Source organism: Neovison vison, chromosome 7 (genome assembly GCF_020171115.1).
Source record: "Neovison vison isolate M4711 chromosome 7, ASM_NN_V1, whole genome shotgun sequence".
Taxonomy (NCBI): Eukaryota; Metazoa; Chordata; class Mammalia; order Carnivora; family Mustelidae; genus Neogale; species Neogale vison.
In genome coordinates, this window is record NC_058097.1 from 155,151,012 (window position 1) to 155,223,100 (window position 72,089).

General features: G+C 40.1%; 3 protein-coding genes across 3 annotated transcripts; 2 read left to right on the forward strand and 1 right to left on the reverse strand.

Moving 5' to 3' along the window:
• Nucleotides 1-65: 65 nt before the first annotated feature.
• On the reverse strand, nucleotides 66-1,050 carry LOC122914249 (olfactory receptor 2D3-like). Its single transcript, XM_044260880.1, has one exon. The coding sequence runs from the start codon at nucleotides 1,048-1,050 to the stop codon at nucleotides 118-120; it is 933 nt and encodes a 310-aa protein (XP_044116815.1). The 3' UTR covers nucleotides 66-117.
• Nucleotides 1,051-22,631: 21,581 nt separating this feature from the next.
• LOC122913562 (olfactory receptor 2AG1-like) lies at nucleotides 22,632-23,563 on the forward strand. Its single transcript, XM_044260245.1, is given in 2 exon segments — nucleotides 22,632-23,076; nucleotides 23,079-23,563. Coding segments are annotated over 2 exon segments (930 nt in total).
• Nucleotides 23,564-49,543: 25,980 nt separating this feature from the next.
• Nucleotides 49,544-50,476, forward strand: LOC122913563 (olfactory receptor 2AG1-like). Its single transcript, XM_044260246.1, has one exon. The coding sequence runs from the start codon at nucleotides 49,544-49,546 to the stop codon at nucleotides 50,474-50,476; it is 933 nt and encodes a 310-aa protein (XP_044116181.1).
• The last annotated feature ends 21,613 nt before the right edge of the window (nucleotides 50,477-72,089 follow it).

The following is a 72,089-nucleotide window of genomic DNA, read 5'->3' on the forward strand; positions in this document are numbered from 1 at the left end:
TGGAGCACTGGGCGTGGTGCAAAAATAATAAATACTGTTATGCTGAAAATAAAGAAAAAATAAATTAAAAAAAAAAGACTTACTGAAAGCCAGAAAAAAAAGAAAAGATCCCCACCTTCAAAAAGATGATTTTGTAGTCACTCTTCTGAGAGCCCCTTTGACATCCTTGTTTCTCAGACTGTAAATGATGGGGTTCAGCATGGGTGTTACTGCTGAGTAGAACACAGAGATCATTTTATCCCTTTCATTCATTATCTTGGAGTTTGGCCTCATGTAGGCAAATATTGCTGAGCCATAGAAGAGGATAACAACAATGAGATGGGAGCCACAGGTAGAGAAAGCCTTGAACCTCCCTTCCCCAGAATGCATCTGGATTACTGTAGAGATAATATTCCAGTAGGAGACAAGGATCAGGCAGACAGGAGCTAAGAGGATGACCACACCCATTGCAAAGATGGCCATTTCTGTGCTGTAGGTATTTGTTGAAGCCAGCTTCAGGAGGGCAGGAGGTTCACAAAAAAAATGGTTGATAATATTGTTCCCTGTGTAGGGCAGACGCAGTGTGAATGTGGTGTCCACCAAAGACACAAATGCTCCGCTGACCCAGGACCCTGTGGCCAGCTGGACACATAACCAATGTGTCATGATGGTGGAGTAGTGCAGGGGCTTGCAGACAGCCACATACCGGTCATAGGACATCACCGCCAGCAATGCACATTCTGTACACCCAACCAGAAGTAAAACAAATATCTGTGTTGAGCATCCAGCAAAAGAAATGGTTTTCCTCTTTACCAGAAAGTGGACAATCACCTGGGGCACTGTGGTCGTAGAAAAACAGAGATCAGCAAAGGACAAGTTTCTGAGGAAAAAGTACATGGGTGTGTGGAGTCTAGAGTCTATGTGAATGAGCAAAATGATAAGCAGATTTCCCAGTACAGTCAGCAGGTAGATAATCAGAAAAAGGAAAAAGAGCAGGACTTGTGTCTGTGGATCTTGTGAGAGGCCCAGGAAGACAAATTCAGTCACATAGGTTTGGTTTTCTTCTCCCATGAAAATCTATTACTGTTTATATTTCAGCACCAAGAAAAGAAACACATATTGTCCAGTTATAAAAATTATATCTGAGTAACTTAGGTATTAATCAGCATCAGAACTGGGCTGTTGATTTCCATCTCCTAACAGATTTCCTGTCAGAAGAGAGAATTCTCTTTTTACTTAGTAGTTTTGACAGATGAAAGTCATTTCTGATTTGCTCTCCCTTTGAACCTTTTAGTTGCTCCAGAGGGCCAGAAATCATCCTGAATATGCTACATGACCAAACTTCAGCAGGACTACATATAGTCATGATAAGACTATAGTGCTGCTCACAGTGCATCCTTCCTTTTATGTAGGTTTGGAAGCAAACAAATTGATGTTGCTTTAAACTAGTTAGGTTTTTATGCTGCAAACTATCTGCTAAAACTATCTGATAACATTAAGAAAGCTGATTTTTTTCAATATTTTTGCAAAATAATCCTAAAGAAGCACTCTGAGCAAGAACTAGTCAATTGAAGGATGATGTAGTAGTCTGTGATCCTGGTCCTTAAATAAATTCTTCCTTTATCTGTTTTTAGTGTGAAGAGGATGTTGAGGAACATCAGTTAAAAAAAATAAAAAAAGCTGCCTCATTGATTGTTGCACTCAGAAGCATCCTTTAAACATGCATTAATCTATCAGAATCTTAGAGGAGAACATAGGCAGTAATCTCTTTGATATCAGCCACAGCAACTTCTTTCAAGATACGTCTCCAAAGGCAAAGGAAACAAAAGCGAAAATAAACTTCTGGGACTTCATCAAAATCAAAAGCTTCTGCACAGCAAAGGAAACAGTCAACAAAACAAAGAGGCAACCCACGGAATGGGAGAAGATATTTGCAAATGACAGTACAGACAAAAGGTTGATATCCAGGATCTATAATGAACTCCTCAAACTCAACCCACACGAAACAGACAAACACATCAAAAAATGGGCAGAAGATATGAACAGATACTTCTCCAATCAAGAAATACAAATGGCTATCAGACACATGAAAAAATGCTCATCATCATTAGCCCTCAGGGAGATTCAAATTAAAACCACATTGAGATATCACCTTACACCAGTTAGAATGGCCAAAATTAACAAAACAGGAAACAACATGTGTTGGAGAGGATGTGGAGAAAGGGGAACCCTCTTCCACTGTAGGTGGGAATGCAAGTTGGTGCAGCCTCTTTGGAGAACAGTGTGGAGATTCCTCAAGAAATTAAAAATAGAGCTTCCCTACGACCCTGCAGTTGCACTCCTGGGTATTTACCGCAAAGACACAGATGTCGTGAAAAGAAGGGCCATCTGTACCCCAATATTTATAGCAGCAATGGCCACAGTCGCCAAACTATGGAAAGAACCAAGATGCCCTTCAACGGATGAATGGATAAGGAAGATGTGGTCCATATACACTATGGAGTATTATGCCTCCATCAGAAAGGACGAATACCCAACTTTTGTAGCAACATGGACGGGACTGGAAGAGATTATGCTGAGTGAAATCAGTCAAGCACAGAGAGTCAATTATCATATGGTTTCACTCATTTGTGAAGCATAACCAATAGCATGGAGGACAAGGGGCATTAGAGAGGAGTAGGGAATTCGGGTAATTTGGAAGGGGAGGTGAACCATGAGAGACTATGGACTCTGAAAAACAGTCTGAGGGGTTTGAAGTGGCGGGGGGGTGGGAGGTTGGGGTACCAGGTGGTGGGTATTATAGAGGGCACAGCTTGCATGGAGCACTGGGTGTGGTGAAAAAATAATGAATACTGTTTTTCTGAAAATAAATAAATTGGGAAAAAAAAATAAACATGCCTTAATCTGTCCTCCATACTTTATCTCTCTTTGCACAAGATCCTTTGGCAATAATAATACTAATTTCCATGTGTTGGGCCCTGGTGCCAGTCATTGCTTGTGTACACTTATTTTTAACTCATGTTAATTTGAGGTAGTTTTCATCATCCCCAGTACATAGATGATGAAACAAAGGTTCAGAAAAAATTTTGTTTTCTCAGTCTTTCTGTATCCTGCAATTCTTTTTCTTTCTTACTCAAAAACTCATAGTAGAGAAGGTTAAACTTTCACCCAGTTATATCTGTCTATTTCCCATATCCACTCTGTGAAGACAAATCCATCGACCTTCATTTTATGGGTTTTAAAGCTAATCCACTGTGGCAGAGCTATCTTTAGTCACAAAAACAATCAGGCATACATGCACAGATATTTTATTTTTTTTATTTTATTATTTTTTTTCCTCAATTTATTTATTTTCAGAAAAACATTATTCATTATTTTTTCACCACACCCAGTGCTCCATGCAAGCCGTGCCCTCTATAATACCCACCACCTGGTACCCCAACCTCCCACCCCCCCCGCCACTTCAAACCCCTCAGATTGTTTTTCAGAGTCCATAGTCTCTCATGGTTCACCTCCCCTTCCAATTTACCCAAATTCCCTACTCCTCTCTAACGCCCCTTGTCCTCCATGCTATTGGTTATGCTCCACAAATAAGTGAAACCATATGATAATTGACTCTCTGTGCTTGACTGATTTCACTCAGCATAATCTCTTCCAGTCCCGTCCATGTTGCTACAAAAGTTGGGTATTCATCCTTTCTGATGGAGGCATAATACTCCATAGTGTATATGGACCACATTTTCCTTATCCATTCATCCGTTCAAGGGCATCTTGGTTCTTTCCATAGTTTGGCGACTGTGGCCATTGCTGCTATAAACATTGGGGTACAGATGGCCCTTCTTTTCATGACATCTGTGTCTTTGCAGTAAATACCCAGGAGTGCAATTGCAGGGTCATAGGGAAGCTCTATTTTTAATTTCTTGAGGAATCTCCACACTGTTCTCCAAAGAGGCTGCACCAACTTGCATTCCCACCTACAGTGGAAGAGGGTTCCCCTTTCTCCACATCCTCTCCAACACATGTTGTTTCCTGTTTTGTTAATTTTGGCCATTCTAACTGGTGTAAGGTGATATCTCAATGTGGTTTTAATTTGAATCTCCCTGAGGGCTAATGATGATGAGCATTTTTTCATGTGTCTGATAGCCATTTGTATGTCTTGATTGGAGAAGTGTCTGTTCATATCTTCTGCCCATTTTTTGATGTGTTTGTCTGTTTCGTGTAGGTTGAGTTTGAGGAGTTCATTATAGATCCTGGATATCAACCTTTTGTCTGTACTGTCATTTGCAAATATCTTCTCCCGTTCCGTGGGTTGCCTCTTTGTTTTTTTGAATGTTTCCTTTGCTTGCACAGATATTTTAAAATAATTTTGGGTGGTCTTGGCCAACAGACACATGAAAAAATGCTCATTGGCATCAGGGAAACACAAATCAAAACCACAATAAGATACCACCTCACACCAGTCAGAATGGCTAAAATTAACAAGTCAGGAAACAACAGATGTTGGCAAGGGATGAGAGAAAGGGGACCTCTCTTACACTGTTGGTGAGAATGCAATGTGGTACAGCCACTCTGGAAAACAGTATGGAGGTTCCTCAAAAAGTCAAAAAGTTAAAAATAGTGCAATAGACTCAGCAGTTGCACTATTGGGTATTTACCCAAAGGATACAAACAAAGTGATTCAAAGGAACACTTGCACCCCAATGTTTATAGCAGCAATGTCCACAATCGCCAAACTATGAAACGAGCTGAGATGTACATCATCAGATGAATGGATAAAGAAGATGTGATATATATATCTCAGTATCTATATAATGAAATATTGCTCAGACTCAAAAAAATGAAATCTTACCATTTGGAATGACATGGTTGGAAATAGAGGGTATTATGCTAAGTGAAATAAGTCAATCAGAGGAAGACAATTATCATATGATTTCACATATGTGTTGAATTTAAGAAATAAAACGGAGGATCATAGGGGGAAGAGAGGGAAAAATAAAATAAGGTGAAACCAGAGAGGGAGACAAACTATAAGAGACTCTTAACTATAGGAAACAAACTGAGGGTTGCTGGAGGGAAAGTGGGGAAGGGGGAATGGGATAACTGGGTGATGGGCATTAAGAAGGGCACTTGATGTAAAGAGTTATATGCATTTGATGAAACACTAAATTCTACCTCTGAAACTAATAATAAACTAATAACAGTGTATATCAACTACATTGAATTTAAATTAAAAAATTAAACAACCCAAGATAAAGTAAGTACATTAAAGCTTATTTTAGACATTTATTGGGTGGTTAAAGTCAGAGGGGCCAGAATGGTCCTGTGAAGGAATTTGAAGTTTATTTTGTTTTCCTTTTCTTTCTTTCTTTCTCTCTTTCTTTCTTTCTTTCCATCTCCCTGTTTTTTCTTCAAAACAGTAAAGCATATGTCACTTATCTTTATTATCTGTTTATTCCTACCATCTGAGACATAGCAGAGGTTTAAAAGTGTGTTGGGAAGGATGCCTGACTGGCTCAGTTGGTAGAGCATGTGACTCTTGATTTCGAGGTTGTGAGATTGAGCCTCATGTTGGATGTAGACATTACTTAAAAATGAAATATTAAAAAAAAGTTAAGTTGAATGGGTGAACAAAGTCATGCTGACACTCCACACCAACACATTTGCCATTAGCACACCAACATATTCCCTTTCTCAAGAGAAATGCAAGTTAGAAGAAAGGACTATGTTGACTGTTGAGATGTTGAATTCTGATCTGGGATTAGGACAATCTTGGTTTAGAAGATCCCAGGACTGATCACCTGGCTAAAGAGAGTGAATGAACTGACCATTACCCACATCCAAACAAGGAAGGGTGAGTTCAATATGAGAGGGGGCAAGATACCTGGATTTGTGTATACCTGCACATCCAAATTAGCATACTCACAGAGTCTTTTGTTTCCTCCAGGGATGTCTGGCCACAAGAAGATTCTGCCTGTGTGCCTAGGACAGGTGGTCAAGGTCCCATCCTGGTCCTGCCTACTCACACTGTCCAAATCCAGTGGCTAAATGGAACAAGGAGGGAATCCCTGAAAAGAGAATATTGAGACAACAAGAGGCCAAGGAGAATCTGGCAGATTAGCTTTTGGTGCAAAAGGAGAGACAGGACGATAGGAGAAAGGAGTAGGGGGAAATTGGAAGGGGAGGTGAACCATGAGAGATTATGGACTCTGAAAAACAATCTGAGGGTTTTGACAGGGCAGGGGGTGGGAGGTCAGGGTACCAGGTGGTGGGTATTATAAAGGGCACGGATTGCATGGAGTACTGGGTGTGGTGCAAAAATAATGAATACTGTTATGCTGAAAATAAAAAATAAAGTTAAAAAAAAAAGGAGAGACAGGGGGTATTCACAACCCTTGAAGTCGCACAGGTATCCTGGGTGAGTAGCTTAATCCTCTCCAGAGGAGTTGTAAAACAGGGTGAATGAGGCTATCACTCAAGACAATCAGTAAAAAAGAAGAGCATGTATTCTCTGTTGAAGCCAGATAAAAAAGAGAGGAGAGTGAAAGGCGGAGTCCATCCCAATGACAGAATCGAAACTTCAGACTCTCTAAAAGGATTAATTCCCCCTAATTACCTTATCGGCTCCCACCTGGTGGACTGGCAAGAGACAAACACAGGACAATGGGTTCAGTGATGAAGCAGAAGTTAATCAATGAAGGAAATTATGGTTTCTGTAGTCTGTTAATCCATAGCCTAATAGGCAACTTCCATTGCTTTTACCACATATCTTGAAGGTTGGGACATAGTCTTGTCTACAAGTCCTGTTATACCCAAAGCCAATGAGAATGATTTTCTTAAAATCCCCAATTCACCAAGAAACATGCCTTAAGGATTTTCCTGGGATTAAGTCTTTAAGCCTGAGTTCCTAAGAGCTATTGTAAACAGGGCAGTCCCTGGAGCAATTTGTGCTATTAACTTTTCAAAACATTTCTACAATAAGAGATACCCTGGGGGCATTTTTCATTCTACTCATAAACTGAAATATCTGAATCTTATCTGGTAATCAGGTACTACTCTACTGTTTCTCAAACCAGTCTAAGGACCACTTGTGTCTCTAAATTGTTAGTATTTTTAAAATGGAGGTTTTAATAATGATATGGTAACATAAAAGACAAAAGTACATTTTGCATCATTTGGTTGATGACTACCAAAATTACTGCTACCAAGGACTTCAGAACCCATGTGTGCAACTGTACTCAAAATGCTTTAATTAAAATCTTCAGCTAATGGAAATGGTGATGGGGTTGGGGCAAAGCTCTAAACTACAGATGGGTGATGCAGCTTAAGATATCAGGACTGTTTAAATGAAGGCTTTATTGTAGCTATTCAAATATAGAAGGGTGGTGTGAGAACAAAGTCAGCATATAACAAAGGGCCATGTAAAAAAGTCCAGAAGAGAATTCTTGATTTCCTCAACCTCCCTTTTTGAGTCTCTCCCATCATCTACAGAATTGCTCAGGCCAAAGACTTAGGGATATTTCATTACTAACTTTTAAAATCTTGTATAAACTATCTACTCAGATATCTTACCATCACCTCTGGCTCCCCATTGCTACAACCCTAGTTAAGACCAGCATCTCTCTCCTGGGCTACTGCAATAAAACTCATTCTTATTGATTGTTTTTCTTGTTTCCATACTTGTCCACTTATAATCCACTTTCCATACAATACTCAATGTGACCTTTAGAAGTATAATATCAAGATGGCTTTCCTTGGGAGTCAAGATGGCGGAGAAGTAGCAGGCTGAGACTACTTCAGCTAGCAGGAGATCAGCTAGATAGCTTATCTAAAGATTGCAAACACCTGCAAATCCATTGGCAGATCGAAGAGAAGAAGAACAGCAATTCTAGAAACAGAAAAACAACCACTTTCTGAAAGGTAGGACTGGCGGAGAAGTGAATCCAAAGCGACGGAAAGATAGACCCCGGGGGGAAGTGCTGGCTCCCGGCAAGCGGCGGAGCAACAGAGCACAAAATCGGGACTTTTAAAAGTCTGTTCCGCGGGACGCCTGGGTGGCGCAGTTGGTTGGACGACTGCCTTCGGCTCAGGGCGTGATCCTGGAGTCCCCGGGATCGAGTCCCACATCGGGCTCCCAGCTCCATGGGGAGTCTGCTTCGCTCTCTGACCTTCTCCTCGCTCATGCTCTCTCTCACTGTCTCTCTCGCTCAAATAAATAAATAAAATCTTTAAAAAAAAAAAAAATTAAAAAATTAAATGTTTAAAAAAAAAAAAAAAGTCTGTTCCGCTGAGGGACATCGCTCCAGAGGCTAAACCGGGGCAAAGCCCACGCGGGGTCAACGTGGCCTCAGGTCCCGCAGGGTCACAGAAGAATCGGGGGTGTCTGAGTGTCACAGAGCTTGCGGGTATTGGAACAGGAAAGCCAGCTACAGAGACAGAGCCGACAGTAAGCTCGCAGCTCGGGGTTACCTTGAACCGGCCGCAGGCTCGGTGAGCTCGGAGCGCTGCCGGAGGTCAGGCAGACGGGAGTTACTGGGCGCTGTTCTCTGAGGGCGCACTGAGGAGTGGGGCCCCGGGCTCTCGGCTCCTCTGGGCCCGAGACCAGGAGGCCGCCATTTGTATTCCCATTCTCTGGAACTCTAAGGAAAGCTTTCAGGAAACAAAAGCCCCTGAAAGCAAACCCGAGCGGATCACTCAGCCCAGCCCCTGGTAAGGGCGGTGCAATTCCGCCTTGGGCAAAGACACTTGAGAATCACTACACCAGGCCCCTACCCCAGAAGATCAACAAGAAATCCAGCCAAGACCAAGTTCACCTACCAAGGACTGCAGTTTCAATACCAAGGGGAGCAGCAGAATTCCAGAAGAGGAGAAAGCAAAGCACGGAACTCATGGCTTTCTCCCTGTGATTTTTTAGTCTTGAAGTTAAAGTAATTTTTTTCTTTTTCATTTTTTTCTTCTTTTACTAAATTTTTTTTAAAACTTTTAACCTTTTCCTTTTTAACATTTTTAACTAGTTTATTTAATATATATTTTTTTCTTTTTTATACATTTCTTTATTCGTTTTCTTTTTTTAATTCTTTTTTTTTCCCTTTCTTTCTTTTTGAACCTCTTTTTATCCCCTTTCTCCCCCCTCACGATCTTGGATCTCTTCTGATTTGGTTAAAGCATATTTTCCTGGGGTTGTTGCCACCCTTTTAGTATTTTACTTGCTCCTTCATATACTCTTATCTGCACAAAATGACAAGGCGGAAAAATTCACCACAAAAAAAAAGAACAAGAGGCACTACCAAAGGCGGACCTAATCAATACAGACATTGCTAATATGTCAGATCTAGAGTTCAGAATGACAATTCTCAAGGTTCTAGCCGGGCTCGAAAAAGGCATGGAAGATATTAGAGAAACCCTCTCGGGAGATATAAAAGCCCTTTCTGGAGAAATAAAAGAACTAAAATCTAACCAAGTTGAAATAAAAAAAGCTATTAATGAGGTGCAATCAAAAATGGAGGCTCTCACTGCTAGGATAAATGAGGCAGAAGGAAGAATTAGCGATATAGAAGACCAAATGACAGAGAATAAAGAAGCTGAGCAAAAGAGGGACAAACAGCTACTGGACCATGAGGGGAGAATTCGAGAGATAAGTGACACCATAAGACGAAACAACATTAGAATAATTGGGATTCCAGAAGAAGAAGAAAGAGAGAGGGGAGCAGAAGGTATACTGGAGAGAATTATTGGGGAGAATTTCCCCACTATGGCAAAGGGAACGAGCATCAAAATTCAGGAGGTTCAGAGAACGCCCCTCAAAATCAATAAGAATAGGCCCACACCCCGTCACCTAATAGTAAAATTTACAAGCCTTAGTGACAAAGAGCAAATCCTGAAAGCAGCCCGGGAAAAGAAGTCTGTAACATACAATGGTAAAAATATTAGATTGGCAGCTGACTTATCCACAGAGACCTGGCAGGCCAGAAAGAGCTGGCATGATATTTTCAGAGCACTAAACGAGAACAACATGCAGCCAAGAATACTATATCCAGCTAGGCTATCATTGAAAATAGAAGGAGAGATTAAAAACTTCCAGGACAAACAAAAACTGAAAGAATTTGCAAACACCAAACCAGCTCTACAGGAAATATTGAAAGGGGTCCTCTAAGCAAAGAGAGAGCCTACAAGTGGTAGATCAGAAAGGAACAGAGACAATATACAGTAACAGTCACCTTACAGGCAATACAATGGAACTAAATTCATATCTCTCAATAGTTACCCTGAATGTTAATGGGCTAAATGCCCCAATCAAAAGACACAGGGTATCAGAATGGATAAAAAAACAAAACCCATGTATATGTTGCCTCCAAGAAACTCATTTTAAGCCCGAAGGCACCTCCAGATTTAAAGTGAGGGATTGGAAAAGAATTTACCATGCTAATGGACATCAGAAGAAAGCAGGAGTGGCAATCCTTATATCAGATCAATTAGATTTTAAGCCAAAGACTATAATAAGAGATGAGGAAGGACACTATATCATACTCAAAGGGTCTGTCCAACAAGAAGATCTAACAATTTTAAATGTCTATGCCTCCAATGTGGGAGCAGCCAACTATATAAACCAATTAATAACAAAATCAAAGAAACACATCAACAATAATACAATAATAGTAGGGTACTTTAACACTCCCCTCACTGAAATGGACAGATCATCCGAGCAAAAGATCAACAAGGAAATAAAGGCCTTAAACGACACACTGGACCAGATGGACATCACAGATATATTCAGAACATTTCATCCCAAAGCAACAGAATATACATTCTTCTCTAGTGCACATGGAACATTCTCCAGAATAGATCACATCCTTGGTCCTAAATCAGGACTCAACCAGTATCAAAAGATTGGGATCATTCCCTGCATATTTTCAGACCACAATGCTCTGAAGCTAGAACTCAACCACAAGAGGAAGTTTGGAAAGAACCCAAATACATGGAGACTAAACAGCATCCTTCTAAAGAACGAATGGGTCAACCGGGAAATTAAAGAAGAATTGAAAAAAATCATGGAAACAAATGATAATGAAAACACAATGGTTCAAAATCTGTGGGACACAACAAAGGCAGTCCTGAGAGGAAAATATATAGTGGTACAAGCCTTTCTCAAGAAACAAGAAAGGTCTCAGGTACACAACCTAACCCTACACCTAAAGGAGCTGGAGAAAGAACAAGAAAGAAACCCTAAACCCAGCAGGAGAAGAGAAATCATAAAGATCAGAGCAGAAATCAATGAAATAGAAACAACAACAACAACAAAAAAAACCAATAGAGCAAATCAACAAAACTAGGAGCTGGTTCTTTGAAAGAATTAATAAAATTGAAAAACCCCTGGCCAGACTTATCAAAAAGAAAAGAGAAAGGACCCAAATAAATAAAATCATGAATGAAAGAAGAGAGATCACAACTAACACCAAAGAAATACAAACTATTATAAGAACATACTATGAGCAACTCTACGCCAACAAATTTGACAATCTGGAAGAAATGGATGCATTCCTAGAAACATATAAACTACCACAACTGAACCAGGAAGAAATAGAAAGCCTGAACAGACCCATAACCAGTAAGGAGATTGAAACAGTCATTAAAAATCTCCAAACAAACAAAAGCCCAGGGCCAGATGGCTTCCCCAGTGAATTCTACCAAACATTTAAAGAAGAACTAATTCCTATTCTCCTGAAACTGTTCCAAAAAATAGAAATGGAAGAAAACTTCCAAACTATTTTATGAGGCCAACATCACCTTGATCCCAAAACCAGACAAGGATACCATCAAAAAAGAGAGCTATAGACCAATATCCTTGATGAACACAAATGCAAAAATTCTCACCAAAATACTAGCCAATAGGATTCAACAGTACATTAAAAGGATTATTCACCACGACCAAGTAGGATTTATTCCAGGGCTGCAAGGTTGGTTCAACATCCGCAAATCAGTCAATGTGATACAATACATCAATAAAAGAAAGAACAAGAACCATATGATACTCTCAATAGATGCTGAAAAAGCATTTGACAAAGTACAGCATCCCTTCCTGATCAAAACTCTTCAAAGTGTAGGGATAAAGGGCACATAACTCAATATCATCAAAGCCATCTATGAAAAACCCACCACAAATATCATTCTCAATGGAGAAAAACTGAAAGCTTTTCCACTAAGGTCAGGAACACGGCAGGGATGTCCATTATCTCCACTGCTATTCAACATAGTACTAGAAGTCCTAGCCTCAGCAATCAGACAACAAAAGGAAATTAAAGGCATCCAAATCAGCAAAGAAGAAGTCAAATTATCACTCTTCGCAGATGATATGATACTCTATGTGGAAAACCCAAAAGACTCCATGCCAAAGCTGCTAGAACTTGTACAGGAATTCAGTAAAGTGTCAGGATATAAGATCAATGCACAGAAATCAGTTGCATTTCTCTACACCAACAACAAGACAGAAGAAAGAGAAATTAAGGAGTCAATCCCATTTACAATTGCACCCCAAACCATAAGATACCTAGGAATAAACCTAACCAAAGAGGCACAGAATCTATACTCAGAAAACTATAAAGTACTCATGAAAGAAATTGAGGAAGACACAAAGAAATGGAAAAATGTTCCATGCTCCTGGATTGGAAGAATAAATATTGTGAAAATGTCTATGCTACCTAAAGCAATCTACACATTTAATGCAATTCCTACCAAAGTACCATCCATCTTTTTCAAAGAAATGGAACAAATAATTTAAAAATTTATATGGAACCAGAAAAGACCTCGAATAGCCAAAGGGATATTGAAAAAGAAAGCCAAAGTTGGTGGCATCACAATTCCGGACTTCAAGCTCTATTACAAAGCTGTCATCATCAAGACAGCATGGTACTGGCACAAAACAGACACATAGATCAATGGAACAGAATAGAGAGCCCAGAAATTGACCTTCAACTCTATGGTCAACTAATCTTTGACAAAGAAGGAAAGAATGTCCAATGGGAAAAAGACAGCCTCTTTAATAAATGGTGTTGGGAAAATTGGACAGCCACGTGCAGAAAAATGAAATTGGACCATTTCCTTACACCACACACAAAAATAGACTCAAAATGGATGAAGGACCTCAATGTGAGAAAGGAATCCATCAAAATCCTTGAGGAGAACATAGGCAGCAACCTCTTCGACCTCAGCTGCAGCAACATCTTCCTAGGAACATCACCAAAGGCAAGGGAAGCGAAGGCAAAAATGAACTATTGGGATTTCATCAAGATCAAAAGCTTTTGCACAGCAAAGGAAACAGTTAGCAAAATCAAAAGACAACTGACAGAATGGGAGAAGATATTTGCAAACGACATATCAGATAAAGGACTAGTGTCCAAAATCTATAAAGAACTTAACAAACTCAACACCCAAAGAACAAATAATCCAATCAAGAAATGGGCAGAGGACATGAACAGATGTTTCTGCAAAGAAGACATCCAGATGGCCAACAGACACATGAAAAAGTGCTCCATATCACTCGGCATCAGGGAAATACAAATCAAAACCACAATGAGATATCACCTCACACCAGTCAGAATGGATAAAATCAACAAGTCAGGGAATGACAGATGCTGGCGAGGATGTGGAGAAAGGGGAACCCTCCTACACTGTTGGTGGGAATGCAAGCTGGTGCAACCACTCTGGAAAACAGCATGGAGGTTCCTCAGAATGTTGAAAATAGAACTGCCCTATGACCCAGCAATTGCACTACTGGGAATTTACCCTAAAGATACAAACGTAGTGATCCAAAGGGGCACGTGCACCCGAATGTTTATAGCAGCAATGTCCACAATAGCCAAACTATGGAAAGAACCTAGATGTCCATCAACAGATGAATGGATCAAGAAGAGGTGGTATATATACACAATGGAATACTATGAAGCCATCAAAAGAAATGAAATCTTGCCATTTGCGACAACATGGATGGAACTAGAACGTATCATGCTTAGCGAAATAAGTCAAGTGGAGAAAGACAACTATCATATGATCTCCCTGATATGAGGAAGTGGTGATGCAACATGGGGGCTTAAGTGGGTAGGAGAAGAATCCATGAAACAAGATGGGATAGGGAGGGAGACAAACCATAAGTGACTCTTAATCTCACGAAACAAACTGTGGTTTTTGGGGGGAGGGGGGTTGGGAGATGGGGGTAGGGTTATGGACATTGGGGAGGGTATGTGCTTTTGGGTAAATTGGAAGGGGAGGTGAACCATGAGAGACTATGGACTCTGAAAAACAATCTGAGGGGTTAGAAGTGGCGGGGGGGGTGGGAGGTTGGGGTACCAGGTGGTGGGTATTATAGAGGGCATGGCTTGCATGGAGTACTGGGTGTGGTGAAAAAATAATGAATACTGTTTTTCTGAAAATAAATAAATTGGAAAAAAAGAAAAAATTTAATAGTTTTTAATAAACATATAATGTATTATTAAAAAAAAAGAAATTAAAAATACAACTTCCCTATGACCCTGCCATTGCACTCCTGGTTATTCACCCCAAAGATACAGATGTCGTGAAAAGAAGGGCCATCTGTACCCCAATGTTTATAGCAGCAATGGCCACGGTCGCCAAACTATGGAAAGAACCAAGATGCCCTTCAACGGATGAATGGATAAGGAAGATGTGGTCCATATACACTATGGAGTATTATGCCTCCATCAGAAAGAATGAATACCCAACTTTTGTAGCAACATGGACGGGACTGGAAGAGATTATGCTGAGTGAAATAAGTCAAGCAGAGAGAGTCAATTATCATATGGTTTCACTTATTTGTGGAGCATAACAAATAGCATGGAGGACAAGGGGTGTTAGAGAGGGGAAGGGAGTCGGGGTAAATTGGAAGGGGAGGTGAACCATGAGAGACTATGGACTCTGAAAAACAGTCTGAGGGGTTTGAACGGCGGGGGTGTGAGAGGTTGGGGTACCAGGTGGTGGGTATTATAGAGGGCACAGTTTGCATGGAGCACTGGGTGTGGTGAAAAAATAATGAATATTGTTTTTCTGAAAATAAGTAAATTGAAAAAAAAATAAAAAAAGAAATTAAATTTAATTTAATTTCCTCAAGAAATTAAAAAATTAAAAATAGAGCTTCCCTATGACCCTGCAATTGCACTACGGGGTATTTACCCCAAATATACAGATGTAGTGAAAAGAAGGGCCATCTGTACCCCAATGTTTATAGCAACAATGGCCACGGTCGCCAAACCAAGATGCCCTTGAACAGATGAATGGATAAGGAAGATGTGGTCCATATACACTATGGAGTATTATGCCTCCATCAGAAAGGATGAATACCCAACTTTTGTAGCCACATGGATGGGACTGGAAGAGAATATGCTGAGTGAAATAAGTCAAGCAGAGAGAGTCAATTATCATATGGTTTCACTTATTTGTGGAGCATCACAAATAGCATGGAGGATATGGGGAGAAAGAGAGGAGAAGGGAGTTGGGGGAAATTGGAAGGGAGGTGAACCATGAGAGACTATGGACTCTGAACAACAATCTGAGGGATATGAAGGGGCAGGGGGTGGGAGGTCGGGGTACCAGGTGGTGGGTATTAGAGAGGGCATGGAGTGCATGGAGCACTAGGTGTGGTGCAAAAATAATGAATATTGTGATCCTGAAAATAAATAAAAAATAAATTTAAATCAAACAAACAAAGAAACAAACAAAAAAATCTTTGTTAATTCAAAAAAAATAAAAATAATAAAATAAAACTATATTGATGAACAACAAGAAGAAAATATATACTTATGTATATGTCTCCTCAGGGAAGGGAAACAGAAGCAAAAACAATCTACTGGTATTGTACCACAATAAAAAGCTTCTGTACCATGGCAGAAACCATCAACAAAACAAAAGTCATTCTAGTGAATGGGAGACAATACCTGCAAATGATATATTCAACAGGGGGGTTAATATAAAAGATATATAAAGAACTTATACAGTTCAATACCACCCCCCCATAACCAAACAACCCTCTGATTAAAAAATGGACCAAGGACGTGAAAAGATAATTTTTCATACATATTTTAGTTGGGAATTGAGAGGAGCTGTGGTGGACACTTCCATTCATATTTAGGAAACACTGATTGGGTTCAGTCCCATGCAATTATCCTGCTAGTAGCTAGAAATGTGATTGAGAACAAAAACGGCCTAGTTCCTGCCCTTCTGGACTTATATGTTAGTGTAGGACGCTACCAGATTAACCCAGAGATCAGAAGGAAAAAAAAATTATTCATGTTAATATAGAACAGAGAAAGCTTAGAAGGAGGAATATGGGAATTTAGTGAGTTTAAAACAAACTGAGTAACGGGCACCTGGGTGGCTCAGTGGGTTAAGCCGCTGCCTTCGGCTCGGGTCATGATCTCAGGGTCCTGGGATCGAGTCCCGCATCGGGCTCCCTGCGGAGCGGAGAGCCTGCTTCCTCCTCTCTCTCTCTGTGCCTGCCTGTGATCTCTCTCTGTCAAGTGAATAAAATAAAATCTTAAAAAAAAAAACTGAGTAACACGATATAATAAATACTATTGGATTTTACAAAGAGGACTGGCGATCCTGAGACAAAGTATGTCAGTTCAGCTCAGGTATGGTACTTGGCAGGAGGTGATGTAAATGTGCTGAGGAATATAATGAAGAAGTGAAGTGTGCCACAAAGTGTGCCATGAAGTGAAGTCTGAGCCATAAAAACACCCAAACTTAGTGGAGTAGGATCTCTTTCCTTTCAGATTACCCAGAATGGAAAGGATTTTTGTCAACCTGGGTATCACCTAGTGGAAATGTTGACTGGCTCCATCAATGGAAACACTCTGGGTCTCCACACCACCCCATACAGGAGAACAGTTAAAGACAACTCCCCAAAGAAGAAATATGCACTAAACTGTTAATAAGTGAGAAATACAATTTTATTGGGTTATGCTATTATTATTTCTGGGTTCTCTGATTAGGTTATGATACTGTTATTTCTGGGTTCTCTAATGTAGCAGGTGGCAAGTGTTATCTTCACGTATAATGAATGAGCAGTTGAGAGTAGAAGAACACCCAGTTATTATAAATGCTTTTTGAAAAAGTTTATGGCAAAAGTGCAGGGGATTTTGAGATACAGTTCATAAAGGAGAGAAAAACCAAATTATTGACTCTCTCTGCTTGACTTATTTCACTCAGCATAATCTCTTCCAGTCCCGACCATGTTGCTACAAAAGTTGGGCATTCCCTTTCTGATGGAGGCACAATACTCCATAGTGTTATGGACCACATCTTCCTTATCCATTCGTCCGTTGAAGGGCATCTTGGTTCTTTCCACAGTATGGCGACTGTGGCCATTGTTGCTATAAACATTGGGGTACAGATGGCCCTTATTTTCACGACATCTGTATCTTTGGGGTAAATACCCAGTAGTGCAATTGCAGGGTCATAAGGAAGCTCTCTTTTTAATATCTTTTTCTTTTTATTTTTTTTTAAAGATTTTTGTTTTTATTTATTTGACAGAAAGAGAGATCATAAGTAGGCAGAGAGGCAGAGTCAGGCAGAGAGAGAGAGGGGGAAGCAGGCTCCCCACTGAGCAGAGAGCCCCATGTGGGGCCTGATTCCAGGACCCTGAGATCATGACCTGGGCCAAAGGCAGAGGCTTAACCCACTGAGCCACCCTCTTTTTAATTTCTTGAGGAATCTCCACACTCTTCTACAAAGTGGCTGCACCAACTTGCATTCCCATAAACAGTGTAAGAGGGTTCCCCTTTCTCCACATCCTCTCCAACACATGTTGTTTTCCTGTCTTGCTAATTTTGGCCATTCTTTTTTTTGGTGCAAAAATGTGGTTTATTAGAGCACGGGGATAGGACCCATGGGCAGACGGAGATGCGGCTGCCCAGGGCCTGTGAGGAGTGGCTGGTTATATACACAGGAGTTGGGTAGGTGAGGACAAAGGGGTGTTCAGAAGGGCTATTGGGGTAAAGAAGACTGTCAGGATATTGAAGGCCTGGTTACTATCAAGCCAAGGCCACTTTCCCTCTAATGAGGCACTAACATAAAGACAATTGGGAGTCTCCTGGTGGAATGTTACATTCCTGCTATCAAGCGTCCTTGTTAGTGAGATTTAGGCTTAGAAGAAATTTAACTTTATTTACTTTTCCTTCTACCTCCGCCTCCTTTGTTTTTTTTGTTTTTTTCCCCCAATTTATTTATTTTCAGAAAAACAGTATTCATTATTTTTTCACCACACCCAGTGCTCCATGCAAGCTGTGCCCTCTATAATACCCACCACCTGGTACCCCAACCTCCCACCCCCCCGCCACTTCAAACCCCTCAGACTGTTTTTCAGAGTCCATAGTCTCTCATGGTTCACCTCCCCTTCCAATTTACCGAAATTCCCTACTCCTCTCTAACGCCCCTTGTCCTCCATGCTATTGGTTATGCTCCACAAATGAGTGAAACCATATGATAATTGACTCTCTCTGCTTGACTTATTTCACTCAGCATAATCTCTTCCAGTCCCGTCCATGTTGCTACAAAAGTTGGATATTCATCCTTTCTGATGGAGGCATAATACTCCATAGTGTATATGGACCACATCTTCCTTATCCATTCATCCGTTGAAGGGCATCTTGGTTCTTTCCATAGTTTGGCGACTGTGGCCATTAGGGCCGAACTGAAAGCGACCAGACAGGATGTTCACAATGTTAGGGCGGAGCTTAAAGCTACCAGGGAGGAGGTCCACAATGCTCTCAATGAGTTCCAATCCAATCTAAACTCTCTCAAAGCTAGGGTAACTGAGACAGAAGATAGAATTAGTGATCTGGAAGACAAACAGATAGAGAGAAAGGATCAGGAGGAAGCCTGGAACAAACAGCTTAGATCCCACGAAAGCAGAATTAGGGAAATAGATGATGCCATGAAGCGTTCCAACGTCAGAATTATTGGAATCCCTGAAGGGGAGGAGAAAGAAAGAAGTCTAGAAGATATCGTGGAACAAGTCCTTCATGAAAACTTTCCGAATCTCGTGAATGAAACCAGCGTTCATGTACTAGAGGCTGAAAGGTCTCCACCCAAGATTATACACTCCAAAAAAACAAAAAAACATCACGAGACCTGATAGTCAAATTGAGAAATTATAATTGTAGGTATAATCTCTTGAAAGCCGCCAGGGCAAAGAGGCTCCTTACTTACAGAGGGAAGCCCATCAGAATAACGTCAGACCTGTCCACAGAGACCTGGCAAGCCAGAAGAGGCTGGCAAGATATATTCAGGGCACTAAATGAGAAGAACATGCAGCCAAGAATACTTTATCCAGCAAGACTGACATTCAAAATGGATGGAGAGATAAAGAGTTTCCAAGACCGGCAAGGCTTAAAAGACTATGCAACCACCAAGCCGACACTGCAGGAAATATTAAGGGGGGTTCTATAAAAGAGGAAAAATCCCAAGAATAGCATTGAACAGAAATATAGAGACAGTCTACAGAAAGAAAGACTTCAAAGGTAACTCGATGTCAATAAAAACGTATCTATCAATAATCACTCTCAATGTGAATGGCCTAAATGCACCCATAAAACGGCACAGGGTTGCAGATTGGATAAAACGACAGGACCCATCCATATGCTGTCTACAAGAGACCCATTTTGAACCTAAAGATACACGCAGACTAATTTTGGCCATTCTAACTGGTGTAAGGTAGTATTTCAATGTGGTTTTAATTTGAATGTCCCTGATGGCCAGTGATGATGAACATTTTTTCATGTGCCTGATAGCCATTTGTATGTCTTTATTGGAGAAGTGTCTGTTCATATCTTCTTCACATTTTTTATGTGATTTTGTGGAGCATAACAAATAGCAAGGAGGACAAGGGGAGTTGGAGAGGAGAAGGGAGTTGAGGGAAATTGGAAGGGGAGGTGAACCGTGAGAGACTATGGACTCTGAAAAACAATCTGAGTGTTTTGAAGGGGCGGGGGGTGGGAGGTTGGGGAAACCAGGTGGTGGGTATTGGAGAGGGCACAGATTGCATGGAGCACTGGGTGTGGTGCAAAAACAATGAATACTGTTATGCTGAAAAAAAATAAATTAAAAAAATAAATACAGTGCAAAAAACAAACAACCAAACAAAAACACCCCCAAATTATTGTTTGTTTGAACAGGGAAATATTTATCATATTTGGAAGCTGAATGAAGTTAGAGGGAGAGCTTATAACACAAGAAAAACATGTAAATGACAGAACAAGCAGGACAGGGAATGAACCTGAGGATTTAGAATCTTGGTAATAACTACAAGGCCAACTCCTCCACCGAATACACTCTGGGAGTATCCTACAGCTGACACGAAACCCACATTAAGATCTGGGGCAGAGCCTTCACCATGAAACGGACCCTTGTTTCCTAGTCAGCAATTTAGAAATGGGCCATTAGTGCCTCCTGAGGATAGGGTAGAACTCTGGAGCATCTGTACACATTTAGTGAGAGACCAGAGATGCCAGGCCAGGAAACATACCCAACAGGACTCATTAACATCCTGTTTTGTGGACCAGCATTTCCAGGGGAGGCCCTTTCACCTGAGATGAGAAGTCCCTGGGAATGGTAGGCATGGAATAAAACAGAGAGGGTGGGGTCATGGGATATGGAGCCAGAACAGCTTCCCCAAGGACAGGGCCCTGGTTCACTGTTCTCCCCAGGGACAGTGAGGCTAGGTACAGCAGGGTCTCCCTTGGGCAGCTCTTCCAATATCTACTTCCCCCAGATTCCTGCTGCTTTCCTCTTTGCTCCCAGACCTTAACAAGAGTAAATGACAGTCTGAGCATTGGACCCAAGAACTCAGTCTCACACCTTCTCCAGAGCTGGATGCTGGATGGGTTCTCGACCTGGAGACCTGGGTGATAGAAGCAGCATCTCCTAATTCTCCACAGGTGTGAGAACAGGAAATCCATCTCTGAAGTAAGAGCTTCACAGAAACTACCCAAGACTATTAGCCCTCTGTCCCTATTACATCTCTGTAGCAGACCTGTGAGGAATAGAGGAGCAGAAGAAATGGCCTGATATCTATGTTGGTCATACTCCCCAGACTCTTAAGCCAACTTGGCAAAATTTGAACCAGCTGGACACTCTTAGAAAAGCTTACTCTTTCTGCGTTTCTACAGGAAAATCCTAGACTCTCAAACAACCCCTGAGGCAGGTTGCATGGTTTGGCAGCTTGGCTTCTCACTATCTGAGGTAAAGCCTTTATCTCTCTTTCAGGGAAGTGTGAAGCCTCTAGATACATTGATTTTTGAAACAGAGCCCAAAGCAGACCCTAAGAGTTTAAGCTATACTGTCTTCCAGATTCTTTAGTGCTTTGAGCTCTGTACCCCATCCTAATGACCTCTATTCCTGGTTTCCTAAACATGAAAAATCCATGAAAATGAAGAAAGAGTCTGTGCAATATCCCAGGTCTGAATGACCACTTCCTGCTGGAAGTATCAATACCTGTCAATACAGCCCAGGCTTTGCTGGCCTCTGATATGGGATTTTTGCACCTATTTGGCAATAAATGTCTCCAAATCAAAGGGCCGTCTAAGAGCCAATAATATGCCTGTCATATGCTCTAATGCTTTCCAGAACAGGAATTCATCCTGTCTATCCTGTGGCCATTCAATCCAATGTAGACACTCTGGCCCTGCAGGAGGGAGATTGGAAATCTCAGTCAGGTGTAATAGAGAGCAGATAGAATTATTGAGCCTGATTACAACATGCAACACATGCTCTTTTGTTAAGAGCAGCTTTCATCCTTTCTCCTAAACACAAACACTCTGATCTTCCTGGGCAGGGCCTCATTAGTTATCAGATCTTTGAGTTCTCCCAGGATCCCATGTTTGCATAACCAGTAAAGAAACACCTATGCTGTAATTGAACTTAAAGGTTTAGCTCATAAAGGTAATACCATGTCAAAAACTCCATCCCCTAGTCTCAGAGAGTATGGAATCCCTTCTCCCTCAAACACATGGAGAATATGGAGCTGATCCAGGGAAGAGACTAAGGTGGATGTATTTTAGCTCTTTCTATGAGACTTACATCTATAGCCTTGAGTACTACAAACAAACGTGGACAAAAGTTATATGGAAAATGTAGGGGAAGTGCTTTGTTGAGATCACACGTCTGTACCAGCTTTAGAATTTTATATTCAGGACAGGTCATTAGGACAGTAACTGGGTATTTAAATAATTAGACACACAGTATACTAAAAACAGGTACAAAAACAACCTAGGGTTTGGGATCCAGGATATTGATTTCTAGAGAGAGGTGATTTAATTGTGGAAAGATACATGTCAAGTTTTGATGTCCTGAATAACATTTTCATGTAGTGACATGTTAATGTTTAGCTACTGTGATGTCTGCTCTCCATTCAGATGGATCTTTCTTCAAGGTACAATTAAAAGTGTCAGAAAAAAAAAAGAAAAAAAAAAGAAAAGTGTCAGAAACTGAGAAGTTAACAGGTCAAGTCCATTTCCAGTAAGAAAGACATTGCCTCATTGGATTCATGTTGGCCATCATCAAGAGCCTGTGATGTTACAAACTAGGGACCACCTTAGCAAAAATTCACTGAGAATGTATTTGATTCTAGGAAACTAAAGAAACAACACAGAATGGAGCACTGGAACTCCACCTTGGGAAGTGGCTTTATATTGATGGGGATTCTGAATGACAGTGGGTCTCCTGAACTGCTCTGTGCCACAATCACAGCCCTGTACATGTTGGCCCTGACCAGCAATGGCCTGCTGCTCTTGGTCATTACAGTGGATTCCCGGCTCCACGTGCCCATGTACTTCCTGCTCAGGCAGCTCTCACTCATGGATCTCCTCTTTACATCTGTTGTCACTCCCAAGGCTGTCATGGATTTTCTGCTCGATGAAAACACCATCTCCTTTGGGGGCTGTGCCCTTCAGATGTTTCTGGCATTGATGTTGGGTGGTGCAGAGGATCTGCTACTGGCCTTCATGGCCTATGACAGATATGTGGCCATTTGTCATCCTCTGAACTACATGGTCTTCATGAGGCCAAGGGTCTGTTGGTTCATGGTGGCCACAGCCTGGGATTGGCATCCATAAGTGCCTTTGTTTATACTGTGTATACCATGCACTATCCCTTCTGCATGTCCCGGAAGATCAGGCACCTTCTCTGTGAGATCCCACCTTTGCTGAATTTGGCCTGTGCAGATACCTCTAGATATGAACTGTTTGTGTATGTGATGAGTGTAACCTTCTTGATACCCCCTCTTTTCACTATCATTTCCTCTTATGCACTAATCCTGTGTACTGTATTTCGGATGCCTTCAAGTGAGGGGAAGCAGAAAGCCCTAGTCACCTGCTCTTCCCACCTGATGGTGGTTGGGATGTTCTATGGAGCTGCCACATTTATGTATGTCCTGCCCAGTTCACTCCATAGCCCTAAGCAAGACAACATCATCTCTCTTTTCTACACAGTTGTCACTCCAGCCCTGAACCCCCTTATCTACAGTCTGAGGAATAAGGATGTTATGAGAGCCTTGAAAAGAGTCCTGGGAAAATACATGCTGTGACACACTCTAGCATCTAGGGAGAGCTTTTGGCTGTCCCTCAGAGTTCATTTCTCTTCAAAGATTTCTGCTAATGTCCCATGGTGAAAACACCATAATGCAACAGCTGTATTTTAATAGTTAAATGAAGGAATGTAATGTTTTTTTTAAATTTATTTATAATTTTCCGCTTAACAGTATTCATTATTTTTGCACCACACCCATGGATCCATGCAATCTGTGCCCTCTATAATACCCACCACCTGGTACCCTGACCTCCCACCCCCCGCCCCTTCAAAACCCTCTGATTGTTTTTCAGAGTCCATAGTCTCTCATGGTTCACCTCCCCTTCCAATTTTCCCCAACTCCCTTCTCCTCTCCATCTCCCCATGTCCTCCATGCTATTTGTTACGCTCCACAAATAAGTGAAACCACATGATAATTGACTCTCTCTGCTTGACTTATTTCACTCAGCATAATCTCTTCCAGTCCCATACATGTTGCTACAAAAATTGGGTATTCATCCTTTCTGATGGAGGCATAATACTCCATAGTGTATATGGACCACATCTTCCTTATCCATTCATCTGTTGAAGGGCATCTTGGTTCTTTCCATAGTTTGGCGACCGTGGCCATTGCTGCTATAAACATTGGGGTACAGATGGCCCTTCTTTTCACGACATCTGTATCTTTGGGGTAAATACCCAGGAGTGCAATTGCAGGGTCATAGGGAAGCTCTATTTTTAATTTCTTGAGGAATCTCCACACTGTTCTCCAAAGAGGATGCACCAACTTGCATTCCCACCAACAGTGGAAGAGGGTTCCCCCTTCTCCACATCCCCTCCAACACATGTTGTTTCCTGTCTTGCTAATTTTGGCCTTTCTAACTGGTGTAAGGTAATATCTCAATGTGTTTTTTTTTCTAGTAAGTATGTAATTTTATTATTTGAAGCATAACTTTACCTTTCAATAAGTTATAATGAGACTGAAAGTAATTTGAAAAGAACAGATTTTTCCTATTTTTTTTAAGATTTATTTATTTATTTATTTTTTCCCAATTTATTTATTTTCAGAAAAACAGTATTCATTATTTTTTTACCACACCCAGTGCTCCATGCAAGCTGTGCCCTCTATAGTACCCACCACCTGGTACCCCAACCTCCCACCCCCCTGCCACTTCAAACCCCTCAGACTGTTTTCCAGAGTCCATAGTCTCTCATGGTTCACCTCCCCTTCTAATTTACCCAAATTCCCTACTCCTCTCTAACGTCCCTTGTCCTCCATGCTATTTGTTATGCTTCACAAATGAGTGAAACCATATGATAATTGACTCTCTCTGCTTGACTGATTTCACTCAGCATAATCTCTTCCAGTCCCATACATGTTGCTACAAAAGTTGGATATTCGTCCTTTCTGATGGAGGCATAATACTCCATAGTGTATATGGACCACATCTTCCTTATCCATTCATCCGTTGAAGGGCATCTTGGTTCTTTCCATAGTTTGGCGACTGTGGCCATTGCTGCTATAAACATTGGGGTACAGATGGCCCTTCTTTTCACGACATCTGTATCTTTGAGGTAAAATTGAACCAGGAAGAAATCGACAACCTGAATAGACCGATATCTAATAACGAGATTGAAGCAGTGATCAAAAATCTTCCAAAAAACAAGAGACAGGACCTGACGGATTCCCTGGGGAATTCTACCAAACCTTCCAGGAAGAAATAACACCTATTCTCCTGAAGCTGTTTCAAAAAATTGAAGCAGAAGGAAAACTTCCAGACTCTTTCTACGAAGCCAGCATTACCCTGATCCCCAAACCAGGCAAGGACCATACCAAAAAGGAGAATTTCAAACCAATATCACTGATGAATATGGATGCTAAGATTCTCAAAGATCCTAGCCAACAGGATCCAACAACACATTAAAAAATTATCCACCATGATCAGGTGGGATTCATCCCTGGGCTACAAGGATGGTTCAACATTCGCAAATCAATCAATGTGATACAACAAATTAATATGAGAAGAGAGAAGAACCACATGGTCCTCTCAATTGATGCAGAAAAAGCATTTGACAAAATCCAACATCCGTTCCTGATTAAAACGCTTCAAAGTATAGGGATAGAGGGAACATTCCTGAACCTCATCAAATCTATCTATGAAAGACCCACAGCAAATATCATCCTCAATGGGAAAAAGCTTGCAGCCTTCCCATTGAAATCAGGAACAAGACAAGGATGCCCACTTTCACCACTCTTGTTCAATGTGGTTTTAATTTGAATCTCTCTGATGGCTAGTGATGATGATCATTTTTTCATGTGTCTGATAGCCATTTGTATGTCCTTATTGGAGAAGTGTCTGTTCCTATCTTCTGCCCATTTTTTTGATATGATTGTCTGTTTTGTGTGTTTTGAGTTTTGGAGTTCATTATAGATCCTGGATATCAACCTTTTGTCTGTACTGTCATTTGCAAATATCTTCTCCCATTCCGTGGGTTGCCTCTTTGTTTTCTTGACTGTTTCCTTTGCTGTGCAGAAGCTTTTGCTTTTGACGAAGTCCCATAAGTTCATCTTCTCTTTTGTTTCCTTTGCCTATGGAAACATATCTTGAAAGAAATTGCTGTGGCTGATATCGGAGAGATTACTGCCTATGTTCTCCTCTAGGATTCTGATGGATTCCTGTCTCATCTTGAGGTCTTTTATCCATTTTGAGCTTATCTTTGTGTACGGTGTAAGAGAATGGCAAATAATCCTAAAATTTGTATGGAATCAGAAGATACCCTGAATCACTAAGGAAATGTTGAAAAACAAAAATAAAACTGGGGGCATCACGTTACCTGATTTCAAGCTTTATTACAAAGCTGTGATCACCAAGACAGCATGGTACTGGCATCAAAACAGACACATAGACCAGTGGAACAGAGTAGAGAGCCCTGATATGGACCCTCAACTCTATGGTCAAATAATCTTCGACAAAACAGGAAAAAATATACAGTGGAAAAAAGACAGTCTCTTCAATAAATGGTGCTGGGAAAACTGGGAAGCTCTATGTAGAAGAAGGGATGTAATTTGACTTGCAAACGAATTAATGTGTCTGTATTTTTACCATTTTATTTTATTTTTTGAAGTACAGTTGAGATAGAATCTTACATTAGTTTCAGGTATGCAGCATAGTGATTTGACTAGGTCTTTATTTTATGGGACAGTCACCACAAAATATAGCCACCATCTATTATTATACAACAAACACTATTACAGTGTTACGGACTACATGCCCTTTATCCCCACTGTACCTTTTATCCTGGTGACTTATTTATTCTATAACTGAAGCCTGTATCTCTCACTGCTCTTTAACCATTTCACCATCATTCAACCACCCCCTCCCTCAATGCTCTGTCAACCACCAGTTTATTCTCTGTATTTATGGTTTGCTTTTGGTGTCTCTTTATTCTTTTATTTTGTTTAAAATTCCACATATAGGTGAAATCATATGGTATTTGTCTTTCTCTGACTTATTTCACTTAGGATTATACCCTCAAGATCCATCCATATTGCCATAAATGGCAAGATTTCATTCCTTTTTATGGCTGATTAATATTCCACTTTATATAGTGGAATATATATATTTATAATGGAATATACACACACACACACACACACACGCCACAATCAGCAGGGACTTGAGTTGCTTTCATTATCTTGGCTGTTGTAAATAATGCAGGAGTAAACACAGATATGTTTATATCTTTATGAATTAGTGTTTTCATTTTCTTTGGGTAAGTATCCTTTAGTGGAACTACTGAGTCATATATTAGTTCTGTTTCAATTTTTTGAGGAATCTCCATACTGTTTCCACCGTGGCTGCACCAATTTACATTCTCACCAACGTTGCACAAAGTTTTCTTTTTCTCCACATCGACACCAGCACTTATTTCTTGTCTTTCTGATCCTGGCCATTCTGATGTGTTTAAAGTGATATTTCATTATCAAATGCTTTTAAATCTTTTTTCCATCAGGTAATATATAAAAAAAAATAGTCACAGTCTATTTAAAAGTTGCTGTCCATTTTCCCATGTAGCTAATGAGTTAAATGAGCCCAGGTACTTTTACCAGTTTTGGACTGACAGACCTCTGACTGGGGAGTCCATACTAGACCAACAAATGAACCAAAGAAAAGAAAGTTTCATGTGGGAAGCCTAAGCAAACCCCACATCAGGGGAGCAGACCTTGAGATTTGCACAAATTTTAGACCAGCTGACCTTGTTAAATGATCATGTAGTCAGTCTAATTAACGACTAGTAGTTTATATGCATTTCTGTCATGTTCTCTCCTTTTTCCAAATAGTCTTTATAAAAAATACCTGAGTCCTCCATAGGTGTTATTGTTTGTCTTTTTTTTAAATTAACATATAATGTATTCTTTGTTCCAGGGGTACCGGCCTGTGATTCCTCAGTTTTACACAATTCACACCATTCACCATAGCACGTACCCTCCCCAGTGTCCATCACTCAGCCACCCCACCCTCTCACTGCCCCCTCCAGCAACTCTCCATTTGTTTCCTGAAATTAAGAGTCTCTCATGGTTTGTCTCCCTCTCTGCTTTCCTTTTGTTTCATTTTTCCCTCCATTCCCACATGATCCTCTGTCTTGTTTCTCAAATTCCTTATATCAGTGAGATCATATGATAATTGTCCCTCTCTGATTGACTTATTTCACTTAGCATAATACCCTCTACTTCCACCCACATTGTCGCAAATGGCAAGATTTATTATGTTTGATGGCTGCATAATATCCCGTTGTATATACCACATCTTCTTTATCCATTCATTTGTTGATGGATATCTAGGCTCTTTTCATAGTTTAGCTATTGTGGACACTGCAGCTATAAATATTCTGGTGCCAGTGCCCCTTCAGATCACTAGGTTCGAATCTTTATGGTAAATACCCAGTAGTTCCATTGCTGCATCATAGGGTAGCTCCATTTTCAACTTTTTGAGGAACCTCCATACTGTTTTTCAGAGTGGCTGTACCAGCTTGCATTCCCACCAACAGTGTAGGAGGGTTCCCCTTTCTTTGATCCTTGACAATACCTGTCATTTCCTGACTTGTTAATTTTAGCCATTCTGACTGGTGTGAGGTGGTATCTCATTGTGGTTTTGATTTGTATTTCTTTGATGCTGACTGATGTGGAGCACTTTTTCATGTGTCTGTTGGCCATCTGGATGTCTTCTTTGCAGAAATGTCTGTTCATGTCCTCTGCCCATTTCTTGACTGGGTTAATTGGCCTTTGGGTGTTGAAATTGATCAGTTCTTTATAGATTTTGGACACTAGCCCTTTATCTGATATGTCATTTGCAAATATATTCTCCCATTCTGTCCGTTGTCTTTTGTTTTCATTGACTGTTTCCTTTGCTGTGCAAAAGCTTTTGATCTTGATGAAGTACCAATAGTTCATTTGCCTTTGGCGATGTTTCTAGGAAGAAGTCGCTGCAGCTGAGGTTGAAGAGGTTGCTGCCCGTGTTCTCCTCGAGGATTTTGATGGATTCTGGTCTCACTTTAAGGTCTTTCATCCATTTTGCATCTATTTTTATGTGTGTTATAAGGAAACAGTCCAGTTTCATTCTTCTGCATGTGGCTGTCCAATTTTCCCAACACCATTTGTCAAAGAGGATGTCTTTTTTCCAATAGCCAATCTTTCCTGCTTTGTCAAAGATTAGCTGACCATAGAGTTGAGGGTCCATTTCTGGGCTCTCTATTCTGTTCCATTGATCTATGCGTCTGTTTCTGTGCCAGTACCATACTGCCTTGTTGATGACAGCTTTGTAATAGAGCTTGAAGTCTGGAATTGTGATGCTGCCAACTTTGGCTTTCTTTCTCAACATTCCTCTGGCTATTTGGGGTCTTTTCTGGTTCCATATAAATTTTAGGATCATTTGTTCCATTTCATTGAAAAAAGTTGATGGTATTTTGATAGGGATTGCATTAAATGTGTAGATTGCTCTAGTTAGCTGAGACGTTTTCACAATATTTGTTCTTCTGATCCATGAGCATGGAATGTTTTTCCATTTCTGTGTGTCTTCTTCAATTTCCTTCATGAGTACTCTATAGTTTTTCTGTGTACAGATTCTTTGCCCCTTTGGTTACATTTATTCCTAGGTATCTTATGATTTTGTGTGCAATTATTAATGGGATCAACTGACTCCTTAATTTCTCTTTCTTCTGTCTTGTTATTGATGTATAGAAATGCAACGGATTTCTGTGCATTGATTTTATATCCTGACAATTTATTGAATTCCTGTATGAGTTCTAGCAGTTTTGGAGTTCTAGAAGTCTTTTGGGTTTTCTACCTAAAGTATCATATCATCTGGAAAGAATGAGAGTTTGACTTCTTCTTTGCCAGTTCAGATGGCAGGCGTGCATTTTATAGAGTTGATATGTGCACATAAAATAGAACCTTTTTCACTTATTAATATGTAGTAAATTTCTCTCGTGCATTATATGGCAGCTATATTGTGCAGTGACAAAGAGAGTCTGGAGTCATTTGTCAGAGTACCGAGGTTTGAATTCAATACATTCCCACTTACTTATATAACTTTGAGCACGTTTCATTTTTTAATTTTTTGATTTTTATGAACATATAATGTATTACTAGCCCCAGGGGTACAGGTCTGTAAATCTCCAGGCTTACACATTTCACAGCACTCACCATAGCACATACCCTCCCCAAAGTCCATAACCCAACCATCCTCTCCCTAACCCCCCTACCCCCAGCAACCCTCAGTTTGTTTTGTGACATTAGGAATATTTTTTTTCCAATTTATTTATTTTTCAGAAAAACAGTATTCATTATTTTTTCACCACACCCAGTGCTCCATGCAAGCTGTGCCCTCTATAATACCCACCACCTGGTACCCCAACCTCCCACCCCCCCGCCACTTCACACCCCTCAGATTGTTTTTCAGAGTCCATAGTCTCTCATGGTTCACCTCCCCTTCCAATTTACCCAAAAGCACATATCCTCCCCAATGTCCATAACCCTACCCCCCTACTCCCAACCACCCTCCCCCCGGGCAACCCACAGTTTGTTTCGTGAGATTAAGAGTCACTTATGGTTTGTCTCCCTCCCTATCCCATCTTGTTTCATGGATTCTTCTCCTACCCACTTAAGCCCCCATGTTGCATCACCACTTCCTCATATCAGGGAGATCATATGATAGTTGTCTTTCTCTGCTTGACTTATTTCGCTAAGCATGATACGCTCTAGTTCCATCCATGTTGTTGCAAATGGCAAGATTTCGTTTCTTTTGATGGCTGCATAGTATTCCATTGTGTATATATACCACATCTTCTTTATCCATTCATCTGTTGACATTAGGAATCTTTAATGTTTTGTCTTCCTCCCAATCCCATCTTGTTTAATTTTTTTCTTCTCTACCCCCCAAGCCCCACACTTTGACTCTCAAATTCCTCATATCAGTGATATCATATGATAATTGTCTGTCTCTGATTGACTTATTTCATTGTGCATGTTTCTTAACTTCTCTGTAATTGTCTGCACATCTCTAAACTGTAAACTGGCAATAATAGTTAGATTACTCCATAGTCTTTGTGAGGATTAAATAAATTAGCAAATATAAATGTAAGGCATTTAGAATAGCACCTGGCATTTAATAAGTATTTAATAAATCTTAATTCTTATGTGAATAAATAGCCTTGAAGATATTTTTGTGTGATGACATAATGTTATATCATATGGATGTTTTGTAACAGAATTGGCTATTTCATCATTGTTATACATTTAGTGTGGGCATGTGTGTGTGTGTTTCCAAAAAGAACAATGTTGGGGCTCCTGGGTGGCTTAGTCACTAGGCATCTGCCTTTGGCTCAGGTCATGATTCCAGGATTCTGGGACTGAGATACACATCGGCTCCCTGCTCAGCAGGAAGACTGCTCCTCCCTCTCCCACTCCCCAACTTGTATCCCTCCCCGTCAAATAAATAAATAAAATCTTTAAACAAATAAAATAAAATAAAATAAAATTGATTCTGTAATTTCCCTTTCTGTATTTTCATTGTTAGTGTATAAGAAAGCCACTGATTTCTGCACATTGACTTTGTATCCTGCCACGTTGTTGAATTGCTGTATGAGTTCTAGTAGTTTGGGGGTGGAGTCTTTTGGGTTTTCCAATATATAAAGAATCATGTCATCTGCAAAGAGAGAGTTTGACTTCTTTATTGCCAATTTGGATACCTTTTATTTCTCTTTGTTGTCTGATTGCTGTTGCTAAGACTTCTAACACTATGTTGAACAAGAGTGGTGAAAGTGGATATCCTTGTCTTGTTCCTGATCTCAATGGGAAGGCTGCAAGCTTTTTCCCATTGAGGATGATATTTGCTGTGGGTCTTTCATAGATAAATTTGATGAGGTTCAGGAATGTTCCCTCTATCCCTATACTTTGAAGTCTTTTAATCAGGAACGGATGCTGGATTTTGTCAAATGCTTTTTCTGCATCGATTGAGAGGACCATGTGGTTCTTCTCTCTTCCCTTATTGATATGATCTATCACATTGATTGAATTGTGAATATTGAACCATCCTTGTAGCCCAGGGATAAATCCTACCTGATCATGGTGGATAATCTTTTTACTGTGCTGTTGGATCCTGTTGGCTAGGATCTTTTTGAGAATCTTAGCATCCATATTCATCAGTGATATTGGTTTGAAATTCTCCTTTTTGGTAGGGTCTTTGCCTGGTTTGGGGATCAGGGAAATGCTGGCTTCATAGAAAGAGTCTGGAAGTTTTCCTTCTGCTTAAATTTTTTGAAACAGCTTTAGTTGAATAGGTGTTATTTCTTCTTTGAAAGTTTGACGAATCACCTAACCAAAGAGGTAAAGGATCTATACTCGAGGAACTACAGAACACTCATGAAAGAAACTGAAGAAAACACAAAAAGATGGAAGACCATTTCATGCTCTAGGATCAGAAGAATAAACATTGTTAAAATGTCTATACTGCCTAGAGCAATCTATACTTTTAATGCCATTCCAATCAAAATTCCAACAGTATTCTTCAAAGAGCTGGAGCAAATAATCCAAAAATTTATATGGAATCAGAAGAGACCCCGAATCGCTAAGGAAATATTGAAAAACAAAACAAAACAAAACAAAACAAAAACTGGGGGCATCACGTTACCTGATTTTAAGCTTTATTACAAAGCTGTGATCACCAAGACAGCATGGTACTGGCATCAAAACATACACATAGACCAGTGGAACAGAGTAGGGAGCCCAGATATGGACTCTCAGCTCTATGGTCAATTAATCTTTGAAAAAACAGGAAAAAATATACAGTGGAAAAAAGACAGTCTCTTCAATAAATGGTGCTGGGAAAACTGGACAGCTATATGTAGAAGAATGAAACTCGACCATTCTCTTACACCGTACACAAAGATCAACTCAAAATGGATAAAAGACCTCAACGTGAGACAGGAATCTATCAGAATCTTAGAGGAGAACATAGGCAGTAATCTCTTTGATATCAGCCACAGCAACTTCTTTCAAGATATGTCTCCAAAGGCAAAGGAAACAAAAGCGAAAATAAACTTCTGGGACTTCATCGAAATCAAAAGCTTCTGCACAGCAAAGGAAACAGTCAAAAAAACAAAGAGGCAACCCACGGAATGGGAGAAGATATTTGCAAATGACAGTACAGACAAAAGGTTGATATCCAGGATCTATAATGAACTCCTCAAACTCAACACACACAAAACAGACAATCATATCAAAAAATGGGCAGAAGATCGGAACAGACACTTCTCCCCTGAAGACATACAAATGGCTATCAGACACATGAAAAAATGTTCATCATCACTAACCATCAGGGAGATTAAAATTAAAACCCCATTGAGATACCACCTTACACCAGTTAGAAAGGCCAAAATTAGCAAGACAGGAAACAACATGTGTTGGAGGAGATGTGGAGAAGGGGGAACCCTCTTCCACTGTTGGTGGGAATGCAAGTTGGTGCATCCTCTTTGGAAAACAGTGTGGAGATTCCTCAAGAAATTAAAAATAGAACTTCCCTCTGACCCTGCCTTTGCACTCCTGGGTATTTACCCCAAAGATACAGATGTTGTGAAAAGAAGGGCCATCTGTACCCCAGTGTTTATAGCAGCAATGGCCACGGTCGCCAAACTACAGAAAGAACCAAGATGCCCTTCAACGGACGAATGGATAAGGAAGATGTGGTCCATATACACTATGGAATATTATGCCTCCATCAGTAAGGATGAATACCCAACTTTTGTAGCAACATGGATGGGACTGGAAGAGATTATGTTGAGTGAAATAAGTCAAGCAGAGAGAGTCAATTATCATATGGTTTCACTTATTTGTGGAGCATAACACATAGCATGGAGGACAAGGGGAGATGGAGAGGAGAAGGGATTTGAGGGAAATTGGATGGAGAAGTGAACCATGAGAGACTATGGACTCTGAAAATCAATCTGAGGATTTTGAAGGGGCGGGGGTGGGAGGTCGGGGTACCAGGTGGTGGGTATTATAGAGGGCATGTAATGCATGGAGAACTGGGTGTGGTGAAAAAAGAATGAATACTGTGATGCTGAAAAAAATAAGTTCATTTTCGGTTTTGTTTCCTTTGCCTTTGGAGACATATCTTGAAAGAAGTTGCTGTGGCTGATATCAAAGAGGTTACTGCCTATGTTCTCCTCTAGGATTCTGATGGATTCCTGTCTCACACTGAGGTCTTCTATCCATTTTGAGTTTATCTTTGTGTAAGAGAATGGTTGAGTTTCATTCTTCTACATATAGCTGTCCAGTTTTCCCAGCACCATTTATTGACGAGACTGTCTTTTTTCCACTGTTTATTTTTCCCTGTTTTGTTGAAGATTATTTGCCCATAGAATTGAGGGTCCATATCAAGAAAGTAGAAAATATCATCAGAAGTTATTATCAACAGTTATATGCCAATAAACTAAGCAACCTAGATGAAATGAATGCATTCCTGGAAACCTATAAACTCCCAAAATTGAACCAGGAAGAAATTGACAACCTGAGTTGACTTATATCTAGTAATTATATTGAAGCAGTGATCAAAAACCTCCCCAAAAACAAGAGCCCAGGACCTGATAGATTCCCTGGGGAATTCTACCAAACTTTCAAAGAAGAAATAACACCTACCCTCTGAAGCACTTTCAAAAAATTGAAGCAGAGGGAGAACTTCCAGATTCTCTCTATGAAGCCAGCATTACCCTGATCCCCAAACCAGGCAAAGACACCACCAGAAAGGAGAATTTCAGACCAATATCACTGATGAATATGGATGTTAAGATTCTCAACAAGATCCTAGCAAACAGGATCGAACAACACATTAAAGAGACTATCCACCATGACCAGGTGGAATTCATTCCTGTGTTGGAAGGATGGTTCAACATTCACAAATCCATCAATGTGATAGAACAAATCAATAAGAGAAGACAGAAGAACCACATGATCCTCTCAATTGATGCAGAAAAAGCATTTGACTTAATCCAGAATTCATTCCTGATTAAAATGTTTCAAAGTATAGGGATAGTGGGAACATTCCTGAACTTCATCAAATCTATCTATGAAAGACTCACAGCAAATATCCTCCTCAATGGGAAAAGGCTTGCAGCCTTCCCGTTGAGATCAGGAACACGACAAGGAAGCCCACTCTCACACTCTCATTCAACATAGTATTAGAAGTCCTAGGAACAGCAAAGCAATAAGACAACAAAGAGAAATAAAAGTTAACAAAATTGGCAATGAAGAAGTCAAACTCTCTTTGCAGATGACATGATTCTTTATATGGAAAGCCCAAAAGATTCCACCCCCAAACCACTACAACTCATACAACAATTCAGCAAAGCGACAAAATACAAAGTCAGTGTACAGAAATCAGTGGCTTTCTTATACACTAACAATGAAAATACAGAAAGGGAAATTAGAGGATCTATTCCATTTACTATAGCACCAAGAACCATAAGATACCTAGGAATTAACCTAACGAAAGAGGTTAAAGATCTGTACTCGAGGAACTACAGAACACTCATGAAAGAAATTGAAGAAGACACAAAAAGCAGGAAGACTATACTGTGCTCTTGGATTGGAAGAATAAACATTGTTCAAATGTCTATACTGCCTAGAGCAATCTATACTTTTAATGCCATTCCAATCAAAATTACACCGGGGGGGTGGGAGGTTGGGGTACCAGGTGGTGGGTATTATAGAGGGCACAGCTTGCATGGAGCACTGGGTGTGGTGAAAAAATAATGAATACTGTTTTTCTGAAAATAAATAAATTGGGAAAAAAATTACACCGGTAGTTTTCAAAGACATGGAGCAAATAATCCTAAAATTTGTATGGAATCAGAAGAGACCCCGAATCACTAAGGAAATGTTGAAAAAGAAAAATAAAACTGGGGTCATCATATTTCAAGCTTTACTACAGTTTGCTAAGATCTTGTTGAGAATGTTAGCATCCATATTCATCAGTGATATTGGTCTGAAATTCTCCTTTCTGGTGGTGTCTTTGCCTGGTTTGGGGATCAGGGTAATGCTGGCTTCATAGAGAGAATCTGGAAGTTTTCCCTCTGCTTCAATTTTTTGAAACTGCTTCAGGAGAATAGGTGTTATTTCTTCTTTGAAAGTTTGGTAGAATTCCCCAGGGAATCCATCAGGTCTTGGATCTTGTTTTTTGGGGAGGTTTTTGATCACTGCTTCAATATTGTTACTAGATATAGGTTTATTCAGGTTGTCAATTTCTTCCTGGTTCAATTTTGGGAGTTTATAGGTTTCCAGGAATGCATTCATTTCATCTAGGTTGCTTAACTTATTGGCATATAACTGTTGTTAATAACTTCTGATGATTGTTTCTATTTCCTTGGTGTTAATCATGATCTCTCCCTTTTCATTTGTAATTTTATGAATTTTAGCCCTCTCTCTTTTCTTTTGGATTATTTGGCCAATGGTTTATTTATTTTATTGATTCTTTCAGAAAACCAGCTTCCAGTTTTATTGAGGCATTCTACTGTATATCTAGTTTCTATCTCATTGATCACTGCTCTAATCTTGATTATTTCCCTTCTTGTGTGTGGAGTTGGCTTAATTTTGTTGTTTATTCTCCTGTTCCTTAAGGTGTAGAGAGAGCTTTTGTATTTTGGATTTTTGAATTTTTTTCAGGGAGGCTTGGGTGGCTATGTATTTCCTCCGTAGGTCCACTTTGGCTGTATCCCATAGATTTTGGATCGAAGTGTTTTTCCTCATTGGTTTCCATGAATTGTTTCAGTTCTTCTTTGATCTCCTCTTTGATCCAAGCATTCTTTTTTTTTTTCAATTTATTTATTTTCAGAAAAACATTATTCATTATTTTTTCACCACACCCAGTGCTCCATGCAAGCCGTGCCCTCTATAATACCCACCACCTGGTACCCCAGCCTACCACCCCCCCTGCCACTTCAAACCCCTCAGACTGTTTTTCAGAGTCCATAGTCTCTCATGGTTCACCTCCCCTTCCAATTTACCCAAATTCCCTACTCCTCTCTAACGCCCCTTGTCCTCCATGCTATTTGTTATGCTCCACAAATAAGTGAAACCATATGATAATTGACTCTCTCTGCTTGACTTATTTCACTCAGCATAATCTCTTCCAGTCCCGTCCATGTTGCTACAAAAGTTGGGTATTCATCCTTTCTGATGGAGGCATAATACTCCATAGTGTATATGGACCACATCTTCCTTATCCATTCATCCGTTGAAGGGCATCTTGGTTCTTTCCATAGTCTGGCGACCGTGGCCATTGCTGCTATAAATATTGGGGTACAGATGGCCCTTCTTTTCACGACATCTGTGTCTTTGGGGTAAATACCCAAGAGTGCAATTGCAGGGTCATAGGGAAGCTCTATTTTTAATTTCTTGAGGAATCTCCACACTGTTCTCCAAAGAGGCTGCACCAACTTGCATTCCCACCAACAGTGTAAGAGGGTTCCCCTTTCTCCACATCCTCTCCAACTCATGTTGTTTCCTGTTTTGTTAATTTTGGCCATTCTAACTGGTGTAAGGTGATATCTCAATGTGGTTTTAATTTGAATCTCCCTGAGGGCTAATGATGATGAGCATTTTTTCATGTGTCTGATAGCCATTTGTATGTCTTGATTGGAGAAGTGTCTGTTCATATCTTCTGCCCATTTTTTGATGTGTTTGTCTGTTTCGTGTGAGTTGAGTTTGAGGAGTTCATTATAGATCCTGGATATCAACCTTTTGTCTGTACTGTCATTTGCAAATATATTCTCCCATTCCGTGGGTTGCCTCTTTGTTTTTTGACTGTTTCCTTTGCTGTGCAGAAGCTTTTGATCTTTATGAAGAGAACATTTTTGTAGAGCATCTATAATAGAAATAATAAAATTTGGAGTAAATAAAAAACACAATAGGAAATATGGAAATATTTGAGTGATAAAATGTATAAATACCATTGAACAATATAATAATCATATTAGTGTTGACATTAAAGAAGTAAATGGGGGTAAATTTAATAACGGATATACAAACAGTTACAATAGTTTTCATATAAAAAGAAATAAACATTGACAGGAAAATATAACATTGAGTAATTTCAATACAGAACTCTCAGAAAAATATGCATCTGTCCTTGTATCAAATACTTGATTTTTACAGAGATTTTCTCAAAACTGTTGTTTTACCGGCATTCTTCAAAGAGCTGGAGCAAACAATCCTAAAATTTGTATGGAATCAGAAGAGACCCCGAATCGCTAAGGAAATGTTGAAAAACAAAAATAAAACTGGCGGCATCACCTTACCTGATTTCAAGCTTTATTACAAAGCTGTGATCACCAAGACAGCATGGTACTGGCATAAAAACAGACACATAGACCAGTGGAACAGAGTAGAGCGCCCAGATATGGACCCTCAGCGCTATGGTCAATTAATCTTTGAAAAAACAGGAAAAAATATACAGTGGAAAAAAGACAGTCTCTTCAATAAATGGTGCTGGGAAAACTGGACAGCTATATGTAGAAGAATGAAACTCGTCCATTCTCTTACACCGTACACAAAGGTCAACTCAAAATGGATAAAAGACCATAACGTGAGACAGGAATCCATCAGAATCTTAGAGGAGAACATAGGCAGAAATCTCTTTGATATCAGCCACAGCAACTTCTTTCAAGATACCTCTCCAAAGGCAAAGGAAACAAAAGCGAAAATAAACTTCTGGGACTTCATCAAAATCAAAAGCTTCTGCACAGCAAAGGAAACAGTTAAAAAAACAAAGAGGCAACCCACGGAATGGGAGAAGATATTTGCAAATGACAGTACAGACAAAAGGTTGATATCCAGGATCTATAATGAACTCCTCAAACTCAACCCACACGAAACAGACAAACAACGGTCAACTCAAAATGGATAAAAGACCCCAACGTGAGACAGGAATCCATCAGAATCTTAGAGGAGAACATAGGCAGTAATCTCTTTGATATCAGCCACAGCAACTTCTTTCAAGATACGTCTCCAAAGGCAAAGGAAACAAAAGCGAAAATAAACTTCTGGGACTTCATCAAAATCAAAAGCTTCTGCACAGCAAAGGAAACAGTCAAAAAAACAAAGAGGCAACCCATGGAATGGGAGAATATATTTGCAAATGACAGTACAGACAAAAGGTTGATATCCAGGATCTATAATGAACTCCTCAAACTCAACCCACACGAAACAGACAAACACATCAAAAAATGGGCAGAAGATATGAACAGACACTTCTCCAATCAAGACATACAAATGGCTATCAGACACATGAAAAAATGCTCATCATCATTAGCCCTCAGGGAGATTCAAATTAAAACCACATTGAGATATCACCTTACACCAGTTAGAATGGCCAAAATTAACAAAACAGGAAACAACATGTGTTGGAGAGGATGTGGAGAAAGGGGAACCCTCTTCCACTGTAGGTGGGAATGCAAGTTGGTGCAGCCTCTTTGGAGAACAGTGTGGAGATTCCTCAAGAAATTAAAAATAGAGCTTCCCTATGACCCTGCAATTGCACTCCTCGGTATTTACCCCAAAGACACAGATGTCGTGAAAAGAAGGGCCATCTGCAACCCATTGTTTATAGCAGCAATGGCCACGGTCGCCAGACTATGGAAAGAACCAAGATGCCCTTCAACGGATGAATGGATAAGGAAGATGTGGTCCATATACACTATGGAGTATTATGCCTCCATCAGAAAGGATGAATACCCAACTTTTGTAGCAACATGGACGGGACTGGAAGAGATTATGCTGAGTGAAATAAGTCAAGCAGAGAGAGTCAATTATCATATGGTTTCACTTATTTGTGGAGCATAACAAATAGCATGGAGGACAAGGGGCGTTAGAGAGGAGTAGGGAATTTGGGTAAATTGGAAGGGGAGGTGAACCATGAGAGACTATGGACTCTGAAAAACAATCTGAGGGGTTTGAAGTGGCAGGGGGGTGGTAGGCTGGGGTACCAGGTGGTGGGTATTATAGAGGGCACGGCTTGCATGGAGCACTGGGTGTGGTGAAAAAATAATGAATAATGTTTTTCTGAAAATAAATAAATTGAAAAAAAAAAGAATGCTTGGATCAAAGAGGAGATCAAAGAAGAACTGAAACAATTCATGGAAACCAATGAGAATGAAGACACCTCAGTCCAAAACCTATGGTATACAGCAAAGGCGGTACTAAGGGCTAAATACATAGGCATCGAAGCTTCGCTCAAAATAAGAGAAAAATCCAGAACACACCAGCTGTCTCTACACCTTAAAGAACTGGAGAATCAATAACAAATCAAACCAACTCCACACATAAGAAGGGAAATCATCAAGATTAGAGCTGAGATCGATGAGGGAGAAACCAGAGATACAGTAGAACGTATCAATGAAACTAGAAGCTGGTTTTTAAAAGAATCAATAAGATCGATAGGCCACTGGCTACCCTAACCCAAAAGAAAAGAGAGAAAGCCCAAATACATAAAATTATGAATGAAAAGGGAGAGATCACAACTAACACCCAGGAAGTAGAAACAATCATCAGAAGTTATTACGAACAGTTATATGCCAATAAGCTTATCAACCTAGATGAAATGGATGCATTCCTGGAAAAATATAAACTACCAAAATTGAGCCAGGAAGAAATCGACAACCTGAATAGACCGATATCTAATAACGAGATTGAATCAGTGATCAAAAACCTCCCAAAAAACAAGAGCCCAGGACCTGACGGATTCCCTGGGGAATTCTACCAAACCTTCAAAGAAGAAATAACAGCTATGCTCTTGAAGCTGTTTCAAAAAATTGAAGAAGAAGGAAAACTTCCAGACTCTTTCTATGAAGCCAGCATTTCCCTCATCCCCAAACCAGGCAAGGACCCTACCAAAAAGGGGAATTTTAGACCAATATCACTGATGAATATGGATGCTAAGATTCTCAACAAGATCCTAGCCAACAGGATCCAACAGCACATTAAAAAGATTATTCACCATTATCAGGTGGGATTCATCCCTGGGCTACAAGGTTGGTTCAACATTCGCAAATCAATCAATGTGATAAAACAAATTAATATGAGAAGAGAGAAGAACCACATGGTCCTCTCAATTGATGCAGAAAAAGCATTTGACAAAATCCAACATCCGTTCCTGATTAAAACGCTTCAAAGTATAGGGATAGAGGGAACATTCCTGAACCTCATCAAATCTATCTATGAAAGACCCACAGCAAATATCATCCTCAATGGGAAGAAGCTTGCAGCCTTCCCATTGAGATCAGGAACAAGACAAGGATGCCCACTTTCACCTCTCTTGTTCAACATAGTATTAGAAGTCCTAGCAACAGCAATCAGACAACAGAGAGAAATAGAAGGTATCCAAATTGGTAATGAAGAAGTCAAATTCTCTCTCTTCACAGATGACATGATTCGTTATATGGAAAACCCAAAAGACTCCACCCCCTAACTACTAGAACTCATACAGCAATTCAGCAACGTGGCAGGATACAAAGTCAATGTGCAGAAATCAGTGGCTTTCTTATACACTAACAATGAAAATACAGAAAGGGAAATTAGAGAATCGATTCCATTTACTATAGCACCAAGAACCATAAGATACTTGGGAAGAAACCTAACTAAAGAGGTAAAGGATCTGTACTTGTGGAATTACAGAGCACTCATGAAAGAAACTGAAGAAGACACAAATAGATGGAAGACGATTCCATGCTCTTGGATCGGAAGAATAAACATTGTTAAAATGTCTATACTGCCTAGAGCAATCTATACTTTTAATGCCATTCCGATCACGACTCCACTGGCATTCTTCAAAGAGCTGGAGCAAATAATCCTAAAATTTGTATGGAATCAGAAGAGACCCCGAATCACTAAGGAAATGTTGAAAAACAAAAAGAAAGCTGGTGGAATCACCTTACCTGGTTTCAAGCTTTATCACAAAGCTGTGATCACCAAGACAGCATGGTATTGGCATAAAAACAGACACATAGACCAGTGGAACAGAGTAGAGAGCCCTGATATGGACCCTCAGCTCTATGGTCAATTAATTTTTGACAAAACAGGAAAAAATATACAGTGGAAAAAAGACAGTCTCTTCAATAATGATGGTGGGAAAACTCGACAGCTCTATGTAGAAGAATGAAACTCGACCATTCTCTTACACCGTACACAAAGGTCAACTCAAAATGGATAAAAGACCTCAACATGAGACAGGAATCCATCAGAATCCTAGAGGAGAACATAGGCAGTAATCTCTTTGATTTCAGCCACAGCAACTTCTTTCAAGTTGTGTCTCCAAAGGCAAAGGAAACAAAAGTAAAAATAAACTTTTGGGACTTCATCAAAATCAAAAGCTTCTGCACAGCAAAGGATACAGTCAAAAAAACAAAGAGGCAACCCATGGAATGGGAGAAGATATTTGCAAATGACAGTACAGAGAAAGATTGATATCCAGGATCCAGAATGAACTCCTCAAACTCAACACACACAAAACAGGCAATCACATCAAGAAATGGGCAGAAGATATGAACAGACACTTCTCCAATGAAGACATACAAATGGCTCTCAGACACATGAAAAAATGTTCATCATCATTATCCCTCAGGGAGATTCAATTTAAAACCACATTGAGGAATACCCATCTTTTGTAGCAACATGGACGGGACTGGAAGAGATTATGCTGAGTGAAATAAGTCAAGCAGAGAGAGTCAATTATCATATGGTTTCACTTATTTGTGGAGCATAACAAATAGCATGGAGGACAAGGGGCGTTAGAGAGGAGTAGGGAATTTGGGTAAATTGGAAGGGGAGGTGAACCATGAGAGACTATGGACTCTGAAAAACAGTCTGAGGGGTTTGAAGTGGCGGGGGGGTGGGAGGTTGGGGTACCAGGTGGTGGGTATTATAGAGGGCACGGCTTGCATGGAGCACTGGGTGTGGTGAAAAAATAATGAATACTGTTTTTCTGAAAATAAATAAATTGGAAAAAAAACCACATTGAGATATCACCTTACAACAGTTATAATGGCCAAAATTAATGAAACAGTAAACAACATGTGTTGGATAGGATGTGGAGTTAGGGGAACCCTCTTCCACTGTTGCTGTGAATGCAAGTTGGTGCAGCCTCTTTGGAGAACAGTGTGGAGATTCCTCAAGAAATTAACAATAGAGCTTCCCTATGACCCTGCAATTGCACTCCTCGGTATTTACCCCAAAGACACAGATGTCGTGAAAAGAAGGGCCATCTGTAACCCAATGTTTATAGCAGCAATGGCCAAGGTTGCCAAACTATGGAAAGAACCAAGATGCCCTTCAAAGGACAAATGGATAAGGAAGATGCGGTCCATATACACTATGGAGTATTATGCCTCCATCAGAAAGGACGAATATCCAACTTTTGTAGCAACATGGACGGGACTGGAAGAGATTATGCTGAGTGAAATAAGTCAAGCAGAGAGAGTCAATTATCATATGGTTTCACTTATTTGTGGAGCATAACAAATAGCATGGAAGACAAGGGATGTTAGAGAGGAGAAGGGAGTTGGGGTAAATTGGAAGCGTAGGTGAATCACTAGAGACTATGAAATGTGAAAATCAATCTGAGGGTTTTGAAGGGGTGGGGAGTAGGAGGTTGGGGTACCAGGTGGTGGGTATTATATAGGGCATGGCTTGCATGGAGCACTGGGTGTGGTGAAAAAATAATGAATACTGTTTTTCTGAAAATAAATAAATTAAAAAAAAAAGATACTATGTAGATATTGTGAAATACAATTATAGATAATTGTTACTATTTATTATTATTTAAAATTTTTTTATTTAAATTTTTAAAAATTTTTAAAATTCTTTTATTTTTCAGCATAACAGTATCATTATTATTATTTTTTTCACCACACCCAGTCCTCCATGCAATCCGTGCTCTCTATAATACCCACCACCCGGTACCCCAACCTCCCACCGCCTGCCCCTTCAAAACCCTCAGATTGTTTTTCAGAGTCCATAGTCTCTCATGGTTCACCTCCCCTTCGAATTTCCCCCAACTCCCTTCTCCTCTGTAACTCCCCATGTCCTCCACTCTATTTCTTATGCTCCGCAAATAAGTGAAACTATATGATAACTGACTCTCTCTGCTTGACTTATTTCACTCAGCATAATCTCTTCCAGTCCCGTCCATGTTGCTACAAAAGTTGGGTATTCATCCTTTCTGATGGAGGCATAATACTCCATAGTGTAAATGCACCACATCTTTCTTATCCATTCATCCGTTGAAGGGCATCTTGGTTCTTTCCACAGTTTGGCGACCGTGGCTGCTATAAACATTGGGGTACACATGGCCCTTCTTTTCACTAAATCTGAATCGTTGGTTTAAATACCCAGTAGTACAATGGCAGGGTCATAGGAAAGTTGTATTTTTAATTTCTTGAGGAATCTCCACACTGTTCTCCAAATCGGCTGCACCAACTTGCATTCCCACCAACAGTGTAAGAGGGTTCCCCTTTCTCCACATCTGCTCCAACACATGTTGTTATATTAGTTTTGTGTATAAGAATAGTGATTCTACAATTTTATACTATATTCAGTACTCACCACAATAAATATAGTCACCATCCATTACCATACAATGTTACTAAAATATTATTGATTATGTCTCTAATGCTATACTTTCCATCTTCCTGACTTGTTTATTTTACAAAGCAAAGTTTGTACCTCTTAATTTCCTTCACTTATGTTCCCATCCCTCAACTCCCTTCTCCTCTGGCAACCATCAAATTTGTTTTCTGTATTTATGGGTCTATTTTTTAGTTTGTTTGTTCATCTGTTTTTCTTTTTAAATTCCAGAAACAAGTGAAATCATGCAGTATTTGCCTTTCTCTGTCTGACATATTTCACTTAACACAGTACTCTCTAGGTCCATCCATTTTGTTGGAAATGACAAGATATCATGCTTTTTTATGGCATATATACATGCCAAATCATTTGTATCCATTCATCTATGGATGGACACTTGGGTTGCTTCCATTATCTTAGTTCTTATAAATAATGTTTTAGTAAACAATGGAACATACATGTCTTTCCAAGTTAGTGTTTTCATTTATTTGGGTAAATACCCCTACTGGAATTACTGGATCACATGCTATTTCTATTTTTAGTTTTTTGAGAAAACTCCATATTGTTTTCCATAGTGGTTGCACCCATTTACATTCCCACCAATAGTGTATGAGGATTCCCTTTTCTCCACATCCTCACGAATACTTGTTATTTATTATTGTCTTGATACTAGTGATTCTGCTTAGTGTGAGGTGATATCTTTTTGTGGTTTTGAATTGCATTTCCCTGATAATTTGTGATATTGAACATCTTTTCATGTGTCTGTTGGCTCTGTCTTCTTTGGAAAAATGTCAGGCAATGCTGGAATTATCACAATCCTTGGTTTCAAGATATACTGCAAAATCATAGTAACATGAGCAGTATAACTTGGCCCAAAAATAGACATACAGGTCAATGAAACAGTATAGAGAGCCCAGAAATAAACTCACCTGATTAATCTATAACAAAATAGGCATGAACGTACAATGGGGGAAAAGACGGTCTTTTCATTTAATGGTGCTAGGAAAACTAGACAGCTAGATGCAAAAGAATGAAACCAGACCACTTTCTTACACTGAACACAGAAATATACTCAAATGGATTAGGAACCTAAATGTGAGACCTGACCACAAAACTCCTAGAAGAAATATAAGCCTTAGAAATATACTTATGGATATGTCTCCTCAGGGAAGGGAAACAAAAGCAAAAATAATCTACTGGGATTACACCAAAATAAAAAGCTTCTTTACCATGTCAGAAACCATCAACAAAACAAAAGGCAGCCTAGTGAATGGGAGAAGATTACTGCAAATGATATATTCAACAGGGGGGTTAATATCAAAAAATATATAAAGAACTGATACGGCTCAATACCAAAAAAGAAAAAACACACAACCAAACAATCCTCTGATTAAAAAATGGACTGAGGACCTGAAAAGACAGTTTTTCATATATATTTTAGTTGGGATTTGAGAGGAGCTGTAGTGGACACTTCCATTCATATTTAGGAAACATTGATTGGGTACCAATCCCATACAGTTACTCTGCTAGAAGCTTGAAATGTGATTGGGAACAAAATAGGCCTAGTTCCTGCCCTTCTGGACTTATATGTTAGTGTAGGACGCTACCAGATTAACCCAGAGATCAGAAGGAAAAAGAAATTATTCATGTTAATAAGGAACAGACAAAGCTTAGAAGGAGGAATATGGGAATTTAGTGAGTTTAAAACAAACTGAGTAACACGATATAATAAATACTATTGGATTTTACAAAGAGGACTGGCGATCTTGAGACAAAGTATGTCAGTTCAGCTCAGGTACGGTACTTGGCAGGAGGTGATGTAAATGTGCTGAGGAATATAATGAAGAAGTGAAGTGTGCCACAAAGTGTGCCATGAAGTGAAGTCTTAGCCATAAAAACACCCAAACTTAGTGGAGTAGGATCTCTTTCCTTTCAGATTACCCAGAATGGAAAGGATTTTTGTCAGCCTGGGTATCACCTATTGGAAATGTTGACTAGCTTCACCAATGGAAACACTCTGGGTCTCCACATGATCCCATACAGGAGAACAGTTAAGGACAACTCCCTAAAGAAGAAATATGCACTAAACTGTTAATAAGTGAGAAATACAATTTTATTGGGTTGTGCCATTATTATTTCTGGGTTCTCTGATTAGGTTATGATACTATTATTTCTGGGTTCTGTAATATAGCAAGTGGCAAGTGTTATCTTCACATATAATGAATGAGCAGTTGAGATTCGAAGAAGACCCAGTTATTATAAATGCTTTTTGAAAAAGTTTATGGCAAATGTGGAGGGGATTTTGAGATACAGTCCATAAAGGAAAGAAAAGCCAAATTGTTATTTGATTGTTTGTTTGAACAGGGAAATCTTTATCATATTTGGAAGCTGAATGAAGTTGGAGGGAGAGCTTAGGACACAAGAAAAAATGTAAATGACAGAACAAGCAGGACAGGGAATGAACCTGAGGATTTAGAATCTTGGTAATAACTACAAGGCCAACTCCTCCACAGAATACACTTTGGGAGTGTCCTACGGCTGACACAAAACTCACCTTAAGATCTGGGGCAGAGCCTTCACCATGAAATAGACCCTTGCTTCCTGGTCTATCCAGTCAGCAATTTAGAAATGGGCCATTAGTGCCTTCTGAGGATAGGATAGGACTCTGGAGCATCTGAGCTCATTTAATGAGAGAACAGAACAGAGATGCCAGGCCAGGAAACATACCCAACAGGACTCATTAACATCCTGTTTTGTGGACCAGCATTTCCAGGGGAGGCCCTTTCACCTGAGATGAGAAGTCCCTGGGAATGGTAGGTATGGAATAAAGCAGAGAGGGTGGGGTCATGGGATATGGAGCCAGAACAGCTTCCCCAAGGACAGGGCCCTGGTTCACTGTTCTCCCCAGGGACAGTGAGGCTAGGTACAGCAGGGCCTCCCTTGGGCAGCTCTTTCAATATCTACTTCCCCCAGATTCCTGCTGCTTTCCTCTTTGCTCCCAGACCTTAACAAGAGTAAATGACAGTCTGAGCATCTGGACCCAAGAACTCAGTCTCACACCTTCTCCAGAGCTGGATGCTGGATGTGTTTTTGACATGGGATCCTGAGTGATAGAAGCAGCATCTCCTAATTCTCCACAGGTGTGAGAACAGGAAATCCACCTCTGAAATAAGAGCTTCACAGAAACTACCCAAGACTGTATTAGCCCTCTGTCTCTATTACATCTCTGTAGCAGACCTGTGGAGGAATAGAAGGACCAGAAAAAGTGGCCCTGACATCTATGTTGGTCAGACTCCTCAAACTCTTAACCCAACTTGGCAAATTTTAAACCAGTCGGACACTCCTGGAAAAGCTTACTCTTTCTGCATTTCTACAGGAAAATCCTTGAGTCTCAAACAACCCCCGAGGCAGGTTGCAAGGTTTGGCAGCTTGTCTTATCACTGTCTGAGGTAAAGCCTTTATCTCTTTTTTCAGGGAAGTCTGCAGCCTCTAGGTATGTTGCGTTTTGAAATGGGAGACCAAAGCAGATCCTAAGAGCTTAAGCTACATTGTCTTACAGAATCTCTAGTGCTTTGGGATCTGTCCCCTATCCTAATGACCTATATTCCTAGTTTCCTAAACATGAAAAATCCATGAAAATGAAGAAAGAGTCTGTGCCACATCCCAGGTCTGAATGACCACTTCCTGGTAGAAGTATAAGTACCTGTCCTTAGAGCCCAGGCTTTGCTGGCCTCTGATATGGGATTTTTGCACCTATCTGGTAGTAAATGCCTCCAAATCAAAGGACCATCAAAGAGCCAATAATATGCCTGTCATATGCTCTAATGCTTTCCAGAACGGGAATTCATCCTGTCTATCCTGTGTCCATTCAATCCAATGTAGACACTCTGGCCCTGCAGGAGGGAGATTGGGGATCTCAGTCAGGTGTAATAGAGGGCAGATAGAATTATTGAGCCTGATTACAACATGCAACACATGCTCTTTTGTTAAGAGCAGCTTTCATCCTTTCTCCTAAACACAAACACTCTGATCTTCCTGGGCAGGGCCTCATTAGTTATCAGATCTTTGAGTTCTCCCAGGCTCCCATGTTTGCATAACCAGCAAAGAAACACCTATGTTGTAATTGATCTTAAAGGTTTAGCTCATAAAGGTAATACCATGTCAAACACTCCATCCCCTAGTCTCAGAGAGCATGGAATCCCTTTCTTCCTCAACACATGGATAGTATGGAGCTGGTCCAGGGAAGTGACTAAGGTGGACGTATTTTAGCTCTTCCTATGAGACTTATATCTATAGCCTTGAATGCTGCAAACAAACTTGAACAAAAGTTATAAGGAAAATACAGGGCAAGTGCTTTGTTGAAATCACACTTCTGTACTGGCTTTAGAACTGTATATTTAGAACAGGTTGTTAGGACACTAAGTGAGTATTTAAATCATTAGATAAACAATTTACTTAAAACATAGGTACAAAAATAACCAAGGGCTTGGATTCTAGGATATTGATTTCTAAAGAGATGATTTAATCATTGTGGAAAGATACATGTCAAAGTTTGATGTCCTGAATAACATTTTTGTGTAGTGATGTCTTAATATTTAGCTACTGTGATGTCTGCTCTCCATTCAGTTGGATATTTCATTAAGGAAGAATTAAAAGTGTCAGAAACTGAGAGGTTAAGAGGTCAAGTCCATTTCCAGTAGGAAAGACATTGCCTCATTGGATTCATGTTGGCCATCATCAGGAGCCTGTGATGTTACAAACTAGGGACCACCTTAGCAAAAATTCACTGAGAATGTATTTGATTCTAGGAAACTAAAGAAACAACACAGAATGGAGCACTGGAACTCCACCTTGGGAAGTGGCTTTATATTGATGGGGATTCTGAATGACAGTGGGTCTCCTGAACTGCTCTGTGCCACAATCACAGCCCTGTACATGTTGGCCCTGACCAGCAATGGCCTGCTGCTCTTGGTCATTACAGTGGATTCCCGGCTCCACGTGCCCATGTACTTCCTGCTCAGGCAGCTCTCACTCATGGATCTCCTCTTTACATCTGTTGTCACTCCCAAGGCTGTCATGGATTTTCTGCTCGATGAAAACACCATCTCCTTTGGGGGCTGTGCCCTTCAGATGTTTCTGGCATTGATGTTGGGTGGTGCAGAGGATCTGCTACTGGCCTTCATGGCCTATGACAGATATGTGGCCATTTGTCATCCTCTGAACTACATGGTCTTCATGAGGCCAAGGGTCTGTTGGTTCATGGTGGCCACAGCCTGGGGATTGGCATCCATAAGTGCCTTTGTTTATACTGTGTATACCATGCACTATCCCTTCTGCATGTCCCGGAAGATCAGGCACCTTCTCTGTGAGATCCCACCTTTGCTGAATTTGGCCTGTGCAGATACCTCTAGATATGAACTGTTTGTGTATGTGATGGGTGTAACCTTCCTGATACCCCCTCTTTTTACTATCATTTCCTCTTATGCACTAATCCTGTGTACTGTATTTCGGATGCCTTCAAGTGAGGGGAAGCAGAAAGCCCTAGTCACCTGCTCTTCCCACCTGATGGTGGTTGGAATGTTCTATGGAGCTGCCACATTTATGTATGTCCTGCCCAGTTCACTCCATAGCCCCAAGCAAGACAACATCATCTCACTTTTCTACACAGTTGTCACTCCAGCCCTGAACCCCCTTATCTACAGCCTGAGGAATAAGGAAGTTATGGGAGCCTTGAAAAGAGTCCTGGGAAAATACAAGCTGTGACACACTGCAGCATCTAGGGATAGCTTCTGGCTGTCCCTCAGAGTTCATTTCTCTTCAAAGATTTCTGCTAATGTCCCATGGCGAAAACACCATAATGCAAAGGGTATCTTCTAATAGTAAAATGAAGGAATATAATTTGATTTGTCAAATGAATTAATGTGTCTGTATTTTTACCATTTTATTTTATTTTTTGAAGTACAGTTGACATAGAATCTTACATTAGTTTCAGGTATGCAGCATAGTGATTTGACTAGGTCTGTATTTTATGGGATGGTCACCACAAAATGTAGCTATCATCTGTTATTGTACAACACTACTACAGTGTTATGGACTACATGCCCTTTATCCCCACTGTACCTTTTATCCTGGTAACTTATTTATTCTATAACTGAAGCCTGTATCTCTCACTGCTCTTTAACCATTTTCACCATCATTCAACCACCCCCTCCCCCAATGCTCTGGCAACCATGCTCTGTATTTATGGTTTGTGTTTTTTTTAAACTTTTAAATTTATTTTCAGCATAACAGTATTCATTATTTTTGCACCACACCCAGTGCTCCATGCAATCCGTGCCCTCTCCAATACCCATGCCCCACCCCTTCAAAACCCTCAGATTGTTTTTCAGAGTCCATGGTCTCTCATGGTTCACCTCCACCAATTACCCCCAACTCCCTTCTCCTCTCCATATCCCCTTGTCCTCCATGCTATTTGTTATGCTCCACAAATAAGTGAAACCATATGGTTTGTTTTTGTTTTCTCTTTATTCTTTTCTTTTGTTTTAAAATTCCACATATAAGTGAAATCATATGGTATTTTTCTTTCTCTGACTTATTTCACTTAGGATTATACCCTCAAGGTCCATCCATATTGTCTTAAATGGCAAGATTTCATTCCTTTTTATGGCTAATTAATATATATGTATATATTATATATGCCACAATCAACAGGTACTTGTGTTGCTTTTATTATCTTGGCAACTGTAAATAACACAGGAATAAACACAGGTACATTTATATCTTTATGAATTAGTGTTTTTGTTTTCTTTGTGTAAGTAACTGTTAGTGGAACTACTGAATCATATATTATTTCTGTTTCAACTTTTTGAGGAATCTCCATACTGTTTCCACAGTGGCTGCACCAATTTACATTCCCACCAGCATTTCACAAAGTTTTCTTTTTCTCCACATCTGCACCAACACTTATTTCTTGTCTTTCTGACATTATCTTGTGTTTAAGGTGATATTTCATTATCAAATGCCTTTTTTTACCACACTTGTGTATGGATATTTTATTTGGGAAGGAGTAGGTTGAGGAACTGGGAAAAATGACATAAAGAAGGAGGCTCGTCACTGCTATGTACAGTTGAGTTTCAGTAAATTCCAAGAGATTCTAAAAACCTACAGACTATGTTTTTCAGAGTTGTTTATTCCATGTAGAACTTTTATCTACTAGCTCCAAAGGCCCACTAGTCACTCCATAAAATAACCCCACATTTCCAGATTGCATCTGCATGCATGTGAGGTATCTACATGCTGAAATGTAAGTAGCTGTCAGATTCCACCATCTAGAACTTTGTTGACATTAAAATTATTAGTGTTAATTTGAGCCCAGTAGATGTTGGGTAAGGCACAAGAATCTAGTATTACAGGAAATATCTAGAGGCTAGTACAGATTTAGGCACTTAATAGCCTTAATACAGTTTTAATGATGAATGATAAAGAAGCAAGGACTAATAATACCTACAATATAGTTATTGTAAGGCTAACTAAGAATGTAAGTATCAGCTTTAAAATACCCTAGAAGTATGCAGATTTATTGAGTTTGGATAACCAAGGGTGCAACTGAAGTTATTTTTTCTACTTTGTAACTGGATTAAAAAAAATTCAAGCCCTATTCTACTTGATGACCAAACCCCCTAATTTAACCATTATGCAGTCAGTTTTGTGCAGGGTCAGTAGACCTGAGGCCATCCTCTCCCCTTCCAGAGTCCATGGAGTCTATAGTTCCAAAGATGTAAAGGACACTTGTTCAATTTAGTATTTGTATTTGCTGTTGTTATAGTTCACCATAATATAAAATGCTTTTAAATATTTTTTCCATCAGGTAATTTATTAAAAAAAATTCATCATAGTCTATTTAAAAGTTTCTATCTGTTTTCCCACGTAGCTACTAAGTTAAATGAGCCCAGGTGTTTTTACCAGTTTTGGACTGACAGACCTCTGACTGGGGAGTCCATACTAGACCAACATATGAACCAAAGAAAAGAAAGTTTCAAGTGGGAAGCCTAAGCAAGTCCCATGTCAGGGGAGCAGACCTTCAGATTTGCACAAATTTTAGACCAACTGACCTTGTTAAATGATCATGTAGGCAGCCTGATTAACTAATAGTAGTTTATATGCATTTCTGTCATGTTCTTTCCTTTTTCCAAACAGCCTTCACAGAAAATACCTGGATTCTCTGACAGGTGTTATTGTTTGTCTTTGTGGTTTTTTTAAATGAACATATAATACATTCTTTGTTCCAGGGTACAGGTCTGTGATTCATCAGTCTTACACAATTCACAGCATTCACCATAGCATGTACCCTCCCCAGTGTCCATCACCCAACTATCCCACCCTCTCACCCCCCTCTCCTCCAGCAACCCTCCATTTGTTTCCTGAGTCCCTTATGGTTTGTCTCCCTCTCTGCTTTCCTTTTGTCTCATATTTTTTCCTCCATTCCCCTATGATACTCAGTCTTGTTTCTCAAATTCCTCACATCAGTGAGATCATATGATAACTGTTCCTCTCTGATTGACTTACTTCACTTAGCACAATACCCTGTAGTTCCATCCACATAATTGCAAATGGCAAGATTTATTTTGCTTGATGGCTGCATAATATTATGTTGTATATACCACATCTTTTTTATCCATTCATCTGTTGATGGATATCTAGGCTCTTTGCAAAGTTTAGCTACGGTGGACATTGCTGCTATAAATATTCTGGTGCAAGTGCCCCTTCAGATCACTACATTTGAATCTTTATGGTAAATACCCAGTAGTTCCATTGCTGCATCATAGGGTAGCTCCATTTTCAACTTTTTGAGGAACCTCCATACTGTTTTCCAGAGTGGCTGTACCAGCTTGCATTCACACCAAGAGTGTAGGAGGGTTCTCCTTTCTTCGATCCTTGACAACACCTGTCATATCCTGACTTGTAAATTTTAGCAATTCTGACTGGTGTGATGCCGAGTGATGTGGAACACTTTTTCATGTGTCTGTTGGCCATTTGGATGTCTTCTTTGCAGAAATGTCTGTTCAAGTCCTCTACCCATTTCTTGATTGGTTAATTGGCCTTTGGGTGTTGAGTTTGATCAGATCTTTATAGATTTTGGACACTAGCCCTTTATCCATATGTCATTTGCAAATATCTTCTCCCATTCCGTCCAATGTCTTTTGTTTTCCTTGTTGTGCAAAAGCTTTTTTAAAAAATTAATTAATTTATTTTCAGCATAACAGTATTCATTATTTTTTCACCACACCCAGTGCTCCATGCAATCCGTGCCCTCTATAATACCCACCACCTGGTACCCCAACCTCCCATCTCCCCGCCACTTCAAACCCCTCAGATTGTTTTTCAGAGTCCATAGTCTCTCATGATTCACTTCCCCTTCCAATTTACCCCAACTCCCTTCTCCTCTCTAAAACCCCTTGTCCTCCATGATATTTGTTATGCTCCACAAATAAGTGAAACTATATGATAATTGAATCTCTATATGATAATTGACTTATTTCACTCAGCATAATCTCTTCCAGTCCCGTCCATGTTGCTACAAAAGTTGGGTATTCATCCTTTCTGATGGAGGCATAATACTCCATAGTGTATATGGACCACATTTTCCTTATCCATTTGTCCATTGAAGGACATCTTGGTTCGTTCCATAGTTGGGCGACCATAGCCATTGCTGCTATAAATATTGGGGTACAAATAGCCCTTCTTTTCACAACATCTGTATCTTTGGGGTAAATACCCAGGAGTGCAATAGCAAGGTCATAGGGAAGTTCTATTTTTAATTTCTTGAGGAATCTCCACACTGTTCTCCAAAGAGGCTGCACCAACTTGCATTCCCACCAACAGTAGAAGAAGGTTCCTATTTCTCAACATCCCCTCCAACACATGTTGTTTCCTGTCTTGCTAATTTTGGCCATTCTAACTGGTGTAAGGCGATATCTCAATGTGGTTTTAATTTGAATCTCCCTGAGGGCTAGTGGATTTTTTTTTTTTTTACTTTGTACTAATGTAAAATTTTACTTTTCATGGTACATGAAAAATAAAACCAAAACCTTAGGGGCTCTGGCATAATTCAGCTGACCTGACATTGCAACTGTGCTATCCTGAGAAGAAAGCTTCTTTTCCCACATTCTAGCGATCCTCTGCTTGTAGAGGGTTGGCTCTAAGAGGTTCTGACACCCGATTTATTATTTTTTTTTCCCCAATTTATTTATTTCCAGAAAAACAGTATTCATTATTTTTTCACCACACCCAGTGCTCCATGCAAGCTGTGCCCTCTATAATACCCACCACCTGGTACCCCAACCTCCCACCCCCCCGCCACTTCAAACCCCTCAGACTGTTTTTCAGAGTCCATAGTCTCTCATGGTTCACCTCCCCTTCCAATTTACCCAAATTCCCTACTCCTCTCTAACGCCCCTTGTCTTCCATGCTATTGGTTATGCTCCACAAATGAGTGAAACCATATGATAATTGACTCTCTCTGCTTGACTGATTTCACTCAGCATAATCTCTTCCAGTCCCATCCATGTTGCTACAAAAGTTGGATATTCGTCCTTTCTGATGGAGGCATAATACTCCATAGTGTATATGGACCACATCTTCCTTATCCATTCATCCGTTGAAGGGCATCTTGGTTCTTTCCATAGTTTGGCGACTGTGGCCATTGCTGCTATAAACATTGGGGTACAGATGGCCCTTCTTTTCACGACATCTGTGTCTTTGGGGTAAATACCCAGGAGTGCAATTGCAGGGTCGTAGGGAAGCTCTATTTTTAATTTCTTGAGGAATCTCCACACTGTTCTCCAAAAGGCTTCACCAACTTGCATTCCCACCAACAGTGGAAGAGGGTTCCCCTTTCTCCACATCCTCTCCAACACATGTTGTTTCCTGTTTTGTTAATTTTGGCCATTCTAACTGGTGTAAGGTGATATCTCAATGTGGTTTTAATTTGAATCTCCCTGAGGGCTAATGATGATGAGCATTTTTTCATGTGTCTGATAGCCATTTGTATTTCTTGATTGGAGAAGTGTCTGTTCATATCTTCTGCCCATTTTTTGATGTTTTTGTCTGTTTCGTGTGGGTTGAGTTTGAGGAGTTCATTATAGATCCTGGATATCAACCTTTTGTCTGTACTGTCATTTGCAAATATCTTCTCCCGTTCCGTGGGTTGCCTCTTTGTTTTTTTGACTGTTTCCTTTGCTGTGCAGAAGCTTTTGATTTTGATGAAGTCCCAGCTAGTGGATTTTTAAAAAGTATTTGGGTAAATTGGAAGGGGAGGTGAACCATGAGAGACTATGGACTCTGAAAAACAGTCTGAGGGGTTTGAAGTGGCGGGGGGGTGGGAGGTTGGGGTACCAGGTGGTGGGTATTATAGAGGGCACGGATTGCATGGAGCACTGGGTGTGGTGAAAAAATAATGAATACTGTTTTTCTGAAAATAAATAAATTGGAAAAAAAATAAAGTATTAGAATTTCAAAAAAAAAAAAAAGTATTCAAGGTAATCCCCTTTCCCCTATCAATGCTACCACTATAGGTAAACCAATTTTTAATCCCCCTTCATCTTAGGAAAGTTGAGTCCTTTAATAAAGATATCAAGATACATCCAGGAAGAATAAAAATAACCTTCCTTGCCCACACTGAGAATTTATAACACCTCTCCCATCTTTTTGTTCCACCATTGTTTCTGTGTATTTGTTTTTGTTCTGGTAGTATATAAAGCCTATAGTTGGGGTTCATTTTGACGAGGTTATTCTTTGTTGTTGTTTTAATTTATTTATTTTTCTCTTATCTTCTACATTTTTGGGTTTTTTGTTTTGTTTGTATGCTTTATAAATCTTACCTTGGGGCCCATATGGGCTGGGGCTTCTCTTTTTTTTTAAATTTATTTTTTATTTTCAGCATAACAGTATTCATTATTTTTTTAAATTAATTTATTTATTTTCAGAAAAAGAGTATTTATTTATTTTTATTTTTTTCCCAATTTATTTATTTTCAGAAAAACAGTATTCATTATTTTTTCACCACACCCAGTGCTCCATGCAAGCTGTGCCCTCTATAATACCCACCACCTGGTACCCCAACCTCCCACCCCCCCGCCACTTCAAACCCCTCAGACTGTTTTCCAGAGTCCATAGTCTCTCATGGTTCACCTCCCCTTCCAATTTACCCAAATTCCCTACTCCTCTCTAACGCCCCTTGTCCTCCATGCTATTTGTTATGCTCCACAAATGAGTGAAACCATATGATAATTGACTCTCTCTGCTTGACTGATTTCACTCAGCATAATCTCTTCCAGTCCCATCCATGTTGCTACAAAAGTTGGATATTCGTCCTTTCTGATGGAGGCATAATACTCCATAGTGTATATGGACCACATCTTCATTATCCATTCATTCGTTGAAGGGCATCTTGGTTCTTTCCATAGTTTGGCGACTGTGGCCATTGCTGCTATAAACATTGGGGTACAGATGGCCCTTCTTTTCACGACATCTGTGTCTTTGGGGTAAATACCCAGGAGTGCAATTGCAGGGTCATAGGGAAGCTCTATTTTTAATTTCTTGAGGAATCTCCACACTGTTCTCCAAAGAGGCTGCACCAACTTGCAATCCCACCAACAGTGGAAGAGGGTTCCCCTTTCTCCACATCCTCTCCAACACATGTTGTTTCCTGTTTTGTTAATTTAGGCCATTCTAACTGGTGTAAGGTGATATCTCAATGTGGTTTTAATTTGAATCTCCCTGAGGGCTAATGATGATGAGCATTTTTTCATGTCACTGATAGCCATTTGTATTTCTTGATTGGAGAAGTGTCTGTTCATATCTTCTGCCCATTTTTTGATGTGTTAGTCTGTTTCGTGTGGGTTGAGTTTGAGGAGTTCATTATAGATCCTGGATATCAACCTTTTGCCTGTACTGTGACATGATTCTTTATATGGAAAACCCAAAAGACTCCACACCCAAACTACTAGAACTCATACAGCAATTCAGCAGCGTGGCAGGATACAAAGTCAATGTGCAGAAATCAGTGGCCTTCTTATACACTAACAATGAAAATACTGAAAGGGAAATTAGAGAATCGATTCCATTTACTATAGCACCAAGAACCATAAGATACCTGGGAATAAACCTAACTAAAGAGGTAAAGGATCTGTACTTGAGGAACTATAGAACACTCATGAAAGAAATTGAAGAAGACACAAAAAGATGGAAGACCATTCCATGCTCTTGGATCGGAAGAATAAACATTGTTAAAATGTCTCTACTGCCTAGAGCAATCTATACTTTTAATGCCATTCCGATCAAAATTCCACTGGCATTCTTCAAAGAGCTGGAGCAAATAATCCTAAAATTTGTATGGAATCAGAAGAGACCCCAAATCGCTAAGGAAATGTTGAAAAACAAAAATAAAGCTGGCAGCATCACCTTACCTGATTTCAAGCTTTATTACAAAGCTGTGATCACCAAGACAGCATGGTACTGGCATAAAAACAGACACATAGACCAGTGGAACAGAGTAGAGAGCCCTGATATGGACCCTCAACTCTATGGTCAATTAATTTTTGACAAAACAGGAAAAAATATACAGTGGAATAAAGACAGTCTCTTCAATAAATGGTGCTGGGAAAACTGGACAGCTATATGTAGAAGAATGAAACTCGACCATTCTCTTACACCGTACACAAAGATCAACTCAAAATGGATAAAAGACCTCAACGTGAGACAGGAATCTATCAGAATCTTAGAGGAGAACATAGGCAGTAATCTCTTTGATATCAGCCACAGCAACTTCTTTCAAGATACGTCTCCAAAGGCAAAGGAAACAAAAGTGAAAATAAACTTCTGGGACTTCATCAAAATCAAAAGCTTCTGCACAGCAAAGGAAACAGTCAAAAAAACAAAGAGGCAACTCATGGAATGGGAGGAGATATTTGCAAATGACAGTACAGACAAAAGTTTGATATCCAGGATCTATAATGAACTCCTCAAACTCAACACACATGAAACAGGCAAACATATCAAAAAATGGGCAGTAGGGAATTTGGGTAAATTGGAAGGGGAGGTGAACCATGAGAGACTATGGACTCTGAAAAACATTCTGAGGGGTTTGAAGTGGCGGGGGGTGGGGGTTTGGGGTACCAGGTGGTGGGTATTATAGAGGGCACGGCTTGCATGGAGCACTGGGTGTGGTGAAAAAATAATGAATAATGTTTTTCTGAAAATAAATACATTGAAAAAAATTTAAAAAAATGGGCAGAAGATATGAACAGACACTTTTCCAATCAAGACATACAAATGGCTATCAGACACATGAAAAGATGCTCATCATCCTTAGCCCTCAGTCCATATACACTATGGAGTATTATGCCTCCATCAGAAAGGATGAATACCCAACTTTTGTAGCAACATGGACGGACGGGACTGGAAGAGATTATGCTGAGTGAAATCAGTCAAGCAGAGAGAGTCAGTTATCATATGGTTTCACTTATTTGTGGAGCATAACCAATAGCATGGAGGACAAGGGGCGTTAGAGAGGAGTAGGGAATTTGGGTAAATTGGAAGGGGAGGTGAACCATGAGAGACTATGGACTCTAAAAAACAGTCTGAGGGGTTTGAAGTGGCGGGGGGGTGGGAGGTTGGGGTACCAGGTGGTGGGTATTATAGAGGGCACAGCTTGCATGGAGCACTGGGTGTGGTGAAAAAATAATGAATACTGTTTTTCTGAAAATAAATAAATTGGAAGAAAAAACCACATTGAGATACCACCTTATACCTGTTAGAATGGCCAAAATTAACAAAACAGGAAACAACATGTGTTGGAGAGGATGTGGAGAAAGGGGAACCCTCTTACACTGTTGGTGGGAATGCAAGTTGGTGCAGCCTCTTTGGAGAACAGTGTGGAGATTCCTCAAGAAATTAAAAATAGAGCTTCCCTATGACCCTGCAATTGCACTCCTGGGTTTTTACCCCAAAGATACAGATGTCGTTAAAAGAAGGGCCATCTGTACCCCATGTTTATCGCAGCAATGGCCACAGTCGCCAAACTATGGAAAGAACCAAGATGCCCTTTAACAGATGAATGGATAAGGAAAATGTGGTCCATATACACTATGGAGTATTATGCCTCCATCAAAAGGATGAATACCCAACTTTTGTAGCAACATGGACGGGACTGGAAGAGATTATGCTGAGTGAAATAAGTCAAGCAGAGAGAGTCAATTATCACATAGTTTCACTTATTTGTGGAGCATAACAAATAGCATGGAGGACAAGAGGTGTTAGAGAGGAGAAGGGAGTTGGGGTAAATTGGAAGGTGAGGTGAACCACGAGAGACTATGGACTCTGAAAAACAATCTGAGGGGTTGGAAGTGGTGGGGGGTGGAAGGTTGGGGTACCAGGTGGTGGGTATTATAGAGGGCACAGCTTGCATGGAGCACTGGGTGTGGTGAAAAAATAATGAATACTGTTTTTCTGAAAATAAATAAATTGAAAAAAAAAACCCACATTGGGATATCACCTTACACCAGTTAGAAAGCCAATATTAACAAAACTGTATTCATTATTTTTGCACCACACCCAGTGCTCCATGCAATCCGTGCCCTCTCTAATACCCAGCACCTGGTACTCCAACCTCCCACCCCCTCCCCTTTCAAAACCCTCAGATTGCTTTTCAGAGTCCATAGTCTCTCATGGTTCACCTCTCCTTCCAAATTCCCCAAACTCCTTTCTCCTCTCTAACTCCCCATGTCCTCCATGCTATTTGTTATGCTCCACAAATAAGTGAAATGATAATAATGATAATAAGTCATATGATATAAGTCATACGATAATTGACTCTCTCAGCTTGACTTATTTCACTCAGCATAATCTCAACTTTTATAGCAACATGGATGGGGCAGGAAGAGATTATGCTGATTTTTTGCTGGGGCTTCTCTTTTATTTTATCTTTCTTTTTTTTTTTCCTGTATCTCACTCTCTCTCTCTTTTTTTCTTTTTCGTTCTTTTGGGCGGGGACTCTTGACTGTTCAGAAGCGTTCCAAGGTGCACTTTGCCTGCACCACAGTCGACACATTCAGCTACATATCTGTTCAACCATCTCTCACCAAAATGACTAGGAGGAAAAATACCCAACGACAGAAAGATTCAGAGAACCGGCCTTCTGCAACAGAGTGAATGGATATGGACATAGACAATATGTCAGAAAGGGAATTCATGCTAACAATTATCCAGGCAATAATTATTATCCAGGCTAGATTGGAGTAAGCCATGGGTGACAAAATGGAATTGATTAGGACAGAAGTGAAAGCCACCAGGGATGATGTTCACAATGTACTCAATGAGTTCCAATCTAATCTAAATTCTGTAAAAGCTAGGGTAACTGAGACAGAAGACAGAATTAGTGATTTGGAGGACAAACAGATAGAGAATAAGGAACAGGAAGAAGCCTGGAACAGACAGCTTAGAAGCCACGAAAACAGAATTAGGGAAATAAATGATGCCATGAAATGTTCCAACATCAGAATTATTGGAATCCCTGAGGGGGAGGAGAAAGAAAGAAGACTAGAAGATATAGTTGAATAAATTCTCCATGAAAATTTTCCCAGTCTCACGAAAGGAACCAGTGTTCATGTACAGAACAGATCTCCCCCCCCCCCAATATCATAGAATCTGGAAAGACCTTGAGACACATGATAGTGAAAAAGATGAATCATAATTGTAGATGGAAGCAATTGAAAGCAGCTAGGGCAAAGAAATTCCTTACATACAGAAGAAAGCCCATCAGAATAATGTCAGACTTGTCCACAGAAACTTGGCAAGCTAGAAAGGGCTGGCAAGACATATTCAGGGCACTTAATGAGATGAACATACAGCCAGGAATACTTGATCCAGCAAGCCTGACATTTAAAATGGATGGAGAGATAAAGAGTTTCCAAGACCGGCAAGGTTTAAAAGAGTATGTGAGCACAAAGCTGACACTGCAGGAAATACTAAGGGGGTTGTATAAAAGAAAAATCCAAAGAATATTACTGAACAGAAATATATGGAGATAACCGATAGAAACAAACACATCACAGGTAACATGATATCAATCAAAATGTATCTCTCAATAATCACTCTCAACGTGAATGGCCTAAATGTACCCAATAAGTGACACAGGGTTGCAGATTGGATAAAACGACAACACCCATCCATATGTGGTCTACAAGAGACCCATTTTGAACCTAAGGATATACCCAGCCTAAAAGTGAAGGGATGGAAAAGCATCTTTCCTGCCAATGGGACACAAAAGAATGCTGGAGTAGTGATTCTCATATTAGATAAATTCGATTTTAAACTAAAGACTTTAGTCAGAGATACAAAAGGACCTACATAATTCTTCAAGGGACTATACACTAAGAAGATCTAACAATTGTAAATATTTACGCCCCCAATATGGGAGCAGCCAATTACATAAGAAAACTGTTAAGACAAAGACTGATATTGATATGAATACATTAAAAGTAGGAGACCTTAACACGCCACTCTCAGTAATAGACAGATCATCCAAGCAGAAAATCAATAAAGAAACAAGAGCATTGAATGACACACTGGACTAGATGGACCTCATAGATATATACAGAACATTCCACCCTAAAACAACAGAATACTGATTCTTCTCAAGTGCACATGGAATCTTCTCCAGAATAGACCACATACTGGGTCACAAATCAGGACTCAACTGATACCAAAAAACTGAGATGATTCCCTGCATATTCTCAGATCACAATGCTTTGAAACTGGAGCTCAATCACAAGGAAAAGTTCGGAAGGAACTCAAACACCTGGAAGCTAAAGACCACCTTGCTTAAGAATGCTTGGATCAACCAGGAGATCAAAGAAGAACTGAGACACAAAGTGGAGAAGGACAAGATGGCGGGGTAGTAGGAAGAGGCGTCTTTTCAGCCAGTACCCCAAAGTGAGCTGATTACCTACCAAAGAACTCCGATCACCCATGAAATCAGCCTGAGATCAGAATTATACACGTCTGGATCTCTACAGGGGCAGAAGAGGCCAGTGAGCAGGTAAAGTGGAATGGGAACTGCAGACTGATATCGGAAGATAAACAAAATGGGGAGGGAGCCACCAGTGGCGACCGGTGGGAAAGTAATACCCCAATCCGAGTGAGAGCGCCCTGCGTCTGGGGACCAGCAGTAACTCGAAGACTGATTGAAAGCACTCCAAAAGAGCAAAGGATTGCGGGGGGAAATTGTGGTAATCGGGGCGGCTAGGGAGAGGGGCTTAAGTCCCAGGTCCCAGACGGCCTCCCTGGTGCTGAGGCAGAGAGAGTGCAGCGGAGAAACCGCTCCTGGTCCCTAAGCCGCCAGCGCGCCCCAGAGCACGTGGGTTCCGGCTCCTGTGAGGGGATGGGAGCCGCGACGGTCTGCAGAACGCGCGCTAGCCCTACCACAAAGCTTGAGATACGCGCGCACGTCCCTCACTCTCCCCTGAATTACTGAGGCCCGGCGGGCGCTCCTTGACCCGCGCCATTGTTTCAAAGCCTAAGCCGCGCGAGGGCGCGAAACTCTTCCCCGGACAGAGGCGCGCAAAAGCCCAGCCTGGGGCTCACGGACCCGCGCCCGTTCTCAGTGCCCCAGACGCGCGCCCGACCCATAGCCGCCTCTGAAAAGAGGTGCGCGCAAGCTCGGCACTCCCAGCCCGGGCCGGCGGCAAAATCTCAGTGTGCGATCGCTGCTTGGAACCTCTCTCGTGGTCGGGAGCTCCCAGACAGCCGCCACTGCCTTGGCTTTGGGGACAAGCAAAAGATCCTGCACCCCCAGGATCTGCACCTTGGAACCTGCGCTGCCAGCGGCCAAGGGGGAATTTATTCAGCTTCTGCACCCAGACTGAGGCTTCTCTCTGAGACGGAGATCAGGGTGCGGTTTGATTTCTTCTAATACTACAAAAACCATCAAAGGCGGTCAAGGTGAGAGGGACAAAAGTGAACAAGCAAAAAAACCACCAGAGAACAAAAGCCTGAAAAAAACCAGTTTCCCCAGAGCCCACCCCCTTGAAGGGGGCGGGGGGACTCAACTCAGGAAACATCATTGACTGACAACCCACGTGGCAGGCCCCTCCCCCAGAAAACAAACCAAGAAAGAAAAAAAAAAAAAAAAGGACTACAAGAGAACCACCACTACTTCATAGGAAAACTTGTATTGTTCACTCGTTTCCACTATTCCGGTTCATATTTTTTAATTTTTTTTTTTTTACACATAGGTAATTTTTTTAACCTATTTACCATCACAGTGAGCTGTATAGTACATCAAATTCCATAATACCTTTCTAACCTGAACTTTTTGATACATACACCTATGTTTTTCTTTTGCATTTTTATTTTTTGAATTCCCTTTTTAAAAAAAATTTAGTTTAGTTTAGTCTAGTATATTCCTTTTTATTTTTATCCTCTAATATTCATATAGAGTTAACTTCAAAGTAATCCCCTTTTCCCAATCAATACTACCCCTATAGGTAAACCAATTTTTAATCCCCTTTATCTTAGGAAAGTTGAGTCCTTTAACAAAGACATCAAGATTCATCCAGGAAGAATCAAAACAACCTACCTCGCACACACTGAGAATTTATAAGAACTCTCCCATCTTCTGCCACCAGTGTTTCTGTGTTTTTTGTGTTTGTCCTGATAGCATATAAATTTTACACTTGTGGTTCTTTTTGACGAGGTTCTTTCTTTATTTGCATATATATATATTCTCTTTTTTTCTCTTGCCATATAATTGTATCAGTCTTTTATCTCTTTTTGTTTGTCTACTTCATAAATCTTACCTTGGGGCCCATGTGGGCTGAACCTTCTCTTTCATCTTCCCTTTCTTTCCTGTCTCTCTCTCTCTCTCTTTTCTTTTTTGTTTTTCTTTTTCTTCTTTTCCTCTTTTTCTTTTCTTTTGTCTCTCGTTTGGGTGGGGAATCCTGATTGCTCAGAAGTGTTCCAGGGTGCACCTTGACTGCACCAGAGTTGATACATCCAGCTACATCTGTTCAGCTCTTCTTCCACCAAAATGACTAGGAGGAGGAATGCCCAACAGAAGAAAAATACAGAGGATGGACCTTCTGCAACAGAGCTAATGGCTATAAACATAGACAATATGTCAGAAAGTGAATTCAGGCTAACAATTATCCAGGCAATAACTAGGTTGGAGAAAGCCATGGATGACCAAACAGAATTGATTAGGGCCGAACTGAAAGCGACCAGACAGGATGTTCACAATGTTAGGGCGGAGCTTAAAGCTACCAGGGAGGAGGTCCACAATGCTCTCAATGAGTTCCAATCAAATCTAAACCCTCTCAAAGCTAGGGTAACTGAGACAGAAGATAGAATTAGTGATCTGGAAGACAAACAGATAGAGAGAAAGGATCAGGAGGAAGCCTCGAACAAACAGCTTAGATCCCATGAAAGCAGAATCAGGGAAATAAATGATGCCATGAAGCGTTCCAACGTCAGAATTATTGGAATCCCTGAAGGGGAGGAGAAAGAAAGAAGTCTAGAAGATATCGTGGAACAAGTCCTTCATGAAAACTTTCCGAATCTCGCGAATGAAACCAGCGTTCATATACTAGAGGCTGAATGGTCTCCACCCAAGATTATACATTCCAAAAAAACATCATGACACCTGATAGTCAAATTGAGGAATTATAATTGTAGGTATAATCTCTTGAAAGCCGCCAGGGCAAAGAGGCTCCTTACTTACAGAGGGAAGCCCATCAGAATAACGTCAGACCTGTCCACAGAGACCTGGCAAGTCAGAAGAGGCTGGCAAGATATATTCAGGGCACTAAATGAGAAGAACATGCAGCCAAGAATACTTTATCCAGCAAGACTGACATTCAAAATGGATGGAGAGATAAAGAGTTTCCAAGACCGGCAAGGCTTAAAAGACTATGCAACCACCAAGCTGACACTGCAGGAAATATTAAGGGGGGTTCTATAAAAGAGGAAAAATCCCAAGAATAGCATTGAACAGAAATATAGAGACAGTCTACAGAAAGAAAGACTTCAAAGGTAACTCGATGTCAATAAAAACGTATCTATCAATAATCACTCTCAATGTGAATGGCCTAAATGCACCCATAAAACGGCACAGGGTTGCAGATTGGATAAAACGACAGGACCCATCCATATGCTGTCTACAAGAGACCCATTTTGAACCTAAAGATACACGCAGACTGAAAGTGAAGGGGTGGAGAAGCATCTTTCATGCCAATGGGACTCATAAGAAGGCTGGGGTAGCGATTCTCATATCAGATAAATTAGACTTCAAACTAAAGACTGTAGTCAGAGATACAGAAGGACACTACATAATCCTTAAAGGGACTATCCACCAAGATGATCTAACAATTGTAAATATCTATGCTCCCAATATGGGAGCAGCCAATTACTTAAGAAAACTGTTAATCAAGAAAAGAGTCATATTGATATGAATACACTAATCGTAGGAGATCTTAACACGCCTCTCTCAGAAATAGACAGATCATTGAAGCAGAAAATCAATAAAGAAACAAGAGCATTGAATGACACATTGGACCAGATGGACCTCATAGATATATACAGAACATTCCACCCTAAAACAGCAGAATACTCATTCTTCTCAAGTGCAAATGGAACCTTCTCCAGAATAGACCACATACTGGGTCACAAATCAGGACTCAACCGATACCAAAAGACTGAGATGATTCCCTGCATATTCTCGATCACAATGCATTGAAACTGGAGCTCAATCACGAGGAAAAGTTCCGAAGGAACTCAAACACCTGGAAGCTAAAGACCACCTTGCTTAAGAATGCTTGGATCAACCAGGAGATCAAAGAAGAACTGAAACAATTCATGGAAACCAATGAGAATGAAGACATTTCGGTCCAAAACCTATGGGATACAGCAAAGGCGGTCCTAAGGGGAAAATATATAGCCATCCAAGCCTCGCTCAAAAGAATTGAAAATCCAGAACACACCAGCTGTCTCTACACCTTAAAGAACTGGAGGATCAACAAGAAACCAAACCAACTCCACACATAAGAAGGGAAATCATCAAGATTAGAGCTGAGATCAATGAGGGAGAAACCAGAGATACAGTAGAACGTATCAATGAAACTAGAAGCTGGTTTTTTGAAAGAATCAATAAGATCGATAAGCCACTGGCTACACTAATCCAAAAGAAAAGAGAGAAAGCCCAAATACATAAAATTATGAATGAAAAGGGAGAGATCACAACTAACACCCAGGAAGTAGAAACAATTATCAGAAGTTATTGTGAACAGTTATATGCCAATAAGCTTAGCAACCTAGATGAAATGGATGCATTCCTGGAAAAATATAAACTACCAAAATTGAACCAGGAAGAAATCGACAACCTGAATAGACCAATATCTAATAACGAGATTGAATCAGTGATCAAAAACCTCCCAAAAAACAAGAGCCCAGGACCTGACGGATTCCCTGGGGAATTCTACCAAACCTTCAAAGAAGAAATAACACCTATTCTCCTGAAGCTGTTTCAAAGAATTGAAGCAGAAGGAAAACTTCCAGACTCTTTCTATGAAGCCAGCATTACCCTGATCCCCAAACCAGGCAAACACCCTACCAAAAAGGAGAATTTCAGACCAATATCACTGATGAATATGGATGCTAAGATTCTCAACAAGATCCTAGCCAACAGGATCCAACAGCACATTAAAAAGATTATCCACCATGATCAGGTGGGATTCATCCCTGGGCTACAAGGTTGGTTCAACATTCGCAAATCAATCAATGTGATAAAACAAATTAATATGAGAAGAGAGAAGAACCACCAGAGACCCCATCCTGAGGGCATGTGTGCCATGGTTTTGGTAGAGAAGTCTGAAAACACAAATTCAGATTAGGGTGAGTGGCAAGGTGATCGCAGGCCCAATGCATAGACCTGGAGAGCAGCTCGTCTATAACTGTAATTAGGGTGACTGGAAGGCAGTAGCACAGACTTTTCTCTCTGCATTTTGTGTCCAGGATGGCCTCGGAATGAAGGTGTGTTCTCATGGGTCTGAGGGAGTCATTTTCTCTCTATGAATCATTGTGTCTCCCCATAATTTGGTGGCTTTTTCGGGGAAGGGAAGAGTGCTCTTTTCCATCTGAGGGGGTGCCTCAAAACAGGGATTCAAAAGACTCCACCCCCAAACTACTGGAACTCATACAGCAATTCAGCAACGTGGCAGGATACAAAGTCAATGTGCAGAAATCAGTGGCTTTCTTATACACTAACAATGAAAATACAGAAAGGGAAATTAGAGAATCGATTCCATTTACTATAGCACCAAGAACCATAAGATACCTGGGAATAAACCTAACTAAAGAGGTAAAGGATCTGTACTTGAGGAACTATAGAACACTCATGAAAGAAATTGAAGAAGACACAAAATGTTGGAAGACCATTCCATGCTCTTGGATCGGAAGAATAAGCATTGTTAAAATGTCTATACTGCCTAGAGCAATCTATACTTTTAATGCCATTCCGATCAAAATTCCACTGGCATTCTTCAAAGAGCTGGAGCAAATAATCCTAAAATTTGTATGGAATCAGAAGAGACCCCAAATCGCTAAGGAAATGTTGAAAAACAAAAATAAAGCTGGCGGCATCACCTTACCTGATTTCAAGCTTTATTACAAAGCTGTGATCACCAAGACAGCATGGTACTGGCATCAAAACAGACACATAGACCAGTGGAACAGAGTAGAGAGCCCAGATATGGGCCCTCAACTCTATGGTCAATTAATCTTCGACAAAACAGGAAAAAATATACAGTGAAAAAAAGACAGTCTCTTCAATAAATGGTGCTGGGAAAACTGGACAGCTATATGTAGAAGAATGAAACTCGACCATTCTCTTACACCGTACACAAAGATCAACTCAAAATGGATAAAAGACCTCAACGTGAGACAGGAATCCATCAGAATCTTAGAGGAGAACATAGGCAGAAATCTCTTTGATATCAGCCACAGCAACTTCTTTCAAGATACGTCTCCAAAGGCAAAGGAAACAAAAGCGAAAATAAACTTCTGGGACTTCATCAAAATCAAAAGCTTCTGCACAGCAAAGGAAACAGTCAAAAAAACAAAGAGGCAACCCACGGAACGGGAGAAGATATTTGCAAATGACAGTACAGACAAAAGGTTGATATCCAGGATCTATAATGAACTCCTCAAACTCAACCCACACGAAACAGACTAACACATCAAAAAATGGGCAGAAGATATGAACAGACACTTCTCCAATCAAGACATACAAATGGCTATCAGACACATGAAAAAATGCTCATTATCATTAGCCCTCAGGGAGATTCAAATTAAAACCACATTGAGATATCACCTTACACCAGTTAGAATGGCCAAAATTAACAAAACAGGAAACAACATGTGTTGGAGAGGATGTGGAGAAAGGGGAACCCTCTTCCACTGTAGGTGGGAATGCAAGTTGGTGCAGCCTCTTTGGAGAACAGTGTGGAGATTCCTCAAGAAATTAAAAATAGAGCTTCCCTATGACCCTGCAATTGCACTCCTGGGTATTTACCCCAAAGATACAGATGTCGTGAAAAGAAGGGCCATCTGTACCCCAATGTTTATAGCAGCAATGGCCACAGTCGCTAGACTATGGAAAGAACCAAGATGCCCTTCAACGGATGAATGGATAAGGAAGATGTGGTCCATATACACTATGGAGTATTATGCCTCCATCAGAAAGGATGAATACCCAACTTTTGTAGCAACATGGACGGGACTGGAAGAGATTATGCTGAGTGAAATAAGTCAAGCACAGAGAGTCAATTATCATATGGTTTCACTTATTTGTGGAGCATAACAAATAGCATGGAGGACAAGGGGCGTTAGAGAGGAGTAGGGAATTTGGGTAAATTGGAAGGGGAGTTGAACCATGAGAGACTATGGACTCTGAAAAAGAATCTGAGTGTTTTGAAGGGGCAGGGGGTGCGAGGTCAGGGTACTAGGTGGTAGGTATTATAGAGGGCAGAGATTGCATGGAGCACTGGGTGTGGTGCAAAAATAATGAATACTATTATGCTGAAAATAAATAGAATATAAATTAAAAAAAAACAGAAATTCAATCCAGGCAAACTGGTGTCATAGAATACTTCTTAACTGCCATGTTATTCAACCCATCTTATAAAGAGTTTTAAACCACATCATATTACTTTGCCTCAAGACAAAAACCTCTAAGCTACACATATTTTGTATATCAGTAGGGGAAACCCATTCTTTTAAAATAATTTTTTTCTAGCTCACAAAGGACTCAAATTGATCCTAAGAAAACCACATATTTTAGATCATGAATAGAATATTCCAAAGCTATTTACAGGAAACAAAATATGTAATAATTATGATAGATTGATATATAATAAGCTATGCAGCACTCCTGGTGTCAAATTCCTTTTTTAAGCATGATGATAGATTTAAAATTTTCCCTGCATATCTGGTGTCTACCTGGTTCATTCCAATTCTTTCGGTATAATAGGCTTTCTAATTAATATTAGGTCTGCATAACATTGGACCTCCAAAAGTTCACCTTAATATTCCAAGTGCTTTCAAACCAACAATTTATGGTATATATAAGACACATTATTTATTTTTGACATTCCGTATCTTGAGAGGGCTAATTTGAGAACTTTTGCAAAATCTTTCAGGATTCAGCAAACACCAGGGAGATTTTGTGTTCTCTGTAAATAATAATCCCATACAACATATGCAAATTGATATCCAAGCCTGGCAATATTAATACAATATTACAACTTTCCACTCAGTCAATGTTCAAAAAGCATTTAAATATCTGTTTAGTGAAATATCTATTTGGTGCCTAGTAGTAATCTAGTACTTTGATGAGCAAAAAGTTTAGGTCAGTATCCTTCATAATTTCAAAATCTATAAGGAAAGACATATCCTTAATAAACATATATTCACAATACAACGTGGAGGAAGTATAAATAAAGGATAGAAACTTTGTAGGACATCAAAACCCACAGGGCAGGAAAGAAAAAGTGAAGAAATATTTCACCCACTGGAAGAGGTGGCTTAAATTGTCTAAATATGTAAGTTATTTGAGTTTTTAAAATATGGAACTAAGATGAGTCATTCTCGTGGACACTAAAATCATCCAAAATAATGACAATTAGAGAATGAAAAGAAGGCAATGATCTAAGTCCCAAGGGTAACAATGAGGATGGATTTTAAATTTAAATATATCGTTGACAAAGAGAACTGGGAGAAAGTCATGACCTCAAGGTCACCTAACTTACTAGGCTTCTCTCAGGATTCAGTTTTATCTCCTGCAATTCATTTCTACACTGTTACAGAAATCTTAATATTACAACTCTGATGTTACCTTGTTACTTAGTATACTTTAAGGCTAGCCCTCAAGATCCACTCCAATCTCTTGGCATATTACGCAATATATAATCTGGGGGCGCCTGAGTGGTTCAGTTGTTTAAGTGTCTGCCTTCAGCTCAGGTCATGATCCCAGAATCCTGGGATAGAGCCAATGTCGGGCTCTCTACTCAGTGGAGAGCCTGCTTCTCCCTCTGTGTGCTACTCCTTCTGCTTATTCTCTTCCTTTCAAACTCTTGCCCTATCTCAAATAAATAAATAAAATCTTTTTTAAAAAGTACACTGGATAGGCTGATCTCTCTGCTTCATTTCTTACAATGACCCTTAGCATCCCCTCCCTCCTTCATCCCTACCCAAACCCCATTTCCCCCTATAGTGCTCAATTTGGGATTCCCCAAGAAACTGTTTTCTCCTGCCTCTAGTCCTTTGTACCTGCATGTTCCTCTGCCTAGAATGCTTCATTTATTTCCTTTCATCCCATCCTTCATGTCCTTGATCTTTTTTCTTGGTTATAGCTTCCTGGTACTCCAGAACATGAGCTGCCACTACCTCCTAGAAAGTTGCCTTGCTTCTTGCAGAGTGAGCAGCTACCTTAATATATTTAAATATTCCTATACTGATCCTTAAATACAAGGTTTGTGTCTTATTCACAGTGTTTGTTCAACATACAGCACAGAGCCTGAATTATAGAATATCCTTGATTATTTGTTGAATGAATGAATGAATGAATGAATGAGACCAACATCACTGCGTTGTTCATTACCAAGACTAACATTACTGAGATGGTCAAAGGGACAGGTATTGATTCCTAACCAGCCACATTTCTTAACTAGGATCCTTCCCAATTCCTAACCACTCACAGACACCTCCTTCATAATAAGCCCTCGAACAGGGATACAATCCTTACTTCAGATGGATTGGAGACACTGCT

Coding starts and splice junctions, on each gene's coding strand:
- LOC122914249 (XM_044260880.1), bottom strand. CDS start 1,050: ATGGGAGAAGAAAACCAAACCTATGTGACTGAATTTGTCTTCCTGGGC.
- LOC122913563 (XM_044260246.1), top strand. CDS start 49,544: ATGGAGCACTGGAACTCCACCTTGGGAAGTGGCTTTATATTGATGGGG.